This window comes from Blennius ocellaris (genome assembly GCF_963422515.1).
Source record: "Blennius ocellaris genome assembly, chromosome: 9".
Lineage (NCBI taxonomy): Eukaryota > Metazoa > Chordata > Actinopteri > Blenniiformes > Blenniidae > Blennius > Blennius ocellaris.
Genome location: NC_137658.1, coordinates 6,197,688 through 6,258,635, shown reverse-complemented (window position 1 = coordinate 6,258,635; position 60,948 = coordinate 6,197,688). Strand labels below are relative to the sequence as shown.

General features: G+C 45.0%; 9 protein-coding genes and 1 pseudogene across 16 annotated transcripts in view; 7 read left to right on the top strand and 3 right to left on the bottom strand.

Moving 5' to 3' along the window:
• Positions 1–1,136: 1,136 nt before the first annotated feature.
• Positions 1,137–7,624, bottom strand: dnajc4 (DnaJ (Hsp40) homolog, subfamily C, member 4). 2 transcript variants are annotated; one of them, XR_013936768.1, is made up of 9 exons: positions 7,575–7,624; positions 6,979–7,054; positions 5,787–5,923; positions 5,459–5,549; positions 4,885–5,057; positions 3,568–3,735; positions 2,202–2,288; positions 1,682–2,100; positions 1,137–1,439 (listed from the first exon to the last, which is right to left on the bottom strand). XR_013936768.1 is itself a non-coding variant. In XM_080502248.1 (8 exons), the coding sequence occupies exons 3-8, from the start codon at positions 5,876–5,878 to the stop codon at positions 2,004–2,006; spliced, it is 708 nt and encodes a 235-aa protein (XP_080358374.1). In that variant the 5' UTR covers positions 5,879–5,923; positions 6,979–7,054; positions 7,575–7,624; the 3' UTR covers positions 1,137–2,003. The 2 variants fall into 2 exon arrangements, 1 of the variants encoding a protein (XP_080358374.1); XM_080502248.1 differs by having other exon boundaries at positions 1,137–2,100.
• Positions 7,625–8,160: 536 nt separating this feature from the next.
• nudt22 (nudix (nucleoside diphosphate linked moiety X)-type motif 22) lies at positions 8,161–11,241 on the top strand. Of its 2 annotated transcripts, XM_080501908.1 has the most exons (7): positions 8,161–8,188; positions 8,979–9,130; positions 9,592–10,159; positions 10,233–10,358; positions 10,522–10,619; positions 10,936–11,029; positions 11,121–11,241. In XM_080501908.1, exons 2-7 carry the CDS (start codon positions 9,045–9,047, stop codon positions 11,214–11,216), a joined length of 1,068 nt encoding a protein of 355 aa, XP_080358034.1. In that variant the 5' UTR covers positions 8,161–8,188; positions 8,979–9,044; the 3' UTR covers positions 11,217–11,241. The 2 variants fall into 2 exon arrangements, with proteins under 2 accessions (XP_080358034.1, XP_080358033.1); XM_080501907.1 differs by having other exon boundaries at positions 10,936–11,219.
• A 218-nt stretch (positions 11,242–11,459) lies between these two features.
• LOC308134249 (heterogeneous nuclear ribonucleoprotein U-like protein 2) lies at positions 11,460–15,642 on the bottom strand (the record flags this gene model as incomplete). The annotated part of the gene is made up of 11 exons (XM_080501906.1): positions 11,460–11,596; positions 11,815–11,852; positions 11,933–12,157; positions 12,535–12,703; positions 12,990–13,091; positions 13,183–13,305; positions 13,624–13,890; positions 13,965–14,077; positions 14,162–14,404; positions 14,483–14,559; positions 15,215–15,642. The coding sequence occupies 11 exons, from the start codon at positions 15,640–15,642 to the stop codon at positions 11,555–11,557; spliced, it is 1,827 nt and encodes a 608-aa protein (XP_080358032.1). The 3' UTR covers positions 11,460–11,554.
• Positions 15,643–16,854: 1,212 nt separating this feature from the next.
• LOC308134217 (transmembrane protein 179) lies at positions 16,855–21,672 on the bottom strand. The gene is made up of 4 exons (XM_080501867.1): positions 21,209–21,672; positions 20,265–20,402; positions 19,054–19,132; positions 16,855–18,614 (listed from the first exon to the last, which is right to left on the bottom strand). Exons 1-4 carry the CDS (start codon positions 21,529–21,531, stop codon positions 18,411–18,413), a joined length of 744 nt encoding a protein of 247 aa, XP_080357993.1. The 5' UTR covers positions 21,532–21,672; the 3' UTR covers positions 16,855–18,410.
• Positions 21,673–24,034: 2,362 nt separating this feature from the next.
• Positions 24,035–29,304, top strand: LOC308134648 (heparan-sulfate 6-O-sulfotransferase 2-like; annotated as a pseudogene). The gene is made up of 2 exons: positions 24,035–24,599; positions 28,659–29,304. The product of its transcript is annotated as a heparan-sulfate 6-O-sulfotransferase 2-like (transcript).
• An 11,964-nt stretch (positions 29,305–41,268) lies between these two features.
• LOC308134647 (heparan-sulfate 6-O-sulfotransferase 2-like) lies at positions 41,269–43,661 on the top strand (the record flags this gene model as incomplete). The annotated part of the gene is made up of 2 exons (XM_080502420.1): positions 41,269–41,822; positions 43,013–43,661. The coding sequence occupies 2 exons, from the start codon at positions 41,269–41,271 to the stop codon at positions 43,659–43,661; spliced, it is 1,203 nt and encodes a 400-aa protein (XP_080358546.1).
• A 3,901-nt stretch (positions 43,662–47,562) lies between these two features.
• The window catches only part of tmem265 (transmembrane protein 265), a gene marked incomplete at its 3' end in the record, with an annotated part of 222,937 nt that continues 209,551 nt past the window's right edge, over positions 47,563–60,948 (top strand). The window contains exon 1 of the mRNA XM_080502034.1: positions 47,563–47,644. The remainder of the gene's footprint in view (positions 47,645–60,948) is intronic.
• Positions 48,573–51,495, top strand: LOC308134646 (heparan-sulfate 6-O-sulfotransferase 2-like; the record flags this gene model as incomplete). Its single annotated transcript, XM_080502419.1, has 2 exons — positions 48,573–49,117; positions 50,316–51,495. 2 exons carry the CDS (start codon positions 48,573–48,575, stop codon positions 50,962–50,964), a joined length of 1,194 nt encoding a protein of 397 aa, XP_080358545.1. The 3' UTR covers positions 50,965–51,495.
• On the top strand, positions 53,618–56,537 carry LOC308134644 (heparan-sulfate 6-O-sulfotransferase 2-like; the record flags this gene model as incomplete). The annotated part of the gene is made up of 3 exons (XM_080502416.1): positions 53,618–53,629; positions 53,823–54,520; positions 55,383–56,537. The coding sequence occupies 3 exons, from the start codon at positions 53,618–53,620 to the stop codon at positions 56,197–56,199; spliced, it is 1,527 nt and encodes a 508-aa protein (XP_080358542.1). The 3' UTR covers positions 56,200–56,537.
• Positions 58,136–60,948, top strand: part of mbnl3 (muscleblind-like splicing regulator 3) — a 27,729-nt gene continuing 24,916 nt past the window's right edge. For all 5 annotated transcript variants that reach the window (XM_080502023.1, XM_080502022.1, XM_080502021.1 and 2 more), the window contains exon 1: positions 58,136–58,299. The gene's annotated coding sequence lies outside the window, so the exon portion shown is untranslated. The remainder of the gene's footprint in view (positions 58,300–60,948) is intronic.

Sequence of the window (60,948 nt, the reverse complement as noted above, 5' to 3'; positions counted from 1 at the left end):
GATGCAGCCAAAATATATGACAATATTCTCTCATGTGTTCCTTTATGTTGTCAAAAAATGGGCTGTTGACTACTTTTTGGAGTTGAGGAGACTTTCCACAGATCATGTACATACGTTAATTCAAATGTTTACATTTATTCTAAAAGGGACAATGTGACTCTGAAAGAAATGTTTCACTGCCTAAAACCAACTTGCTTTAATATCTAATGATTTTTGGAACAGAATAAGGTGAAATAAGTAAGTTTTTTTTTGTTTTTTTTAAAGGTTTGAGGGTCAGTTTGCTACTAAACAAATCAATGATTATTTATTCCGGTATTTCACATCACTCTCTTTTTATAAATAATAATTGAGAGAAACTGCATGCCAGTGTTTATTGGGCTGTCTGCAGATCATTGCGATATCAATGAAGATAAAGATTAATTGAAACTACATTCATAATAGTCTTTTTTTTTAATGTCATCTCCATGTGTATGTGTGTGTGTGTGTGTGTGTGTGTGTGTGTAAGCCCGCTGACACCAGTCATCATGGCGTGTTTGGGTTATGACGGCGCACTCACACGCCACATGAGGGTGAGGGCGTCTAAGTGATGCGGGGACACGGTATGTTATCTGCTGCTGACGCCTCAGAGGCCCGGGAGGGAGAGGAGGAAAACCTTGTCAATCTTTAAACATAAAGTCACAACTGAAGGGCCTGAATTATTCTTTTATCAAAGCTGTTAAATCAGATCACCCAGTAAACAGGTTTCAAATCCCAAATAATTTAACGTGGAGTTAAATGTGTTTGGGGTTTTAAATGTGTCAATTTATGAATTGAAGGTTACATTTCTAAGATCTGACTTGCTGACTAAAGGGGGGGGGGGGGGGGGGGTTGTGCATTCAGAACTTGGACAGATAAATGATTATAAAATTACTTCACTGGCATTTCTGTGCAAAAGATAACAGTTAGATCTCAAGTTAACGTCGCCTGAGGAACAAAATGGCTTCAACCGTGTCAACCAGTCTATGAAATGTTAAAAGAGTGAGAGATGAAACCATTTTTGAAGTTGGAATTTTCAAGGCAATCCTAAAAATGACAAGAGAGAACAAATTGGAAGCGATGAGAAACATTCCATCTTTTAATGGTTTCTTTCTCTGAGGTCCCTCGGGGGAACAAATAAGGCAGCCAGATAACAGTTCTAATACCTGAAGACTGAGAGGTAAAACTGTGAACGGTGGCTCTCAAGGTTAAAACGAACTTCAATAATACAATTTTTTTTTTCAAGCCTCGTATCAAGCCAAGTATAAATAAATCATTAAAAATTTAACAATTTTCATTCATAGCTTCGGTTTAAAACGCGACATCCCGAGGTCGCGCCCAGCCCGGACTCCAGAGTATCTGGAGGAACGCAGGACGAGCCGGAGGAAGACGCTGCAGGGAGCGAGGAGGTCCACGTGTCGGAACTGTAGATAATGATTAAAGAGAAGCCGTTATTGTGAGTCGTTTCCTGTGAAACGCGATTACGAAATCGCGGTTTCTTTGAAACCACGTTTCCTGAACCATGTGACACCGCGAGCCTCGTCAGTCGCCCCTTCAGCAGCCCCGGGGGCTCAACGCGGAGGAGAAGGGAGTGTCTCCGTCAGACCGAGGAACACATGGGTTTTAACCACAGCCTGTCCATCGCCACTCGGTCTGCTTCAAATACCTGCAGATTTGCACGCCGACATTCATGCGAGAACACAGTTTGGTGCGTTCTGACTGCAGCTCCTCCGAACAAGAGGAATGAGAGGATGAATCCGTCCAGTGATATCTGACTCGCCGTGGTCGTGCACAATATTCATTTTGGAACCCTCCCGAACGACACTCAGGATCTGCAGACAAACACTTAGTGCAGAAACGTGCTCGACAAGGTCAGAGAGACGACCTTCGCGTCCTAAAACTAAAACCACAGCCAGCCTTCCTCTTCCTCCCGCTTGGCAGCTCGAGCGCCGTCGTCATCGTCGTCACCGTCGCAGCTGCAGACGCTCCTACTTGTCCTCTCCTCCGTTGCGGATTTTGTATTTCTCCTGAAACTCGGCGTGTCTCTGCCGCAGGATTTCCGTCTGCTTCTTAAAACCATTGACCCTGTCAAGGAGACGCAGTCACGCTCGGCTTCGCCATTCAAGAAAACGTTAAAAAAAAGAAAAAGGAAACCGGACGGATGCGAGGCGACGCCTTGAACTCACCTCGCCCTCTCTTTGGCTTCGTTGTAAATCTCTGTGATGACTCTGTCCTTCTCGTCCATGAAGGTATTATGAACTTCCTCCAGTTTCCTGAGAGAGTTGGGAGAAACAACTCGAGTCAGGAGAGTAGCTCTGCTTTACCGAAACCTCCGGAGGCTCCTCCGGGTGCTGTTGGGTCGCCTTCATGGGGTTTGTACAGCTGTGACAACAGATCCCCGCCGCACAACCCAACATCCCAACAAACACCAAGTGGCACCAAGTCAAGCCAGTGAAAACAAACACGCGGGGCCGCAGGTCGGGAGGTTTGGCCAAGACACACTTCCGAGGTGAAGTGACGGCGAGGGAAGTAAAAACTCATCCATAATATTACAGAAGCGACACATCATGGAATAAATGGATTGCGCCACTCGCTTTCCCCCCGATTCTTCCAGAAAAACGTGCAAAGTGATTTTAACTTAGCGATCTAATCTTTCAAACAGCGGCATCGTTTCAAACTCCTTTGACTTCAAGCAAACATTTAAACCAACGTCTCCCAGTCTTATTGAGATTCCCACTGTGTTTATGTGTATTTTAGATTTTTTTTTTGTAAAGTGACCTGGATTAGGTCAAACCTAAAGAGGAAACTTTCTTTTCAACATGAATGTAAATGACTTCGCTTTATGTGGATATCTCATTAGATCAGCAACGATTCAAGTTTCGACAGAACAACTCTTAAGTAGGTGCCGGTAAACAACAGCTGGATGGTCGCAGAATTAAAAAAAATTACTTAATGGGCTTGATTGCAAACTGTCTAAACCAGGGGTGTCAAACATGCGGCCCGGGGGCCAGAACCGCCATGTGATTTTTTTTTTTTTAAGTATAAATATGAAAACTGACAGAGGCTGATCTAAAAACACTGGATTGGCAAAAATGACATTCAAACCCGCCCTTGGTCAGAATTAATGAATGCATCTGTGGAGGTCACATAACACAACACCTTTCACAATAAAGGTGTCCAATTTATGTGAAGTGATACTTTAGACACATAAACTCAAAGAAAATTCCAGATGATGACAAATTGTTTTAATCCTGAATAAAAATATGATATCCAGATACAGGCGACTGAGGTTTTTTTTTTTTGTTTGCAAATATAATATCTGATTAACTTTAATATGGAAATTTCAGAATAGACTGGCAAATTCTTGCAGTTACAAAAGGATCAAAAGAAGGAAAGACTTTGACATTTGTCCATATCTGCAGTTTAATATGTTCTGTTTGACTTGTTTGGCCCTCCAGAGGTCAGATTAGGGTGGATGTGGCCCCTCAACTCAAATGAGTTTGACACCCCTGGTCTAAACCGCCACGCGTCACAATCGCAGTGTTTCCCCACCTGAAGAAGACGCCGTGCGCTCCGATGCTCAGCATCATGGCGATGACGCAGTACGCCACCAGGCGGAAGTTCCTCCTCCTCCGCTTCTGCTGCTCCTCTGCCGTCGTCTCCTGAGCCTGAGAGTGGCGGAACTGCTCCCAGTAGCGCACGTTATCCTGTGCGTCGGCGCTGGTGGAAGAGAGACGACAGAGACGGAGGGAGGCGTGAGGAAGAGAGGGGGAAAAAAAAAACAAACAAAAAAAAACCTCCATCAAGCTGTGACGCCTCGAAAACTCATTTGTGATTCTGGCTCCTGAAATGCAGCCGACCGATCGATCCGAGATGCGTGTCTTTGGATGGCGGAAGAAAGCCGAGGGGGAAACCCCCACAGATATTTTTGGTTCGTGCACTGAAAAGGGAAACGTGATGTTTTGGTGTTTTGTCGAGGGCGTGTTAATTAGAAGAAGGAGAAGGAAAAACAAAGCCGAGTCATGATTTGCTGAAAAGACCTTGTGAAACGCATCAGTATTAACAATGGCCGCATTCCTCTTTGCGGAGGTCCTTTGTTCACGCCGGTGCACCATCATGACTAATTGGGACATTTAATGAAACTGTGTCACCGGTAACGCCTCCAGCGTTTTCTGGACTGTGACGACAGTCTTGAAAATACTTGTGTTTTACACACAAACGGCCCCCGGAGACACCAAATCTGGATTTAAACTGATCACACACATGTCACACACGTGCAGCATCTCTGTCAGAAATCACCTTCTTATTGCATATTAACATCTCTGATGGGTCATTTCGGATTACCCTGGTGTGTGTGTGTGTGTGTGTGTGTGTGTGTGTGTGTGTGTGTGTGTGTGTGTGTGTGATGAACCGGTGACCCATGCTTAGTGTCAGTTGGGAGCTCTATCCTCACATGACCGTGAGCTGGATAAAGCAGGTACAGAAAGTGAATGGATGAATAAACAGACCGTAAAAGAACTAAGTAAAAAAAAAAACAGATCCATTCCTTACTGAGCATTTCCATGACAATTTAATTCTAAGTTGATGAGGATTTTCATAAGAAGGACTTCATAAGAAAAACAGATTTGCAACGCACGGTATTTTTCTTCAACAAGCTTGTCTCCTGTCAAAACGACTCTCCTCCGAGTACAAACACGTTCGGCACAGCGGTTGTTTTGACTGACAACGGTGACTGTTAAATATGTCCCCCCACCCCCCCCTCGCTAATGGAATCAGTCAACATGACTGGCAGCCCTCCAAACGTTCTGCCATTGTCGTCGCCGATCAGACATTTGTTTATTTGGGTCAGATTCGCGGCGATCCCCTCACCTGGGTCTGTGGCCGGCGGCCGATCCGAAGGCCTGGCTCCCCCTGTACGGCTGCTGGATCTTGAAGTCGTACTCCTTCCTGCTCGGCTCTTTGCTCAGGACTCGGTAGGCCTCGTTCAGCTCCACGAACCGGCTGTGCAGCGCCGGGTTTGAAGGGTCGCTGTCCGGGTGCAACTGTGAAACGAGCGTCAACGGACGGCGATGGGGTCCACAGACAAAAGGCAAGCAATGAAGCAGTGGATCTGCCGGCATCAATTAATACACAAAGACGCTTTGTAAAACAAATGCGAGCAAGTGGGAGGGTTCCAAATTGCGGCCAAGTTTTTTTTTGTTTTGTTTTGTTTTTTTTCCTTCCTCCTCCTCTCCAAGGGGGTGACAGGGGTCACTTCTCAATTATGCCAGAACGACAAGTTAAATACACACGTCCATCCGTATTTACACTGAGAGCCGCAGCACTGAAAACAAACTGTGAGGAAGCCCCTGTGGGAAGAAGTCATCCAGTGTTTGGACGTTGGCTGTGAAACGCTGCCCCCGTGTGGCCGCAGAGGCAGACAAGACAAATGAGGCTCTTTTACCTTCTTCGATTTGTCAAAAAAAGCATTTTTGATTTCCTCCAACGAGGCGTCAGACTTGACTCCCAGGAGGTCGTAGTAGTTCACAGCTTTTCTGTTGGTAGAGGGAAAAAAAGAAAAAGGAAAAGCTTCAGATCAATCAGAAAGCAGAGCAAAGACACGGACAACTCACACAACGTAGATCGATGACGAGGTGACACTTTTGCGTAAAATCCAAGTGTTTTTCGGCGTGTTTGTGTCGTGCTCTTAAAACTAAATGGCGTGATAATAAAACTTTCTGGCAGACAGAGGAAACAGATTTAGCTTTTGTTTGTCAATAGACCTGTCATACCTGTGTGTGTAGCTCTGGGAGAACAGCCGCAGTCCGTTCTTGCAGCACCACAAACAGCTCTGACACAGACGCAGCTGAGCCTCCAACTGCATGGCGACAAACTTCACTTGACCGATATGAGCTGGGGCGACACGTTTCTATTAGATTATGAAAGAAAGAGCATAGTACGAGAAAGCCACTAAAAACACACACACAGACTTTTTAAAAACATGTACAAATGTCCCACTGTACCGTACACTCACAATCCCAGTTGGGAGTAAATTGGAATATCCTGAGAAAGCCTGCAGGTGCATAGGAAGCTTCAAAAGCTCGAACTCAAACCAGGGATTATCCTCATTGTGAAGCAGGAGGGCAAACCACTTCTTAACTGTGCTGCGCCTAATATCGTTATATCCAAAATGTTCCATGATACTGTACAACAGGCTGTACATGTTATCTAACGTTCCTGAATGTAATAACTCATTTGATTTCCAGTCAATCTGTCTAAAATATCAATAAAATATCCCATTACACTTAAAATTCAAAACCAATATTTACCTGATAAGATGTCAAAGAGACGGCAGATTATGCTTAGTGCATGTCAACAGTTTATACGTATTCTACTACAATTATTGTGATAATAATGTTTCATGTCAAACACTTCAAGTTGAAAGGGAACATTTTCCCAGCTCAACACCAACACTGAATCTGGAAAGGGTGTGCTGTAGTTGTACTATGAATCTGACAGATATGTTGTTCACAGGGATGTTCAGTGTGCACCTGTAGAAAGAAACTGGAAATTTGATTCTCAAATTCAAGTTTGAAGTGATTCTCAAGTGATTCTCTGTTAACTTGTACTCAATTACAAAATAAAAGTACTTCTGCTTTCAAGCACAATTAATAACGTGATTTTCTGAATAACTTCTTGAAATGTGCTTTTCATCAGCATTTTTATTGAATTTTCAAAAGCTGACACAGTTTACCTGTATACAACATGAATGTTTTAAGCATATGCAAAGAAATTAGGTATATAATAATACCACTATTGTTAACTAAGTGTTTATTATTAGTCATGAAGTTGCACAGTAGATTTAATGGTGTTAATGGAATATAGGGGTGAGTAAAACTACATACTGTTACAAATACTAACTCAAATGCAAGTATCCAAAAACACTGACAACAGGATTGAGAGAGCTTACAAACTGTTTTTTACCTTTCAGTGTGTTTTCAGTGTGTTTCCATCGAAAACGCAGGAGTCAGCAGTTCTTCCCTCCTCTGTCCACATGTGACTGAGGAGCACAACAGAGAACACATTTTTTTTTTTTTACTCCACATGTGACTGAGGGCCAAAAGAGAACCCTTTTTTTTAAATTAATTTCTTTTAAATTCTGACAACCTTGTGCGTAAAAACGCACTAAAACACAACGGAGGGGGCGGGGCCACTCTTTAATTAATCAAACCTAGTTTTAAATATACTCCGATTTACCGATTGCTACCTGCATGAGCAACACAGACAGCGGCAGAGATCGTCGTGGGTTTTATATTTGAGTTGTGGTAAAGATGAAACGGTTCCAGCTGTGAGGGGAAAGCGGACACACTGTCCTGCAGGGACACATTGTTCTGCTGCCCGAGCAGCTAATGCTAACCTGAGTGCAACAACAAACACTTCTGCTGCCAATAGCTTCACACACAAAAAACACCTGACAACATCCGACGAGGCTAGAGAGTAAATAGATATTCATTACAGAGCGTGCTGCAACGTGGAAACGTTCTTAAAACAATGGGTAAGACTCAAGAGAGGTGACATACCAGAGGAACTGTGTTATAACACTGCAGCTGGAGAAGAGCGTCAAACTCCCGACAGTCCGCAAACGCACCAATGACTCTTCATAATAAAACTACATCCTCCTTCTTGGTGTTTACGAATAATTTTGATGTATTGGTATTTATATTTGATCTCTATTGCTGGTAATCATGCAATTAATGTAATGTGAGTCTTTTGTCTTGTGTCTTTTGTGGCCTTTTTGTGGCTCACTGTCCATTTCCCAAAAAATACTTTCGACGATGAGCGGATGTTGTGTATAACCACGTGTCGCTTGACTATGGCCACTGGGGCGCCACACAATGCTTCCCCGGTATGTCGCGGGTTCGAGCCCCGCCGTTTATCAGCAGGTTCCTCTGGGTTTTGTTACAACTGAATTCTCCAAAATGGAACGAATAAAGCGTTATCTTATTTTATGTATCACCTCATCTTGTCCTGCACTACCTCCCGGTGAAGTATGACTGCAGTTTCACCATAAAAACATACCGGTCTCTTCCATCACGGTGGCTGCAGTTCACACGTCCGCCGCTCAGCGGTGATGATGAGCAGGTTTTACCTTCCGTCAGAACAGAGGAAGAAGCTGCTCCGCTGCCTCTCAAAGGTAAGGGGAATGTCTGTTTATTTAATATGATATAAAGGTGTTTTTTTCTCTGCCTACATTAGCGTAAATTAAGTCAAAGCTTTGGGAGAGTCTGCATTACACTTGACAGACTTAAAACGAATCAACAATAGACACCGGATACGACTCAGTTCAGGTCCATTGACTCTAAACTTTTCTATATTTGACTCCTTCCCGTTTAACAGGTTCAGCATTTAAACAACTCTGGCGAACAAATGTATCTCTCTCAATCTGGAATTAAACCGTCTTCATTGGTGACATTTAATTTGATTTCTACTTCTTTGATAATGGATTTTAAGGTGACTTGCTCCGTCATGTCATTTAAATGTGAACCTCCAGCATCATCTGTTTAAACACCTGTGGTTTTACAGGGTGCTGCTGCTGGTTTAGGAGGTGAAGTTACAGGTGTGTCTCATTCAGCATTGTATCAGTATTACTCTGAGAGCTTTACATACACTCCAAACTATTGACTTTATGTGGTTGTACAGGCTCCACCACATACCAATGAAAAATTGTTGTTTTCAATGGAAGAAGCCTCGGGATTATATAATAAAAAAAACTCCCACGTTGAAAACACAAGTATTGTCTATTAATGTGATGGCGTACGCTTAGATGACAAGGGAATGTCGACGTTGTTATAGGCAGAATACCAACATGTGACGAGCAGGAACAGATTATGAGACACTGTGTCTGTGTCATTCTGTTTCACTCGGCTGTAGTTTCTAATGTAGCTTCAGCTTTGGTATTCAATAATTGTACTTTGACTTGACAGCTTCTTCTTGAAAGGACATCAAGGGAATCCAGAGGACACGCCAATGGTTCAACTGAGTGAGAAGTGATGGACCCTGAGGTGTCGGTGCTGTTCCACTGTGCACACTGGAAGGGCCTGCTGGAGGCTCAAGTTCAAGTGGCGCTTTCTGAGAGGTAAAAACATGAAGCAGTGTCTTTACCCACTCAGGGGACAGTGGCAGGTGGGAGTTTGACTTGGGCGGTTCACCTGCTTATGATTGTTGACCGACTAATAGGAAACGTGAGCTGGGATTAGACCATTGTGAGACATTAGTTAGTTTTACCCTACTGATGATGTGTTGTTGCAGTTAGTAATTCATGCATGCATCAGGGGCAGGGGTTGTTGATATTGGTAGTTGGTAACTTTATGACTTTTAAAATGCAGAAACAAACATATGAAGATGTTGAAGTATTTCCTACGATTGTTAATTAATAACAATTAATAACATGCTCATTGTTATGAGCATGTTATTAATAACATGCTCATTGCCGTTGCTGGTGAGTGTGACGCTTTTACTTCAGGAGTTTATAACAAATACTCTGAAACTGACATTAACCGCATTGGAACTGATGTGTTGTTTTGTTTCTTCCTTCAGATTTAACAGGCAGACCGATCCGGCTGTGGAGCGTCACATATCGGAGCTCTGGACCAAGCGGGTCTCCAAGGAGCCGTGGCTTTTCAACGGGGCCAAATTCAGACTGCATTCCTTCTGCTTGACGTCTCCGAACCCTTTCCCCAGTGTCCCCGTCTCGCAGGGCGCCGGGGACCGGGACACTCGGAGGCTGGAGGATGTGCGCAAAGGGAATGGATGTATGAACGAAACGGAGGGTGCACAGAGCGGCGAGGAGCAGATGGATGGTGTATCAGAGCGGAAGAGCTTCACATGTGAACTGGCCCCAGTCTCTGGGCCGCTCCTCACTCTGAGACTGGGCCTTACGTGCTACAAAGACTACCTGGGAACAAACTGGTCGAATCAAGTGGCTGAGCTCCGTCAGCGGGGATGGGCGGAGTTCGACGACCCTCTGGCGCTGCTGGCTCAGCCTCTGGGGGTGGGCGCCGTGCTGTGTACCGACGACGGCCAGGTGGTGTTCATCAGGAGGAGTCAGCGGGTGGCAGAGGCCGGAGGGCTTCTGGACGTCCCCGGAGGACACCCGGAGCCCAAGGTAACACGACGGAATTTCGGGAATGAGCGTCACAATGGGATCACTGTGGTGTTTGTGTCCCTGGCCTGCTCAGGTGGTGGGCGAGCTCCTGGGGCTGGAGGTGAGCGAGGATCAGATCGGCGTGACGATGATGAAGCCGAGGCCAGAGCTCGTCGTCTCTGAGCTTTTCTCCTCGGTGTGTGCAGAGATCAGAGATGAGGTAGGAGTTCGGTAAACATCGTACAATTATAATTAATGTCCTATAGATTGAGGATGGACTTTGTATCAGTAACTTGTGGAATGATGGGCGACACAGGAGAAAAATAAGCAAAGCTTCTGTCGCTTCCTCAAACTCTTGGACCGAAAAACTGTTGTGTCCACAGGTGAATATTCCCCTTGCCTCCCTCCGAGCGCCCGTCCTCCTCGGCATCGCTCTGAATCACACCAGCGCTGGAAGACCAAGTGCTGAGTTCTATGTCAGGTACTCATTCATGCTGCTTTCTGTGAACAAAATTCATTCATTCAAAGCAATGATTTGCTGTGAGTCGTTCAAACCCGTCACTTAAATTTGTATCCAAATCATGTGTCCTTCACGTTTTTCAGTTCAGCGGTGGCCACTAAATTTCTATTCATGCCAAGTTAGAAACAGAAAATTCCCCTGAAGACATATTTAGGATTGTACGACTGCAGGACACGGAAACTTCTCAGAGGAAGCAAAATAATCTGATCAGATGCAGTGACTCATCACAGACAATGTTATGGGAGATAATCACGTTTTAATCTTGTGTCCACCTCAGCTGCTCACTGACTTCTGATGAAGTGAGAGATTTGTACTGGAAGGGAGGTGCAGAGGCTCACGAGTCCACGGACATCGTCTTCTCCAGCAGAGAGGTCAGTATCATGTACGTCCAGGTACGTTGTCATTTGTACAGCAACACTGTTAATCGACGTCTGTCCTGTGAATTATGTTGTTTTAATGAAGGACGTGCTGCAGCTGGACGGAAGCAGCCCGCTGTGGTCGGAGATGTGTCCTTCTGCGAAAGGAGCCGTGCTGCTTTACCAAAAATGTGAAACCTGAGGGAAAAGCTGGAAGCATCGCGGAGGGGATCCACACACACACACACACACACACACACACACACTCATGATGACAATCTGATGGATTAGAGTCAAACCGTCATCAATTTAGATTCCTAAAATACCAAATCTGATGTGAAAATGCGCATTTCTCACTATTTGTACACGCAAGATACATTTTATTAAAAATATTTTTGGGATAAAATCTGTTTAAAATTCTGACTTTTTTTGTCTAAGTTACATTTTTTTTTTATTCAGAAAAGAGTCAAAAAACTGCAGTCTCGAAGGATAAAAACGATCAACTCAGAGTTCACATCTCTCTTCTCACTGCAGGTTTCATCACCAGTGATTCTCATTTCCGCTGTAGTAGCAGCTCCCATCCTGGTGAAAATAAAAAAATGAGACGGAAGAAAATCAAATTTAGAGGTTTTGAGTAAAGAATCTGAGCAGCTGCACTGTGGATCAAAACAACCGATCTGTACAAGAAGAAATGTGCCTTTAAGTTACTATTAAGTCCTGTTGTGTTAAACTATTATGGAAAAAAATCACCCTCTATAGTAAGTGAAAGATTTATCGTGAGTTAACGCGAGTACACTCACATATCTCGGCTGCATGTTGATCCCCGAGCAGTTCCACCCTACAACACAAAACATTTTAATCAGAAAGCGTCTCGCCGGGTCTCTACATTAACCTCCCGCCACGCCTCGTCATGCTGACCGGGCAGCGCCGCCCACTGGTTCCTCCGCAGGACTGTGGGGCCGTGAGGGTGGGGTCTTTTCCTATAAAGTCGAGGCTTCCTCGCTTCCTTGGGGACGTGCGGCAGCAGTCTGCGCGCCTCCTCTTTCAACTCCTGCAGGAGCTTCTGCGCTCCATCCTGCTGCTGCTCGACGTACTGCAGCTCTTCCAGCAGGTCGGCCTGACGCTCCGGGAGGCTGCAGCTCACTGCAGGAGGGGAACAAAACAAAACGCGCAACACAAAGACTTGATTAGCAGGGGGAATTTTACAATTTGCCTCGGCTTTTGCCCAAACAAATACAAAAACGCGTTGCACGCACGTGACGAAAGACCGCCTGCTGTGTTTATGACCGATATAAAGTGCCGCACCTTATTAGGATGAGTCCGTGCTAAAACTGCAACTTTGCAGTGAAACTGAGGCTGGCAGACAGAAAGCGTTGCATAATAACCAAGAGCATTCATAGTCAGGGGTTCCCTCCTCCAAAAGATGATGGTTTAAGCATGAATATCTTAGAATTTGCACAAAGACATTCTTCGGTAACGACCAAACCATTCCTACAAAATAAAATAGAAACAGGTGAGACCTTGGAGTTTGAGGAGGGACGTCTCGGGGATGAGCTCTCCGTCACTCAGCTGACGCTGCGACAGGCGCCTCTTCCACTCGGCTGCGGAGGGGAAGACCACCACCACCCGCCGCCTGAATCCTGCAAACCGCTGCAGCTTGTGACGACGTGCAGAAAAGTGGATGTTGCACTAGAGACAAAGAGCAGGAGAGTTACCATCTCGTTTGACTTTATTTTGATGTTCAGGAGGCTAAAAAATACCCAATATAGATTTTTTTTTTGTATTATATCTACATATAGGTTCATATTGCATCTCTTTAGGAACCAAATCCTTCCATAAAGTTCAAGGGTGCTTTTGAATAAGGCCACCATATTGTCTCCAATAGGCTTGTGAGTAAAAGTAAGCGTTTGAATGAACCTTTACTCTTTATTATCAGCACGTTATAGACGAGTTGTTTTCAGAAGTGATGAGTTACCTGGTCGAGGATGTAGTTACCGGGCGTCTCGGCAGCGACCTTGATCAGGTCGGTCAAACACTGAGAGGCTTGCTGCAGCATGTCCTCCCTCCGTCCACCTCTCTAAACACCAACGCAGACGATCCGCCGGTCAGAAGTGAGACGCCGTCGTCGAATGTTAAAACCCGAGAGACGAGCTGGTGCTTCGACTGACCGTCATACATGCGAGCAGCTCCTCCGTCCCCAGCAGCCGGAACTGTTTCTCTGGATGTTGTTTCATGTGTGTTTTGGCCCAGAAGCTCTTCCCAGAACCAGGCAGACCCACCATCAGAACTACCTGATGATCCAGAGAGAGAGAGAGACTAACCCTTAAAACCAAACCACCGGGATGTGAGGATGTCCGCCAGTCACTCGCCTTTGGACCGGAAACATCTTCGTTATTTGTACAGAGAACATAAGATTTGAGACTCACTGAAATATGCAAAAAGTTTAATAATTGTAATTTGGGCCTGCTATTAACCAAAACACAATGCTGCCCGGACATCGACTATGTAAACGCCACCAGCGATAATATAGTTGCCTATTTCAAACACTGTAAATGAGAATCAACGTCTCAATCATGATACATTTTTCTCAATTTCCGCTCATCTCTCACCTCACAATTGGATCTGGAAGTCGCAGGTGGCCGGGACCTCACCATCTGCCCGACAGGGAGAGCGACGAGCGGCGTGAACCCCGGGGGGGCGGGGTACCAGGGTGGAGCGGCGGGCTCCAGGTGCAACCTGACAGAGCAGCTCTTACAGAGGATGTGAGGGAACAGGGGGCGACCCTGAAGTAGCGCCGGCTCCAGGGAAAAGGCAACTCCCATTGAATTGCCGTTCTTATGGAAAGAGAGCTCGACGGCGCCACCTGTTGAAAAAGACTGCCGTGCACACGCGTGTGAGAGGGGAGAGGAGGAATGCCGACACAAGTCTCAACGCAAAAGCGTAAACTTACTGCGAAACAACCGATGATGTCGCCCTCTGAGAAAGAGTCTCCAAACTGCTCTTCCTTTCCCGCCGATACTTTTTTACCGCGTCCATCGTAAGAAAAAGAAAGTTCATCCTCACCTGGTATGGAAACAGAAGCATGCCGATTAAAACGTCCAAACAAAGAAAAATAAGAACGAGTACTTCAGACGAGTTAGAAGTTACCCAGCAGCAGGGAGGCGTCGGCCGCTGACCAGCCCACCCTCAGACCGCAGCGCTCCCTCACGTCTTCCTCTTCCTGCCGCGAGGTCAACAGCTTCTTCTCCAGCCTGACCTCAAAGCTCACGCTGCCCCGCTGCACCCCGTGGGTGAGCCTGCAGCCCGACCACAGCAGGGGGTATTGGGCCCAGAACCGCGGGTGCCCAGACCGCCCATCAGCGTCCGCCTCAAAGTGGAGGTGCCGGCAATCTGTGTCGATCGCAAACGAGGACAAATCTTCAGCTGCGTTGGTTCATTTCGAGGTCTCAAGAGCTGAAAACTACTCACGGGGATCTAATCTGACTTTATCTGCTTCGTGCGCCTCTTCCTCCTCGCTCTCAACTGGTGGCGGCGGCGATTTGGCTCTGGTTGAGGAAGAAAAGTCACACACCTTAACAGTAACAGTAACAACACGTGACCATGTAACTAACATGTAAAGCTCTGCTCCACTATAGATGAACGACAGTAAACATCAATCAGAGTTTCCCAAGGACTCAGAAAACTATGCTTCTTTGCATCAACATGCAAGAAGCAAATCCAGGTAAAAAAAAAAAACTAAACAAAGTTGATGTAGTTTTTAGTTCCTCTGCTCCTCACCTGTGGAACAAACTTCTTGAACACCTGAGGACTGCTCACACACTCACTTACTTTAAATCAGGCCTTAAAACACTATTATTTTCTCAGGCTTTCCATTAAACAATAGATTTTACTTACCCAATCAACTCTGTGTTAATACAGTTTTAACTTTACTTATTCTCATGTTTATGCCTTTCTAACAAATACAGTTTTAATGTGTTTCTTAATCACATAAGATTTAATGTATTCCCTTGTAAAGCATTTGGCGTGTGTCTGAATTGTGCCACGGAAATACATTTCTCTTGCCTCTCAAGTGTTTCCAATGTCGTTAATCGGAATTTGTGTAGAATGAAAACCAGCAATATAAGCCCTCTCGATAGTTTTATGAAAAACTACGTTTTAAATCTCTTTTGTGAGATCTTCTTCACTGTGATAATACGTCACCTCTTGTATCGTATCTCCTCCTTAAACTCGTAGAAAGCTCTTCCCCTGACCTCTGCGGGTCCCGGCTCCTTCACCGGCTCTGCTCCTCCATCAGCGGCTGACGCCGCCGCAGGGGGCCGCCCCGGTGCTGCTGCTGCTGCTGCTGGAGGAGAGCCGGGGCCAGCGTCGGTCTGTGTGGCCGAGTCTCTGAGCTCTTTAACGAGGCGCGCTTCAGACAGCGGGGCGCCCGCGGGCTCTGCCGGCGGAGACCGGAGCCCGGTGGTGTCTGTCGGTGCCGCGGGGGGAGCCTCTGAGCTCAGCACCGCCTCGGACGCGGACCACAGCCGCTCCACCAGGTCAGCCTTCAGTCCTCTGCTGTCCAGTCGCAGCTCCTTCAGTTTACAACGCAACTCGGTCACTTTCAACTTTTTAATGTCCTCAAGCTTCATGGCTGCCGCGTGAGCGTCAACTCAGTTGTCCTGTCGCGAAAGAAAAATTACTAGTTAAAAAGTGGAAAGGAGCGACTGGACCAAAACAACAATTCAATATGGAGCCCTGGATCCTGATTGGCTCCTCTTCTTCTTCTTTTGTGTTTTTAAGGCAGTTTGCTGCATTGTCCAAGGCGCATTACCGCCACCACCTGGGCTGGAGTTGGAACAAGTTGGAACAAAATAAGGCATCCTGATTGGCTCCTCGTTTATTCTTCTCTATGAATTTAGGCAGGTCGGACGTATGCGCGAGTTATACTGCGATCCAGCGGTGACTTACGTCATTACATCTGGACACAAAGACGCGGAGCTAAAAATGAGAGTACAACATAAAATATATTTCTTCTCATTATTATAAAAAAAAAAAAGAAAAGATCTGTACATTATCTTCATCCAGACGTCAGATTTGTTTCTTTTATTTGTGAGGGCTTGATATGATCTCTCCAAAAAACATCCCCAAAATGTTTGAAAACCTTTGTGGTGAGTGAAATATTTGAGTTACACTGTAAATAATCGAAGTTCTCGAAATTCTCTATAAAAAATTTTTTATAAAAAAAAACAACTATTACTGATACTCAAAATAATCAGTTACAAAATTAGAACTGAAACATTGAAACAAACCAAACAAAGGGGGTCACTTATATGGGTGGTTTAGTTTATTTTCCTTTCTGATTAAAGACAACTGTGCACAGAAATGAATGCAAGTCAAATGTGTGAATGGATAACTGTCATCTGGCCACGGCCCCTTACGTAAAGAAACAGATAACTAATTAATCTCTGTTTGCATAGGTCTGTTATTTGTCTCATGGTTTCATCTGAACTAAATCTCAGTTTCTATTACAATTGTGCAAAATATAACAGGGTATTTCTGCATAATGGCTACAAAAAATAATAATAATAGATATATGCTGATGGCTCACCAGGGAATGCATTTCTGATTTGATTAGACTTAAAAGTAAAACTACCAGAATTTAAGCTTTTCTTGTTTCAAGAAATATTTTGAACAGATTGAGTATTTTTGGCCTGAATTATAAATAATTGCAATCGTATTCATATTAAAAGTTAGCGCTTCAGAAAGTAGCTTGTAATTAATTTCTAATGCCGAGAAAAATCTAAAACGTGAGTGGATTTTTAAAAATGTGGGAATTACGACAGTCTTCCTTTAGTAATGGGAGGCATGTTATTTATTCAAAACAAGACAGATCCAAAAAAAAAAACATAAATATGAATAAACACAAACAGATATAACGGGTAAAAACAAGCAGTTACTATACAAAAACGTCTCAAACATCACAGTCAGGTTGAAGTGACGATGCCGTCGCCTCGTCCCTTTACTTCAGATTTTCCCGCTCAGCGGTTGGTGCGTCATTACGGCTGCTTGGGGCAGTGAGAGGAAGAAAAAAAGCTTCTATACCACTCTGAATCATTTGTCTTGCGACGTCAGCAAAGATGGTCGCTTCTTCCTCGTCACTGACCCCACAAAGCTCCGCAGGAATCTCTCCCAACCCGAACTCCCACAGCCGACCCGAGTTATGTGAGAAGATTTCACTGCTTCACAGAGAGCAGCTGCATCCACACCGACCGCATCATGAAAAAAATTTATAATAATAATAATTAAAAAATAAACGCCGTCACAAGAGGAGAGGGGTTCGGCGGCACAACAGAACAACAAGGTCATGCTCACACGGCGAGTCTGTTTCACCGACACGGTGGCATCTATAACACTCTTTTTTCTCTTTTTTGTAAAATCCCTTTCGGACGGTAGAGTAATGCGCCTCAGTGGGAAAATCTTCTTCACAGCTTTACAAACCAGTGGGAGGAAGTAACAAAAATGCAATATTACTGCAGACGTACGCCAACTGCACTGTTTATCCTTTTCCCACTCGTACTCCCAACGCTTTAATACAAAATATCTGCATGTCTTACTCTTTAAAATAGATTTTTTTTTTGTTACTTTCGTTTTAAGCTTGGTTTTTGGATTTGACAAGCAAATCAAAAAGGTTTTCTGCATCGGTCGGGTTGGTCGGCGATGCGTCGAGAAGACAATCCCTTTACCTATCAAACCGTGCGGAGCGACAAACTAAATGTAACAGAAGGGGGAAAGAAAAACACAGAATCTGTCGACCATCAAATCCATGAAAGGGAAGACGAGAAACAATATTGGAAATAACGCAGATTTAAACGCAGCATCCTTGATCTGATTGAAGAGAAACGTTTATGGCTGTTGCCTTAAAGAAAAATAAACGAGGGCTCCTTTTTACTTTTGGTTGAGGGGGGAAAAAAAACCCGTATCATCATATTTTCATTTTAGCTTTCCTTTTTTTTTTTTAAACCTAAGAACTTGTGTACTTGATGCTCTTGTCTGGCTCATCCTCCCATAACAGTCTTGCATCACAAGAAGCTCATTTTCTACAGTCCGTCGGTCATTACATAACTTATCTTCTGAGCAGTCGCGCGAATCTGAAGTTCTTACATCGACCGTAACAGTCCAGTCAATAAAAAGCGTAACTTAATTCAACGCGTCGAATGAGACCGAGTCCCAATTTTCTGCACGGAGGCTCGAACTCTGCTCGTCTTTTGGATTTCTGTGCTGCAAGTTCGCGGTTATTTTTTTGGTTCAAACGCGCCGTATTCTCCACGCTCTTGTTAGAGACGAGTTATGTGTCGAAGTGAAAAGCAACAGCTACGGGGAGGGGGGGGGGGGGCTTGAACAGACGGAGGTGTGGACTTCAGATCAGGAAGGTGAGCGTCGCCGGCGGGTGCGGCGGCGGCGGCGAGGGCGAGCCGCTGTCCGACGGACTGTATCCCAGCAGCATCTCCTTCTCCCGGAGCAGACAGCGGCCGCTGATGTGCTGGCTGTGCGAGTGGTAGAGCCGCAGGAAGGCCAGGAGGGACTGAACCAGCCACAGGGCCGTCACGCACCACAGGGACGCCTGAGAGCGCGGGGGGGGTGTCAAGGTCACAATCAGCCAGAGCAAAGATGTTTTACGCTGCGGTCTGAACCTCACATCGGATTTCTTTAATCTGGCACTTGTAGCAGCCACGGTGCGTTTCCATGTACCAGATGAGCTCAAGCTCACATTCAAAATGTCATTATTATACAATGCGGGAGTTTGTTTTAAGGAGGTGAAGCAAACTGTGACACTTGAATAGAGCTTGACCAAATTTCTTCAACACTTCATTAATTCAGTAGTGATTCATAAAAAGTACTATACGAGTAAAAACTACAATAAATGCGGCTTCGGCTTCGAACTACGTTACCTGCTCTGCATTGTGTGTGTGAAACACTATATTTTACTATAACTACTACGATTTTGCTTCTTAATTTCTATTTCTAACATTCCCCCGAAGCGTTCAGCGGAGCCCTCCTACCTGCGCCAGACTGAGGTCAGTGTAGAAGGATGAAGTGTCCACGTCCAGGTTGAGTGCGACCGACTGGGACTCGATGCAGCTGAAGGCAGACGGACACGACGGGGTTAGAAAACGTGACGACTCACAGACACGACCAGCCGCCACGTCACAAAACAATAATAAAACGACAACACTGGGTGGCAGGAGCCTGCTGTGGGATTTTTCAAATGGTACAAAAAGAATAAATAAATACTTATATCATGATTGGTTTAGACCAGGGGTGTCAAACTCATTTGAGTTGAGGGGCCACTTCCACCCTAATCTGACCTCTGGAGGGCTGAACAAGTCAAACAGAACATATTAAACTGCAGATATGGACAAATGTCAAAGTCCTTTTGTAACTGCCAGAATTTAAATAGTCTATTCTGAAATTTACATATTAAAGTTAATCAGATATTACTATATTTGCACAAAAAAAAAAAAAAAAATCCTGTATCTGGACATCATATTTTTATTCAGGATTAAAACAATTTGTCATCATCTGGAATTTTCTTTGAGTTTACGTGTCTAAAGTATCACTTCACATAAATGGGACACCTTTATTGTGAAAGGTGTTGTGTTATGTGACCTCCACAGATGCATTCATTAATTCTGACCAAGGGCGGTTTTGAATGTCATTTTTGCCAATCCAGTGTTTTTAGATCAGCCTCCATCAGTTTTCATATTTATACTTAAAAAAAAAAAAAAAAAAAAAAAAAAAAAATCACATGGCGGGCCGGATTAGGTCCTCTGGCGGGCCAGTTCTGGCCCCCGGGCCGCATGTTTGACACCCCTGGTTTAAAGAGTATTCAACAATCGCAAACTACAATTTGAAATTCTGATTTCCTGGAAGGATATTTTTAGCGAACGCGATACGGACTCAAATCACACCCATTTCAAAATTAAACACTTGAGGCTGAAAATCTATGGGATGCATTTTGTGAAGTATTTAAAAGTCTAATAATTCACGGTGTTATTTATATCTCATTACTTTTTTCTTTTTTTTTACTATCAAAGTTTACGACATCAAACACATACGAGTTGTATTTAATATGTGTTTGAGCACGTAAGAGATAATTAGACGACACGAGTGTTTTCGAAGTTTGTTTTTCTGGCAGTTCCAGTGACTTGGTGTCGGTACAGATCTCTTTTTGTGTCTTTTTGTCACGCAGCTCGTCCTCAGACGGGAGTACCTGTACGGCCGCATGTTGTTGTCGGTCACCACGTCGCACCAGGAGCCGAGTCCCAGAGACAGGATGACACTGGAGCCTCCGGACAGGAAGAGCACACACACACTGAGCAGGACGGTGAGGAAGGACGAAAACAGGGTGCTGTGGGGGGAGAGAGAGACACATGACAGCTTCACGCCACCGAAAGGCCATTTGAACCGATTCCTTCGCATACGACGTCCTCGAAGAGCAGGAACTTGCCAGACTTCCCTCAGTAACTGCTTTCAAACAATACAGCAATAACTTTATCATGAGAGTACACTTAAAAAAACAACAAAAAACACACACTCTGTGGCAATGGATCCCTGAAGTCAAAGGAAACTGCAGTGTAGGACAACAGATGAGGTCCTTGATGTTGTACATCAAACAATGAAGATGTACGTCAGATCATACAAACTAATAAGAAATAGCCACATAAATGGGGGTAAATATAAGTGTATATCAAAGGATTTTACAGATAGTACGACTGTTTACAAATAAAGTGATAACTATATCTTGTACAAGATAAAATAAAAAATAGGTCAATAGGTTTCTGTGGCATCAAAATGGTTTTAAAGTCATTGAGAGAGAGAGAGAGAGAGAGAGAGAGAGAGAGAGAGAGAGAGAGAGAGAGAGAGAGAGAGAGAGAGAGAGAGAGAGAGAGAGAGAGAGAGAGAGAGAGAGAGAGAGAGAGAGAGAGAGAGAGAGAGAGAGAGAGAGAGAGAGAGAGAGAGAGAGAGAGAGAGAGAGAGAGAGAGAGAGAGAGAGAGAGAGAGAGAGAGAGAGAGAGAGAGAGAGAGAGAGAGAGAGAGAGAGACTGCAGTGACAGGGGGAAATGTAGGTCAGTGATGATAAGCCTTCATGCTCAACGTGAAACAGCCACCGCAATAACAATAATAACAATAATGATAATAATGATTGCTCCTCACTCGTCGTGCCGCCCGTGCAGGTAGAAGAGGCACCTCCAGCCCTGCGCGGCTCCGTACAGCACCGTGAAGATGCCGACAAACGTGGCGAACTGGCACGCCGCGGGCGGGCCCCACTGCTGCACCACCAGCCGCGAGCCCTCCCCGGCCGGCCCGCCCAGCTCGGCCTGCTCCTCGGTCCTCCAGTAGCCGCTGGAGAACAGCGCGCAGCGGCCTTTGAACGCGGAGCCGTTCAGAGCCATGGGCACGACCACCAGCAAGCCCGCCGCCATGGAGAGGGCGTGGACCGCACAGTGAGCCAGCAGCAGCCGACGGTCCAGCTCCATGACGCACGCGAACCGTGAGAGTCCCACAACCGAGCAGAAGCAGGAGAACTCCTCAACACATCCCCGTGGGTTTCCCCCGAACAACGCCCCTGATGCGCGAGCAGGATGGGGACGGTCTGCAGGATGACGACGGAGGGTCGGTCGGTCACTCTCACGAGCCGCACGTACGACGGGGAGGAGGGGGAGGAGTCAGTCCGTCCGTCCGCACCGAGCGCTCCTCTCTCTGCTGCCACCTGCTGGTTGCTTCTTCTTCTTCTTCTTCTTCTTTTTTCTTCTTCTTTTTTCATTCATTGGCAGGTTACAAACAACTTTCAGGTGCGTACCGCCACCTACTGCACACGAGTGTGTAGCGTCACATACCCACCTTTACATTCCGCCTATTAAATGTGTTGCTCTCACTTCCCCTTCCAGCTTCTTTCTTTCTTTCTGTCGCAAGTTTGACACCGTGTATTAAAATATGTTCCAAATTATCTTTCACGCCTAATCTTGTCAGTATTTGTTCTTTTTACCCATTATATTCATTATTTCATTCAGACCAGCATGTCCCACTCTCATCCCAAAGTCTCATCGTGATAATTTATTCTATTCTGTTCCTTTCTTTAAACATTTTTTGTTTTCTTTTTCCCCTCATTCCTGCCATATTTTCATACCCGTTTCACCTTATCGTTGTTTTACCCTCTCCTTTTCCATAGGGTATTGTAACTGATATATTCTTATCCAGACCCTTTTCTGCTTGGTTGTCTGCCACCTCATCGCCCTCCACCCCTGTGAGACCCGGCACCCAGCAGAACTGTACTGTACCTCGCCACTCCTGTGAAGTCTGTACAGATTGTGCAAATAATGTAGGATATCATCAACACATCAATCTACTGCTTTTGAAATTATAACACCTTAACATGTGGGGATCTGGTTGAATTTATGACGGCACAAATAATGTATAAAGTAATAAATAAACTGCTACCTGTAAACATACAAAAACTGTTGAAAGACAGAGTGGGGGAGGGGATTATAACTTTAGAGGGAAACTAAATGTGAAACAGAATTATGCTCAGACCAATTAAAATAAAAAGTAGGTGTATTTCCATTTGTGGGGTGGTTTTGTAGAATGGTCTTGATAAAGATTAACAAAAGTATGAATATAACGCAATTTAAAAAAATGTACAAAAGATATATCTTTGACAAATGTAAAAAATGAAGGAGACTGTAAATCCAGTTGATGTTAATGGAGCTTGTCATTTTGTTCTTTTTTTGTGTTTTTGATTTATTCTGTTTTCACAAATAGTTCAATTGGAGTATTTTGGGGGGGGGGTTTGGGGGTGGCTTGTTTTATTTTATTTTTTTTGTATTGCCTGTATAGTTATTTTATTGGATTTTTCATTTGTCATTGATGAAGAATAGAGGTAGGACTTGACAAGACCAGGTTTCTTCCTATCCCTTTACGAACAAGTCATGTAAACTATATTGAAATTGGCTTTTTAAACTTTAAAAAAATTTTTTTTCCATTGTTTCATCCAATTCTAATCATTCCTTTCTTTGAAAATTATACACAATTTAATTACTAAATAAAAAAAAGAACAACAAACATTTCAAAGCGCCCAGCAGAGACAGGTTTCTTTTAATGAGTAAAATTAAAGGTCACAAACCTTGGTGTTATGCTGCTATGCTGGTTTCTCAATTACACTTTTGGCTTTCTGCTTCTCTCCACTGTCTATTCCTTCATTCCTTCAACCACTGTTATTGTCATTATTCCCTTAAGCAAAACAAAAAGGACAAAATGTTAAAAGAGAGTCTGACGATGACGGCTCAGTTCATTGAGGTTATTTAAGCAAGTGCATATATATATATATATATATATATATATATATATATATATACCAAGATCTTGCCCTGGACAATTCAGGCTTGTGTCTCTCTGTTTGTCATGTGTGGGAGCGCTCTGGCTCCATATCTGAATAACTTCATATATATATATATATATATATATTAATGGGGATATAAGTGTAATTTATAATGTGTATAATGTGTATTTATAATATATTGTGTATACTTGCATAAATGAAATGTATTTTGTTTTTCACTTTATATATGAGGCTCAGTTCAGAGTCTGATGTCTTGCAGTCTTGCTACATCTTGAATTTTGATTTGTTAACAGTTAAAATAAGTGTTTACAGTAACTTCAGCCTAAAAGTCTCTTTCGGTTTATAAAATTGTCTGTCTTCGGAAGAAAAATTGATCTTGCTGATTTTATGCAATAGTGATGTGAGAAAAGCACCAAAGCGACTGAGAAAACCTGTAAACAAAAAAGAAGAAGAAAATATGTGGCAAAACTGGATCTATGGTCACAGGGAGGCTGTGCTCTGTGGTTATAAAATTCCTTGTGGTGGATTAATTGAGTGTTGTTACAAGCTGTGTGCACAGATGCAGTACATGTGTATCTACAGATAGATAGATAGATAGATAGATAGATAGATAGATAGATAGATAGATAGATAGATAGATGAAGATGGTTAGGAAATTTTGCAGAAGCAGTCACCACCGACTCCCGGTCGTCCTGCTCCTGCTGCTGCTCTTAGGCGTTGTTATGATTCAGTACGCGTGTCCGACCGACTCCAAGTGTCACGCGCGTCTCCAGGTGGGTTCGTGGTTTAACCTGGGCGGCTTCACGTCCGGTTCTGGAGGAGGCGAGGGCAGCGGCGGCTCTGCCAGAGACCCGTACGTCACAGAAGACGGCGCTCTGGCCCGCTTTGTCCCCCGTTACAACTTTTCCCAGGAAGACCTGAGTCGACTCGTCGATTTCAACATCAAGGGGAACGACGTGATAGTTTTCCTGCACATCCAGAAGACCGGAGGCTCCACGTTCGGTCGACACCTGGTGAGAAACATGGACCTGGAGAGACCCTGCGAGTGTCACAAGGGTCATAAAAGGTGTACCTGCTTCCGGCCAGGTAAAACTGAGACATGGCTGTTCTCTCGACTCTCCACCGGCTGGAGATGCGGACTTCATGCGGACTGGACGGAGCTGACCAGTCATACATGGACTCCCAAGAAGGCGCCAGTAACCGATCCAGGTATAGCCATCTCTTTAGACTGTTTATTATCGTTTTGGTGTTGTTGTTGTTGCATGAAATATGTTTGATACTCGGTGGATCGTCTACTCCAGTGTTTTTCAACCACTGTGCCGTGGCACACTGGTGTTCAGCGAGATATAGTCATGTGTGCCATGGGAAATTATCCAATTTCAAATTTTTTTCTAAAAGACATTTGCTCGAGTAATCATTTATAAATACTCTTCGCCAATAGATGGCAGCACAGTACTTTGAGACAAGACGCTAGGGTGTGCCGGTGAAATCGAAACTGAAAGACGTCAGTCTCGTTAATCACCACCACCTGCGGCTGCTACCATCTTGTATCAAAGTACTGTGTCAGTGACAGTGATGGAGACGTTTTTGAAAAGGGAGGATTCGAACTTCGAACGAGACATGTTGGTGTTTGTCTGTCTTCTATTCCTGCCAGGATACCAGCTCTGTGTTTATCTAAATAGGCCTAGGTTTCACACTGAGTGAGTAAAAATAAAAAAAAGAAATTGGGAAATACTTTTTTTCTGTATTTATTTGATTCCTGTTGATAAAACTTTGATGAGAATGACTTTATATTGTTAATATAGGCTACAGAGTTTAAAATGTTTACATTTTCGGGTGGTGGTGTGCCTTGAGATTTTTCCAAAGAAAAAAGTGTGCCTTGGCTCAAAAAAGGTTGAAAAACACTGGTCTACTCTACCTGTTATGTTTCTATCCTTGTATTTTGGACCAATATGGAGGTTTATTTTTGCAGAGATAAGTTTTGTTAAAAATAATCCACTGAAACAGTTATGTGTTAAATTTCACAGAATCTACTGTATATTTAACTTGTATGCGTCAATGTGATGAAACGGAACCTTTTGTTGGAAGTTTTATTACTAAAAAAAATGGTGGCAATGAAGTGCAAACCAAATCATTACACTACAAATTGAAGAAAGAAAAACAACAGGTCAACAAAATATAAAACACAACCATATTAACAAGCGGAAGCGGGAGGTACCAGTGGGCAGGGTTAATGCGGTTTGGGTTTTGAAAGTTACTCTACTTACCTGTCACGTGGTTTTTGTTTGGCGATGAGGAAAGAGCGTCATGTGATGTCACACTTGAACATAAACAAATGCCACACTGCCGACAGAGTCTTAAGTTTAAGTTGCTACTCTGAGCAGAACCAGGCAAGTTTCAGCGTAAACAAACAAGTAGACAAAAGCTCAATTACAGCAATACTTTCAATACGAAAGCACAGCCCGGAAGAAGAGGGAGCTATTTTTTAAATAGTTAATTTCCTGTTCTATATTTCATGTTTCACAGTCCATCCTATGCTCATGTGGAATAATAATTTTGGTGATACAGTATACAACACCAGAGTCGTCGAGGCCCCTGCCGTCGACTGCCACCCAATCCACACTGCACCCGACCCCTACGGCAGCCTCTGTGGGTGGTGGGTCCACAGGAGGATGAGGAAGAGGGGCCCGCGTCGTCCCTTCGGGCTGAGCCCGGCCGAGTCCCGCGGGCAAGAACGCGGCCACCAGGCGCTCGCGTGCGAGCCTCCACCCCGGGCCTGGCTCCAGGGTGTGGCCCCGGCTGCGCCAAACCGGGCGACGTCACCTTGCTCCTCTTGCGTGTGTCCATGGGGGTTTTGTGAACTGCTTTTAGTCTGACCCGTCGCCTCGGACCTGTTTGCCTTGGGAGACCCTACTGGGGGGGCAAGCCCCCCGACAACATAGCTCCGAGGGTCATTCGGGTGCTCAAACTCCCCCACCACGATAAGGTTGCAGTTCAAGGGGGAGTAGGAGCAGGGGTCTGGTTCGCATTGCCGGCAGTAAGTCGGACCTGTTCCCTGTGCACGTTGGCCTCCGGCAGGGGTGTCCTTTGTCACCGGTTCTGTTCATCATATATATGGACAGAATTTCTAGGCACAGCCGGGGGCCGGAGGGGGTCCGGCTTGGGGACCACAGAATCTCATCTCTGCTATTTGCGGATGATGTGGTTCTGTTGGCCCCATCAAGCCTGGATCTCCAGCGTGCACTGACACGGTTCGCAGCCGAGTGTGAAGCAGCTGGGATGAGGATCAGCACCTCTAAATCCGAGGCCATGGTTCTCGACCGGAAAAAGGTGGCTTGCCCCCTCCAGGTCGGTGGAGTGCCCTTGTCCCAAGTGGAGGAGTTTAAGTATCTTGGGGTCTTGTTCACGAGTGGGGGAAAGATGGAGCGTGAGATCGACAGGCGGATCGGTGCAGCGTCTGCAGTTATGCGGACGTTGTATCGGTCCGTCGTGGTGAAGAAGGAGCTGAGCCAAAAAGCGAAGCTCTCGATTTACCGGTCGATCTTCGTTCCTACCCTCACCTATGGTCATGAACTATGGGTCATGGCCGAAAGAACGAGATCCCGGATACAAGCGGCTGAAATGAGCTTCCTCCGTAGGGTGGCTGGGCGTACCCTTAGAGATAGGGTGAGGAGCTCAGTCACCAGGGAGGAGCTCGGAGTAGAGCCGCTGCTCCTCCACATCGAGAGGAGCCAGCTGAGGTGGCTCGGGCATCTATTTCGGATGCCCCCCGGACGCCTCCCGAGGGAGGTGTTTCGGGCATGTCCCTCCGGTAGGAGGCCTCGGGGCAGACCCAGGACACGCTGGAGGGACTATGTCTCTCGGCTGGCCTGGGAACGCCTTGGGGTGCCACCGGAGGAGCTGGAGGAAGTGTCTGGGGCGAGGGAAGTCTGGGCAACTCTGCTCAGACTGCTGCCTCCGTGACCCGGCCCCGGATAAAGCGGTAGCCAATGGATGGATGGATGGATGGAGTATACAACACTCGAAACTTGTGAAATTATAGCTATTTCTTGGCTTGAGCTGACATCTCGGCGCCTCGTTAGTCTTTTATTGTGGGAATAGCAGCAGGTTTCAAGATGAGCTTCTGAGTAAGTCCAGTTGCAAAGTACCCGTAGTTCTGGAAGCAGTCTTTGGTGAAGTGTCGCTCGCAAACCAACAGATTCTTTGAGGAAAAGAAAAAAAAGTCCAGCCACATTTGCAGCTGTGCTTCTTCTTTCGACAAGCCAAATAGTGTGGACACATACTTGCACCCGAAAACACATTTTCTCCAAGTGGACATGATGGCGAAAACAGTTATCGACAGCAACAAAAACAGCAACGTTCAATGTGAAGCGAGCATAGACTGAGATAGCGCGCAGAGAAGAGGCTGCGTGCGCTCCTCGGCACATTCGTGGGCGTGTCTTGTTTTGGTTTCTCCTCATGTCAATCTTCCTGGAGGCGGGGCTTCTCCAGCTCTGTGCCGCATCAGCACGGTGGTGCCCCTTCATCAAATTGAATCAACGCCTTTTGTCCCCCACCAGTTAGAACAGAGAAAGATCGCTGTGAACTTAAGCTTGAGGGAATCAATGAAAAAAACATTTTGGGGATGTATATGAACCCCAAATAGCACTTTTATGATGTTTAAAGCACAGAAAAGTCGATTTAGTATAATATGAGACCTTTAAGTGCCCAAACAGCAAAAAAAAAAAAAAAAAACTAGCCAGAGTTTTCAAGACCCAGCAAATGAATCTCAACAAACACGTCAGTAAATAATGGCAATAATATTCAATTTTAACAACAAAAAACTGTTGTACTATATACTACTACTATATGTATAAAACACATGAGTGACCTGAAAGTTCTGTAATTTAAGTATTGATTTATTTTTTTGTTCAGATTGAAACCTTTTAACTATCTTGACATTATGTTTCATGCACACACGTTGGTATTTAACAAAAAGGTTATTGACTTCAACTTTAGATAGGCGTCACACATGCAACTGCCCAGTTTTGGCTCTCAGGATGACTGAGACAGTATCACCTCGTATGTATCACCTGAGTTAAGATATTCTTGGCCACGTTTGGGTCACCGCCGGTAACGTTCATGTTTGGAAAACCGAGCGATGAGCCGTCGTCCAATCAAAGATGTCTCATGTTGCAGACTGGTAACTTCTGCTCCCGATAGTTAATGTTGTGTTTTGGAAATTGTTGCTGTAAAACCCAATGACTCTTGTTTTCCCCGTCTCCATAGGAACTATTTTTACATCACCATTTTAAGGGATCCAGTTTTACGCTACTTAAGCGAGTGGAAACACGTGCAGCGTGGCGCTACCTGGAGCGGCTCGCTACACATGTGCGATGGACGCTCGCCGACACTGTTGGAATTGCCGAGCTGTTATTCCGGCGACGACTGGTCAGGCTGCTCCTTGAAGGAGTTCATGGACTGCCCGTACAACTTGGCAAACAACCGGCAGACTCGCATGCTGGCTGACCTCAGCCTGGTGGGATGCTACGTCTCCACCATGAGCGAGGAGGACCGCTGGGCCGTCATCCTGGAGAGCGCGAAGCGCAACCTGAGGAGCATGGCCTTCTTTGGACTGATGGAGTACCAGCGCCAGACCCAGTACCTGTTTGAGCGAACCTTCAACCTGGAGTTCATCGACCCTTTCACGCAGCAGAAAGGCACCCAAGCCTCCAGCGTCGACGTGCCTCTTGACATACAACACAAAATACGCCAACTGAACCGGTACGATATGGAGTTCTACGAGTACGCCCGCGACCTTTTCCTGCAGCGCTACCAGGTGGCGAGGCAGCTGAAGCACAGGCAGCCCAGAGAGCGGCGGCCACAGGAGAGGAGAGGACTCCGTGGTAAACTGGCCAAGGGGCAGGGACGGTAGCAGAACAGTGCCACGTGTCGCCGTCAGCTGCTCTGCTGCATCTCATGACACTCTGGAATCCAACCTGACAGACTGGTCTCTGAGTGAGAAAAGCACGGTGCAGTGGGAGTGACATGCATGGAGATTGGGGCGTCTTCATGCAAAGTGTGCAAATGTCGGCTCATTCTGCTATCTTAAATCCAAATTGTATTTGAATATGCCTTTCACTTTTTCTTTTTTTTTTCAATTGATTGTGTTTCATCAAAACAACTGACATTCATAATGGGTGCGTTTTCCTACCTGAAGTCCTTCTCCTCTGCAGTGATGTCACTGCCCCTCAGCACTACTCTTCTACACTCTAACCACATTTGAACACTTGTGATGTCGTCTGGAACAAACGTGGTCTTGGGTTTTTCTGGCTCTCAAAGGAACAAGATAATAAGTTTTGTATCAAACAACCCTGCCATTTGGGATATGCATTAACAATATGCTATTGAATTGATACCAGTTAGTCATGATGCAGAATAGCTGGTTATTTATAACCTCTAGTTATATCTAGGTAATGTGAGCAATAACAGAAGCCTGTAGGGCAGGAGCACTCAGTAGTAAACATTTTCAAGTTGTAAAGGATGGGAAAACCGATGTTTCTCTCAGTTTTACACTATGCAACATGTTCATAGAGAATCCTCTTGGTATTTATATTGTCCAGTGTTTTTTCAAGTTTTATTACCAAAAATAAAAATGGTGGCTATGAAGTGCAAACCAAATCACGACACTACAAATTGAAGAAAAAAAAACAACAACATGACAACAAAATTAAAAACACAACCATATTAACTAGTGGAAGCGGAAGATAGCATTAGTTACTCTAATTACCTGTCACGTGGTTTTTGTTTGCCGATGAGGAAAGAGCGTCATATGACGTCACACTTGAACGTAAACAAACGCCACACTGCGGGCAGAGTCTTAAGTTTAAGTTGCTACTCTGAGAACAATCAGGCAAGTTTGAGCGTAAACAAACAAGTAGACAAAGGCTCAATTACATCAATACTTTCAATATGAAAGCACAGCCCGGAAGAAGAGGGAGCAGTTCAGACTTCAGAGCCATGAGCCCGCCATGGAGAGGGCGTGGACCGCACAGTGAGCCAGCAGCAGCCGCCGGTCCAGCTCCATGACACACGTGAACCGTGAGAGTCCCACAACCGAGCAGAAGAAGGAGAACTCCTCAACACATCCCCGTGGGTTTCCCCCGAACAACGCCCCCGGTGCGCGAGCAGGGACGGTCTGCAGGATGGTCGGTCACTCTCACGAGCAGCACGTAGGACGAGGAGGAGGGGGAGGAGTCAGTCCGTCCGCACTGAGCGCTCCTCTCTCTGCTGCCACCTGCTGGTTGCTTCTTCTTCTTTCTTTTTTTTTTCTTCTTCTTCTTTTTTCATTCATTGGCAGGTTACAAACAACTTTCAGGTGCGTACCGCCACCTACTGCACACGAGTGTGTAGCGTCACATACTCACCTTTACATTCCGCCTATTAAATGTGTCTCTCTCAGAAAGTTGAACAACGCCTTCCTGACGTTGCATACTTTTTCTTTTCCCCCTTCTGTTCCAGTAATGCCATCTAGGCTCCAGTGCTATTGTGTTGCTCTCACTTCCCCTTCCAGCTTCGTTCTTTCTGTTGCATGTTTGACACCGTGTATAACAACAATATAAAGTCATTCTCATCAAAGATCTATCAACAGGAATCAAATAAATACAGAAAAAAAGTATTTCCCAAGTTCTTTTTTTAATTTTTACTCACTCAGTGTGAAACCTAGGCCTATTTAGATAAACGCAGAGCTGATATCCTGGCAGGAATAGAAGACAGACAAACACCAATATGTCTAGTTCGAAGTTCGAATCCTCCCTTTTCAAAAACGTCTCCATCACTGTCACTGACACAGTACTTTGATACAAGATGGTAGCAGCCGCAGGTGGTGGTGATTAACGAGACTGACGTCTTTCAGTTTTGATTTCACCGGCACACCCTAACGCCTTGTCTCAAAGTACTGTGCTGCCATCTATTGGCGAAGAGTATTTATACATGATCACTCTGCAACACACTGCTCCCACAGCCGACAACGGCTGTGAGAGCAAATGTTTTTTAGAAAAAAATGTGAAATTGGATAATTTCCCACGTGTTACCTTTCTGGCTTCCCGCTCCGAACCGTAGTTGGGAGCGCGCCAATATTCCTCGGCTCGTAGTGGTAACCTTCGTCCAGTGGTCCGGGTCAACAAGCTGAAGAACCAGTCAGCGAGGCGGCGACTCAATAGACGAACTCAGCTTTTATTCCCGTCTCAACACGGTATAATACTATAATATTAACTAACAAGTATTGACTTTCTCTCTCCCGGCACAACCACGCTGCTCTCTGTTTACCTCCTGCAGACCACCCACAATACACCGCACTCACACGTCACATCACAATAGGCTCTTCCCACCTTGACCACCAGGGGGGAATTGCAACACTACCCCCACTCTGGAGGATGATTAAAACATTAACATTCCTCCAGCATCATGGTACAGTACACAAGAAGGATATGCACATCACCCACAGTTTCCAAAGTCTTTGACGTCCTTTAGCAAAAAGTGAAAATAAGGGGGCAGCAACCATAAAACATCAATTTAGGCATATTGCACATTCCCCCCCCCACCAGTACAAATAAACACACATCCCAACACAACACTTACACCATCAAACTATGCAGTCCCGAACAGGTCCATTCTGTGATCACACAAATAAATTCTTTCACCCCCTGCTCTCTAGCATAGTTAGCAGTAACATGTCCGGATGCTATAACAAAACTACAAGGCCATTATCATGAAACTACGCATTCAACCATACAATGCCAAGATACATTAGTAATAATACAACTCTGGAACTCTTCTGTTTACAAAAGGCAGGAACTTTTTTTTTTTTTTTTTTTACAATGCTGGAACTCTTTTGGGTTTTACAATGCAGGAACTCTTTTGGTTTTCACAATGCAGGAACTCTTTTTTTTTTTTCTCTCTGAGGAGGGCAGCGATCCGCCTACACCCAACCTCAGGCACGTGTACTCAGTGATCAATCCAGTCACCAAACCTGACAGGGGCTCTGCGGACCCTCCGGGGTCGACGCAAAGGAGTGGAGTTCAAAACTGGATGAGCAGCTTGGATTCCTATCTGGTCCAGTGAAAACTCAGCAGGCTGGCCAGAAACCGGCCCACTACTTGGTGAAGTTGTCGACGATGGTGATGAGGAAAAGAGACCTTGGATGGCTTCCACTGTGGGGTCCTCCGTCTCTGGGGCTGTGTCCCAAATGTCGAGGGAACTGATGTCCATGTTTGAAGAGCCGAGGCCTGGCACCGAGGTTGGGGCCTCTACGGGTACCTGCATTTCAACCTCCTTAAAGACCCAGCCATTGTCCAACGCTGTCCTGGAGTCATAAGCTTTAAGCTTATCATGATGAACGACTTTCATCTTTGTTCTCGGACCTCGTTTAATCCGGTAAACCAAATCGTCCAGTACACCCACGACGAAGTACGGACCCTCATAGGAAGGCAGGAACTTGCGCACTTTATTTTTCACTCTTTTTGTGCCCTTGACCAGGAACCACACGGCATCCCCAACCTGGTACTGGGCTCTGCAAACATTTTTGTCATACTGGCGTTTAGCGCGTTCAATAGATTTCCCAAGCGCCATACGCGCCAACTGATGAGATACGGCCAGCCGTTCCCTAAGCAGCACAACATAAGATGGAGGAGTAGGAGCATTGTCTCCGCCAGGCGGCAACCCGGTAACCAGATCCACCGGCTCTGTGACTTCCCGTCCGAACAGCATCATATTAGGCGTCAGTCCCGTGGAGCTGTGTTTGGTGGCACGGTAAGCCATGAGCGCATATGGAGTCATAATGTCCCAGTCCCAGTGACATCGTTCTGCAGTGGTGGCTATGATTTTCTGTAAGGTGGCGTTGAAACGTTCCACTTGGCCGTCTGACTGTGGACGAAATGGCGTGGTACGTGTCTTATCGATTCCCAGCAGCTCACACATTCCTTGGAACACAGCTGACTCGAAGTTAGTTCCCTGGTCGCTGTGAAGGCACCGTGGCGCCCCGTAACGACACACCCACTCGGCAACAATCTTTTCAGCTACTGTTATTGCTTTTTCATCGGGGACAGGGTAAGCCTCCACCCATTTGCTAAAGTAGTCCTGTACCACTATAATATAGCGGTTGCGACGTTCGGTTTCGTTGAACGGTCCCATTAAATCGACTGCAATCCGTTCAAAGGGGGCACCAACTCGCACGGTGCCCATGGCAGCTTGAGGTGTTTTCTTCGGGCGGGCTTTTTCGGCACAGCTGGTGCAAGTACGGCACCACAGCGTTACATCGTCCCTCATGTTGTACCAGTAGTACCTCGCTTTCAGACGTGCAAGGGTTCTTTCTCCTCCAAAGTGGCCACCGACTGGACCATCATGCAGTTGCTCCGTAACTGAAGCACGATACATTTGAGGCAGCAGGATCTGGGGATAGAACACCTTCCCATCTGTGCAATAAAACTTCCTGAGCAAAACTCCATCTCTCAGGTACAACCTCTTCCACTGTGACCAATAGGCTTTTGTGGCAGGGCTGTACGGTGCTACATCAGCCCAGGGTGGCCTGCAACCGCCCTCATCCATCCACTTCTTCACTGGTGCTATATCCTGATCCGCTTCTTGGGCACTGATTAATTGCTCCTGGGTCCAGCCGCCAAACAAGTTAGTTTGGGCCGGCTCACTCACCCTGTAGATACTTGGACAAGACAGATAATCAGCTTTGTCATTACTACATGTGTCCACTACCCCCACTGGAGAAAACTTAGGCTCGACAACGCTTTCATCGGGCACTACTACCCCCACTAGAGGTTGCCCTACAGGACCTTTTCCCACATCCTCTCCAACCTGATTTCCAGCCATGTTACACTGGATCCCTTTATCCTGAAACTGGTTACTGAGGTTAGGCTCTGGCATTTTGCAGGGGCAGAGCGTTGGACAGGGCCTCCTGGAAAGTGCGTCGGCGTTCTGATGGTGTCCCCCTGGACGATGAATCACTTGAAAATCGTACTCTGCCAGTTTCTCGAGCCAACGAGCGAGCTGGCCCTGGGGCTCCCGCAACCGAGTCAACCAGCGCAGGCTGCTATGGTCAGTCCTTATGACAAATGATCTCCCTAGCAGATACTGTCGGAAGTGAGAAGTGAACTCAACGGCTGCCAGCAATTCTCGTCGGGTGGTGCAGTAGTTTTGCTCCGTGGTTGACATCCTTCTGCTCCCATAAGCCAACACCCTCTCCTCACCTTCCTGTACTTGGGAGAGGACTGCTCCGATACCATAATCACTGGCATCCGTGTCAAGAAGCAACTCACCACTGTCGAGCGGATAACCCAGCACGGGAGCTGACGTCAGCCGATCTTTCAGTTGTTCGAACGCCCGCTGGCATTCATTTGTCCAGTTAAAACGTGCGTACTTCTTGGTGAGTTTGTGCAGTGGCTTAGCAACTGCGGCGAAATCTCGAACAAAACGTCGATAGTACGAAGCCAGGCCGACGAATTGACGTACTTCAGAGACGTTCCGCGGTGTGGGCCACTCTGTCACTTGTTGGATCTTCTGGGGGTCAGTGGCGACACCTTCGGCGGACACGACATGCCCCAGGTAGGAAACTCGCTCTCGGAACAGGCAACATTTGGAAGGTTTAAGTTTCAAATTGGCCGAGCGTAGCCTATTAAATACCTGACTGAGCCGCTCCACCATTTCAGTGCCATCTCGCCCCAGGACAATGATGTCATCAAGGTACACCAGACAGGTTTCCCACTGTAGCCCAGCCAGGACGCGGTCCATGAGCCTCTGGAATGTGGCTGGCGCATTACACAGTCCAAAAGGCATCACATTCCATTCGAACAGGCCCTTGCGGGTACAAAAAGCAGCTGCTTTTCGGGCTCTCGGCGTCATCTCCACCTGCCAGTACCCGGATGTTAAATCCAGCGTGCTGAAATACCTGGCAGCAGACAGTGTATCCAAGGTGTCCTGGATGCGGGGCAGCGGATAAGCATCCTTTATTGTTCTTTCATTTAAGGGCCTGTAGTCGACACATAGCCGTGATGTCTGGTCTTTCTTCCTCACCATAACGATTGGTGCAGCCCAGCTGCTGTTACTGGGTTGGGCCACACCAGCGTCCAGGCTCTGCTGCAGCTGTTGGTCTGCTGCAGCCTGCTTGTCTCTAGCCATCCTGCGTGGTTGTTGTTTCACAGGCGGACCAGGGGTTGTGAGGATGTCGTGCTGCACGAGGCCAGTCCAGCCCAGGTCCGTAGGCCCAGTGGAGAAGACGTCACCGTATGTACGTAGCAGGCGGGCCAACATTTCGTGGTCATCCTGGTGCAGATTAGCACAGCTCTCGTTATACAGCACCTGCAGATGGTTGGGTACAGAAACAGAAACAGAGTCAATAGGTTCGGGGCCCAATTGGGCCATTGGTGGTTGGGACTCCACTTTTTCCAATACCGTAGCTGGCTGCAGGATCCCTGCGACGGCGCCCCTCTTCAAAGTAACAGGTAAAGTACCAGGGTTGAAGACTCTGATGGGGATGTTTGTGGACCGCTGCGCCTGTACGATGATGTGAGCCACAAGGACATGGTGCCTTTCGATGAAACCTCTGGTCGGTGTCAGCATGAGGTCTCCGTCAGCAGCACGGCGAAGGCGGGCGGTGCCTGGAACTACATATTCACATCCCGACTCCAACACAGTAGTGCGGGCCACCCTAACGATGTGCACCTGAGGCTGACCACTTGGGTTAAACCGAGGTATCTTTTCTCCGAGGAGTGTGATTTCATGCTGACCATAGTCCAGATGGGCATTTGTCTGCCGTAAGAAAGGATGCCCCAGGATAACCTCTGTGCTTGCTGCTATGTCTGCCATGATGAAATTCACAGTTGGAGTTCGGCTCCCTACTTGGACTGGTAGATGAACTTCCCCCAGTACCGCCAAACCACCAGGCCCAAGGCCCTGCAGGACCTGTGCAACAGATGGTTCCACCGGGGGTCTGAACTCTGTGGGAATGGCGTTAAAAAGATGGAGGGGTAATACATTCCTTCGAGCACCGGAGTCAAGCAGGGCACACATTTCCTGTCCAAATACTGATATTTTAACATTCATATCATCCTCTTGGTTCACCGTACAGGTGACTACAGTACCCGCATCGGTGGCCGGATGTTTATTTACGGTCCGAGCTTGCTGCCTGGGATGGCGGGGAAAAGGGCAGTTTCTCTGCATATGCCCTAGACCTGAACAGTTGTGGCATTGGATATCTTCCATACGCATTTTTACATTGCCATCTTTCTTCTGGCGCCACGGCTGGTTATATCTTGGCGTCCTCTCTGGCGAGTCGATGGCCCAAACAGCTACCTCCACCGGCTCTCCACAAGATGGTATGCTGCTGTTCTCACGTACTGTGGCAGCCCTAGCCCTCTGATGGGTAAAACCCTGTTGGCGAGGCTGCATAAAATGTGTAACCATCCTAGCGGCCCTCCTGGTGGCCTCATAGCTGTGCGCGATGTCATATGCTTTCGCCAGGGTACGTGGCTGTTGCTCCAGTAGTTTTTGCACCACCTCCGCATCAGCGAGGGCATTTGTGAAGATTTCAACACTGATGGCATCCTGCTCCAGCTCTGTACGATCTGCGTAAACAATGGAAACCTTCTCGTAGATATCATCCCTTAAAAGGTGCAAGGCCTCATTCTGCCCCCTTACCCTCTGTCTCAGTTCAAGGCTGATGGCAGCCGCATGCTCAGAGCGCGGCCCATAGGCACTCCCTATTTCAGCCACAATCCTTTGGTAACTCCAACGGTCAGATCTTGGGTTTTTATGGATGATAGCTCCAGCTGCACCAGTCAGGCTGAACCTTAACTGCACCGCCATTGTTGCCTCTGACCAATAATTTGCTTTTGCACAGCTTTCAAACCGATGAATAAAGTCCCTCCAGGAGCCAGTCCCATCAAAATGACCGGGCTTTAAAATTGGGATTCTCTCTCTGGAGTCATAATATTCGTCATCACTAGCATCGATTAATTCAACACGTGGAGTTGAGAGGGACGACCGGACATGTGGTGCCGACTTGGGCCTCCTCGCTGCCGACTGGCTGCATTGAGAAGGGTCACAACGTGGTGCATAATCATTATCATTATAATTTATATCTCCACAACATTCCACGGTTGGGGGCATGCGGGGTGTAAACGGTGAGGCCATGAACGAGGGATGTAATGATTGGGACGGGGCAAAAGGGTTCTGGGCTGAACAGCGTGCAGGGGTAGACGTATTAGCAAGCTGGTTAGCGGCATGCAGGGCAAACGGTTGACCATGGCAATTTGGTAGCCCATAAAGTGAAGCTGCGTCTGGACGAGCTGCTGCACTGTTTAAACAGTCAGATTTGCCGAGGGGAATGCAGCTGCTCACCCTCAGCATTACATCGTGGTTCCACGGGCGTTAGGAATGGGTTAGTAAGCCCTGATGGCGGTGGCGTGGGGGGAAAAACTGGGTCAAACTCCGGCATCCGGCCATGCATTACCGCTACGTCTCCGCCCAGCGTTAGCTCCATGCTAGTGGTGAAAGGGTTAGTGCCGCGGCTATAACGGCCACTCATGCAGTTAACTGAGTCCATATTAGTGTCTCTTGCTTCCATCAGGAATGGGTTCTTACTCACGTTTGGGGTTTCCATCACAACAGTCTTCTTCATCCGAGTGCTAGCAATAGCGATAGCTCAAACTCTGGCTCCAAGCACCGGCCGCCTGCTAATGGCCGTCTGAAGTAACTCTTCCCCGCTTTTATTCTTGCTTCAGTCTTTGTTTAGATCCCGACGAGCCCCCAGTGTTACCTTTCTGGCTTCCCGCTCCGAACCGTAGTTGGGAGCGCGCCAATATTCCTCGGCTCGTAGTGGTAACCTTCGTCCAGTGGTCCGGGTCAACACGCTGAAGAACCAGTCAGCGAGGCGGCGACTCAATAGACGAACTCAGCTTTTATTCCCGTCTCAACACGGTATAATACTATAATATTAACTAACAAGTATTGACTTTCTCTCTCCCGGCACAACCACGCTGCTCTCTGTTTACCTCCTGCAGACCACCCACAATACACCGCACTCACACGTCACATCACACTAGGCTCTTCCCACCTTGACCACCAGGGGGGGATTGCAACACACGGCACACCTGACTATATCTCGCGGAACACCAGTGTGCCGCGGCACAGTGGTATAAAAACACTGTTGTGACTGATATATTCTCATCCAGAGCCTTTTCTGCTTGGTTGTCTGCCACCTCATTGCCCTCCACCCCTGTGAGACCCGGCACCCAGCAGAACTGTACTGTACCTCGATGCCACTCCTGTGAAGTCTGTACAGATTGTGCTGCATCTCAATGAGCAAGTCTTCCCTAAGGCTGCGTGTCGCTGACTGTAGGCTTTCTAACATAGCAAGTGAGTGTGTGCATACCACAGTGTACGTTTGTCACGAGAACAGTTTGTCAAAAATAAACGGAAGCCACAAGCTGTGGCTTAAATATAAAAATATAGCAAATTCAGCTGAAAAGATCAAATGTCCACAATGTTGTTTTTTTTTTCCTTCATGTCTGCAAAAGTAACACGGAGCAAAGAGAGAGCGCTGTATTTTCTGTGTCGCACACTGGTGTTACCATATTTAAATTACTGTGTGGAGGTATGGGGCAATACCTATAAGACCACTTTACATTCACTAAGCACAATACAAAAAAGAGCCATTTGTATAGTAAATAATGTAGGATATCATCAACACAATCTACTGCTTTTAAAATTATAACACCTTAACATGTGGGGATCTGGTTGAATTTAAGACGGCACAAATAATGTATAAAGTAATAAATAAACTGCTACCTGTAAACATACAAAAACAGTTGAAAGACAGAGTGGGGGAGGGGATTATAACTTTAGAGGGAAACTAAATGTGAAACAGAATTATGCTTGGACCAATTAAAAAAAAAGTCAGTATATTTCCATTTGTGAGTTGGTTTTGTGGAATGGTCTTGATAAAGATTAAGAAAAGTATGAATAGAACGCAATTGTAAATTATTTTTTACAAAAGATATATCTTTGATAAATATAAAAATGAAGGAGACTGTAAATCTCACTGATGTTAATGGCGCTTGTCATTTTGTTCTTTTATTGTGTTTTTGATATATTCTGTTTTCACAAATAGCTCGATTCGAGTATTTTTTTGTGGGGGGGGGGGGTTGTTTTATTTTAAAATATTTCTATTGACTGTTTAGTTATTTTATTGGATTTTTCATTTGTCATTGGTGAAGAATAGGGGTAGGACTTGACAAGACCAGGTTTCTTCCTATCCCTTTTCAAACGAGTCCTATGTGAACTATATTGAAATTGGCTTTTTACATTTTTTTTAACTTTATTTTCCATTGTTTTATCCAATTCTAATCATTCCTTTCTTTGAAAATTATACACAATTTAATGACTCAATAAAAAAATGAACAACAAACATTTCAAAGCGCCCAGCAGAGACAGGTTTGTTTTAATGAGTAAAATTACAGGTTACAAACCTTGAATGTTATGCTGCTATGCTGGTTTCTCAATTACACTTTTGGCTTTCTGCTTCTCTCCACTGTCTATTCCTTCATTCCTTCAACCACTGTTACTGTCATTATTCCCTTAAGCAAAACAAAAAGGACAAAATGTTAAAAGAGAGTCTGACGATGACGGCTCAGTTCATTGAGGTTATTTAAGCAAGTGCATATATATAAATTCCTTTTATAGACTGGCCACATATCTCAATTTACACATCTGAAAGAAGATAGATTTATGAAAATTGTAAATTATTGAACATCAAAAGAAAAAGGAAGGGAAAAGAAAGCTGCGCTCTCTCTCTCTCTCTCTCTCTCTCTCTCTCTCTCTCTCCCTCTCTCCCTCTTATGAGTCTTGTCTGTCTGTCCCATCCTTATCTCTCCTCTATCCCTTCACCCCAACCGGAATAGCAGAAAGCCATCAGCTCCTGGTTCTGCAAAGGTCTCTTCACATAAAACCATGAGTTTGCATCTATAGATTTATTAATCATCATTTAATTCAAAGGGAGTGATTCTGTCCCTTACATTAGTTTAGCTTCAACGTAACAGGTGTAAAGCAGCCAGACCAGTTTATTTTATTTGTTGATTTATTTCCTGGTTGATGTATTGATCTGTTTTAAGTATATTATTTGGTTAACTGTTCCCACAGGAACAATATCATTCCCCGTAGAAAGTTAAGGTAAATCACTAAATTCGAAGTTGGAGAGTATTGTCCTGGTGGTGGTCTGGTTAAGTGTAATTGTCGGTGTTTCATAAACTGTATATATACTTGTAGAGCTATAATATGATATGTCTATAATGTGTATTTATAATACTTGCATAAATGAAATGTATTTTGTTTTTCACTTTATATATGAAGCTCAGTTCAGAGTCTGATGTCTTGCAGCCTTGCTACAGCTTGAATTTTGATTTGTTAATAGTTAAAATAAGTGTTTACAGTGACTTCAGCCTAAACTCTTTTGGTTTGTAAAGTTGTCAGTCACTCTTTAGAAGAAAAATTTATCTTGCTGATTTTATGCAATAGTGATGTGAGAAAACCTGTAAAAAAAAAAAAGAAAGAAGAGAATATGTGGCAAAACTGGATCCATGCTCACAGGGAGGCTGTGCTCGGGGACTATAGAATTCCTCTTGGTGGATTAACTGAGTGTTGTTACGAGCTGTGTGCATAGATGCACACATACATGTATAGATAGATAGATAGATAGATAGATAGATAGATAGATAGATAGATAGATAGATAGATAGATAGATAGATAGATAGATAGATAGATAGATAGATAGATAGATAGATAGATAGATAGATAGATAGATAGATAGATAGATAGATAGATAGATAGATGAAGATGGTTAGGAAATGCTGCAGAAGCAGTCACCACCGACTCCCGGTCGTCCTGCTCCTGCTGCTGCTCTTAGGCGTTGTTATGATTCAGTACGCGTGTCCGACCGACTCCAACTGTCACGCGCGTCTCCAGGTGGGTTCGTGGTTTAACCTGGGCGGCTTCAAATCCGGTTCTGGCTCTGCCAGAGATCCGTACGTCACAGAAGACGGCACTCTGGCCCGCTTTGTCCCCCGTTACAACTTTTCCCAGGAAGACCTGAGTCGACTCGTCGATTTCAACATCAAGGGGGACGACGTGATCGTTTTCCTGCACATCCAGAAGACCGGCGGCACCACGTTCGGTCGACACCTGGTGCGAAACATGGACCTGGAGAGACCCTGCGTGTGTCACAAGGGTCATAAAAGGTGTACCTGCTTCCGGCCAGGTAAAACTGAGATCTGGCTGTTCTCTCGACTCTCCACCGGCTGGAGATGCGGACTGCATGCGGACTGGACGGAGCTGACCAGCTGCGTCCCGTCATATATGGACTCCCAAGAAGGCACCAGTAACCTCCCCAGGTATAGCCATCTCTTTAGACTGTTTATTATCGTTTTGTTGTTGTTGTTGTTGTTTTTGCATGAAACACCTCTGACACTCAGTGGATTGTCTACTCTATCTGTTAAATTTCCCATCCTTGTATTTTGGACTAATATGGAGGTTTATTTATGCAAAGATCAGTTTTATGTGTGACGGTTCACTCTCAGAGACTCAGGTGCGGACAGAAACACAGCAATCAGGAGTACTCTCATCACACTTTATTAAGTAACGAGGCAAAGAACTCAAAACCAAAATACCAAGGAAAGCAAAACTCTAACGAGAAAGAACTAAAGACTACATAGGTACTGTACCCCAACCAAACTATAAGGACCCAGCGGGACACTGGCTGGAATAAAGCGGCAAATGCGGAATGGCGTGGCTGGCGCTGGAGGACATGGGAGGTGGCGTTGTGCTGAAGCCATTGGGAGTGGGCCAAGAACAGAGTCACAGGCTTGGTGCAGCAGGTTGGGTCTGGTATGTTGGTAGTTTTACGGTCCAACGGCGAGTCTTCATCTGATGCCCGCTTTATAGAGAGAGAGGTGCATTGTTGAGAGAAGCCACACCCTGAAAAAAAATGGTGGCAATGAAGTGTAAACCAAATCACTACACTACAAATTGAAAAACAAACCCAACAACAACATGATTGTTACATTGTTTGTTATGGAGATGAGGAAAGAGCGTCATATGACGTCACAATAATAATATTCAATTTGAACAACACAAAACTTGTTCTATATACTACTATTAAATGTATAAAACACATATGAGTGACCTGAAAGTTCTGTAATTTCAGGATTGATTTTTTTTTTTTTTTCAGATTGAAACCTTTTAACTATCTTGACATCATGTTTCATGCACACACGTTGATATTTAACAAAAAGGTTATTGACTTCAACTTTAGATAGGCGTCACACATGCAACTGCCCAGTTTTGGCTCTCAGGATGACTGAGACAGTGTCCCCTCGTATGTATCACCTGAGTTAAGATATTCTTGGCCACGTTTGGGTCACCGCCGGTAATGTTCATGTTTGAAAAACCGAGTGATGAGCCGTCGTCCAATCAAAGATGTCTCATGTTGCAGACTGGTAACTTCTGCTCCCGATAGTTAATGTTGTGTTTTTGAAATTGTTGCTGTAAAACCCAATGACTCTTGTTTTTCCCGTCTCCATAGGAACTATTTTTACATCACCATTTTAAGGGATCCAGTTTTACGCTACATAAGTGAGTGGAAACACGTGCAGCGTAGCGCTACCTGGAGCGGCTCGCTACACATGTGCAATGGACGCTCGCCGACACTGTTGGAATTGCCGAGCTGTTATTCCGGCGACGACTGGACAGGCTGCTCCTTGAAGGAGTTCATGGACTGCCCGTACAACTTGGCAAACAACCGGCAGACTCGCATGCTGGCTGACCTCAGCCTGGTGGGATGCTACAACGTCTCCACCATGAGCGAGGAGGACCGCTGGGCCGTCATCCTGGAGAGCGCAAAGCGCAACCTGAGGAGCATGGCCTTCTTTGGACTGACGGAGTATCAGCACCAGACCCAGTACCTGTTCGAGCGAACCTTCAACCTGGAGTTCATCGACCCTTTCACGCAGCTGAACGACACCAACGCCTCCAGCGTCGACGTGCCTCTTGACATACAACACAAAATACGCCAACTGAACCGGTATGACATGGAGTTCTACGAGTACGCCCGCAACCTTTTCCTGCAGCGCTACCAGGTGGCGAGGCAGCTGAAGCACAGGCAGCCCAGAGAGCGGCGGCAACAGGAGAGGAGGCAAGTCCGTGGTAAACTGGCCAAGGGGCAGGGACGGTAGCAGAACAGTGCCACGTGTCGCCGTCAGCTGCTCTGCTGCATCTCATGACACTCTGGAATCCAACCTGACAGACTGGTCTCTGAGTGAGAAAAGCACGGTACAGTGGGAGTGACATGCATGGAGATTGGGGCGTCTTCATGCAAAGTGTGCAAATGTCGGCTCATTCTGCTATCTTAAATCCAAATTGTATTTGAATATGCCTTTCACTTTTTTTTCTTCAACTGATTGTGTTTCGTCAAAACAACTGACATTAATAATGGGTGCGTTTTCCTACCTGAAGTCCTTCTCCTCTGCAGTGATGTCACTGCCCCTCAGCACTGCTCTTCTACACTCTAAACACATTTGAACACTTGTGATGTCGTCTGGAACAAACGTGGTCTTGGGTTTTTCTGGCTCTCAAAGGAACAAGATAATAAGTTTTGTATCAAACAACCCTGCCATTTGGGATATGCATTAACAATATGCTATTGAATTGATACCAGTTAGTCATGATGCAGAATAGCTGGTTATTTATAACCTCTAGTTATATCTAGGTAATGTGAGCAATAACAGAAGCCTGTAGGGCAGGAGCACTCAGTAGTAAACATTTTCAAGTTGTAAAGGATGGGAAAACCGATGTTCCTCTCAGTTTTACACTATGCAACATGTTCATAGAGAATCCTCTTGGTATTTATATTGTCCAGTGTTTTTTCAAGTTTTATTACCAAAAATAAAAATGGTGGCTATGAAGTGCAAACCAAATCACGACACTACAAATTGAAGAAAAAAAACAACAACATGACAACAAAATTAAAAACACAACCATATTAACTAGTGGAAGCGGAAGATAGCATTAGTTACTCTAATTACCTGTCACGTGGTTTTTGTTTGGCGATGAGGAAAGAGCGTCATATGACGTCACACTTGAACGTAAACAAACGCCACACTGCGGGCAGAGTCTTAAGTTTAAGTTGCTACTCTGAGAAGAATCAGACAAGTTTGAGCGTAAACAAACAAGTAGACAAAGGCTCAATTACATCAATACTTTCAATATGAAAGCACAGCCCGGAAGAAGAGGGAGCCGTTCAGACTTCAGAGCCATGAGCCCGCCATGGAGAGGGTGTGGACCGCACAGTGAGCCAGCAGCAGTCGCCGGTCCAGCTCCATGACGCACGTGAACCGTGAGAGTCCCACAACCGAGCAGAAGAAGGAGAACTCCTCAACACATCCCCGTGGGTTTCCCCCGAACAACGCCCCCGGTGCGCGAGCAGGGACGGTCTGCAGGATGGTCGGTCACTCTCACGAGCAGCACGTAGGACGAGGAGGAGGGGGAGGAGTCAGTCCGTCCGCACTGAGCGCGCCTCTCTCTGCTGCCACCTGCTGGTTGCTTCTTCTTCTTTCTTTCTTTTTTCTTCTTCTTCCTTTTTCATTCATTGACAGGTTACAAACAACTTTCAGGTGCGTACCGCCACCTACTGCACACGAGTGTGTAGCGTCACATACTCACCTTTACATTCCGCCTATTAAATGTGTCTCTCTCAGAAAGTTGAACAACGCCTTCCTGACGTTGCATACTTTTTCTTTTCCCCCTTCTGTTCCAGTAATGCCATCTAGGCTCCAGTGCTATTGTGTTGCTCTCACTTCCCCTTCCAGCTTCTTTCTTTCTGTTGCAAGTTTGACACCGTGTATAACAACAATATAAAGTCATTCTCATCAAAGATCTATCAACAGGAATCAAATAAATACAGAAAAAAAGTATTTCCCAAGTTCTTTTTTTAATTTTTACTCACTCAGTGTGAAACCTAGGCCTATTTAGATAAACACAGAGCTGATATCCTGGCAGGAATAGAAGACAGACAAACACCAATATGTCTAGTTCGAAGTTCGAATCCTCCCTTTTCAAAAACGTCTCCATCACTGTCACTGACACAGTACTTTGATACAAGATGGTAGCAGCCGCAGGTGGTGGTGATTAACGAGACTGACGTCTTTCAGTTTTGATTTCACCGGTACACCCTAACGCCTTGTCTCAAAGTACTGTGCTGCCATCTATTGGCGAAGAGTATTTATACATGATCACTCTGCAACACACTGCTCCCACAGCCGACAACGGCTGTGAGAGCAAATGTTTTTTAGAAAAAAATGTGAAATTGGATAATTTCCCACGGCACACCTGACTATATCTCGCGGAACACCAGTGTGCCGCGGCACAGTGGTATAAAAACACTGTTGTGACTGATATATTCTCATCCAGAGCCTTTTCTGCTTGGTTGTCTGCCACCTCATTGCCCTCCACCCCTGTGAGACCCGGCACCCAGCAGAACTGTACTGTACCTCGATGCCACTCCTGTGAAGTCTGTACAGATTGTGCTGCATCTCAATGAGCAAGTCTTCCCTAAGGCTGCGTGTCGCTGACTGTAGGCTTTCTAACATAGCAAGTGAGTGTGTGCATACCACAGTGTACGTTTGTCACGAGAACAGTTTGTCAAAAATAAACGGAAGCCACAAGCTGTGGCTTAAATATAAAAATATAGCAAATTCAGCTGAAAAGATCAAATGTCCACAATGTTGTTTTTTTTTCCCTTCATGTCTGCAAAAGTAACACGGAGCAAAGAGAGAGCGCTGTATTTTCTGTGTCGCACACTGGTGTTACCATATTTAAATTACTGTGTGGAGGTATGGGGCAATACCTATAAGACCACTTTACATTCACTAAGCACAATACAAAAAAGAGCCATTTGTATAGTAAATAATGTAGGATATCATCAACACAATCTACTGCTTTTAAAATTATAACACCTTAACATGTGGGGATCTGGTTGAATTTAAGACGGCACAAATAATGTATAAAGTAATAAATAAACTGCTACCTGTAAACATACAAAAACAGTTGAAAGACAGAGTGGGGGAGGGGATTATAACTTTAGAGGGAAACTAAATGTGAAACAGAATTATGCTTGGACCAATTAAAAAAAAGTCAGTATATTTCCATTTGTGAGTTGGTTTTGTGGAATGGTCTTGATAAAGATTAAGAAAAGTATGAATAGAACGCAATTTAAATTATTTTTTACAAAAGATATATCTTTGATAAATATAAAAAATGAAGGAGACTGTAAATCTCACTGATGTTAATGGCGCTTGTCATTTTGTTCTTTTATTGTGTTTTTGATATATTCTGTTTTCACAAATAGCTCGATTCGAGTATTTTTTTGTGGGGGGGGGGGGTTGTTTTATTTTAAAATATTTCTATTGACTGTTTAGTTATTTTATTGGATTTTTCATTTGTCATTGGTGAAGAATAGGGGTAGGACTTGACAAGACCAGGTTTCTTCCTATCCCTTTTCAAATGAGTCCTATGTGAACTATATTGAAATTGGCTTTTTACATTTTTTTTTACTTTATTTTCCATTGTTTTATCCAATTCTAATCATTCCTTTCTTTGAAAAGTATACACAATTTAATGACTCAATAAAAAAATGAACAACAAACATTTCAAAGCGCCCAGCAGAGACAGGTTTGTTTTAATGAGTAAAATTACAGGTTACAAACCTTGAATGTTATGCTGCTATGCTGGTTTCTCAATTACACTTTTGGCTTTCTGCTTCTCTCCACTGTCTATTCCTTCATTCCTTCAACCACTGTTACTGTCATTATTCCCTTAAGCAAAACAAAAAGGACAAAATGTTAAAAGAGAGTCTGACGATGACGGCTCAGTTCATTGAGGTTATTTAAGCAAGTGCATATATATATATATATATATATATATATATATATATATATATATAAATTCCTTTTATAGACTGGCCACATATCTCAATTTACACATCTGAAAGAAGATAGATTTATGAAAATCTATGTAAATTATTGAACATCAAAAGAAAAAGGAAGGGAAAAGAAAGCTGCGCTCTCTCTCTCTCTCTCTCTCTCTCTCTCTCTCTCTCTCTCTCTCTCTCTCTCTCTCTCTCTCTCTCTCTCTCTCTCCCTCTCTCCCTCTTATGAGTCTTGTCTGTCTGTCCCACCCTTATCTCTCCTCTATCCCTTCACCCCAACCGGAATAGCAGAAAGCCATCAGCTCCTGGTTCTGCAAAGGTCTCTTCACATAAAACCATGCGTTTGCATCTATAGATTTATTAATCATCATTTAATTCAAAGGGAGTGATTCTGTCCCTTACATTAGTTTAGCTTCAACGTAACAGGTGTAAAGCAGCCAGACCAGTTTATTTTATTTGTTGATTTATTTCCTGGTTGATGTATTGATCTGTTTTAAGTATATTATTTGGTTAACTGTTCCCACAGGAACAATATCATTCCCCGTAGAAAGTTAAGGTAAATCACTAAATTCGAAGTTGGAGAGTATTGTCCTGGTGGTGGTCTGGTTAAGTGTAATTGTCGGTGTTTCATAAACTGTATATATACTTGTAGAGCTATAATATGATATGTCTATAATGTGTATTTATAATACTTGCATAAATGAAATGTATTTTGTTTTTCACTTTATATATGAATCTCAGTTCAGCGTCTGATGTCTTGCAGCCTTGCCACAGCTTGAATTTTGATTTGTAGTATAATAGTTAAAAAAAATTAATAGTTAAAATAAGTGTTTACAGTGACTTCAGCCTAAACTCTTTTGGTTTGTAAAGTTGTCAGTCACTCTTTAGAAGAAAAATTGATCTTGCTGATTTTATGCAATAGTGATGTGAGAAAACCTGTAAAAAAAAAAAAAGAAAGAAGAGAATATGTGGCAAAACTGGATCCATGCTCACAGGGAGGCTGTGCTCGGGGACAATAGAATTCCTCTTGGTGGATTAACCGAGTGTTGTTATGAGCTGTGCGCATAGATGCACACATACATGTATAGATAGATAGATAGATAGATAGATAGATAGATAGATAGATAGATAGATAGATAGATAGATAGATAGATAGATGAAGATGGTTAGGAAATGCTGCAGAAGCAGTCGCCACCGACTCCCGGTCGTCCTGCTCCTGCTGCTGCTCTTAGGCGTTGTTATGATTCAGTACGCGTGTCCGACCGACTCCAACTGTCTCCAGGTGGGTTCGTGGTTTAACCTGGGCGGCTTCAAATCCGGTTCTGGCTCTGCCAGAGACCCGTACGTCACAGAAGACGGCACTCTGGCCCGCTTTGTCCCCCGTTACAACTTTTCCCAGGAAGACCTGAGTCGACTCGTCGATTTCAACATCAAGGGGAACGACGTGATCGTTTTACTGCACATCCAGAAGACCGGCGGCACCACGTTCGGTCGACACCTGGTGCGAAACATGGACCTGGAGAGACCCTGCGTGTGTCACAAGGGTCATAAAAGGTGTACCTGCTTCCGGCCAGGTAAAACTGAGATCTGGCTGTTCTCTCGACTCTCCACCGGCTGGAGATGCGGACTGCATGCGGACTGGACGGAGCTGACCAGCTGCGTCCCGTCATACATGGACTCCCAAGAAGGCACCAGTAACCTCCCCAGGTATAGCCATCTCTTTAGACTGTTTATTTTCGTTTTGTTGTTGTTGTTGTTGTTTTTGCATGAAACACCTCTGATACTCAGTGGATTGTCTACTCTACCTGTTAAATTTCCCATCCTTGTATTTTGGACTAATATGGAGGTTTATTTATGCAGAAATCAGTTTTATGTGTCACAGTTCACTCTCAGAGACTCAGGTGCGGACAGAAACACAGCAATCAGGAGTACTCTCATCACACTTTATTAAGTAACGAGGCAAAGAACTCAAAACCAAAATACCAAGGAAAGCAAAACTCTAACGAGAAAGAACTAAAGACTACATAGGTACTGTACCCCAACCAAACTATAAGGACCCAGCGGGATACTGGCTGGAATAAAGCGGCAAATGCGGAATGGCGTGGCTGGCGCTGGAGGACATGGGAGGTGGCGTTGTGCTGAAGCCATTGGGAGTGGGCCAAGAACAGAGTCACAGGCAGGAGCTTGGTGCAGCAGGTTGGGTCTGGTATGTTGGTAGTTTTACGGTCCAACGGCGAGTCTTCATCTGATGCCAGCTGTATAGAGAGAGAGGTGCATTGTTGAGAGAAGCCACACCCTGAAAAAAAATGGTGGCAATGAAGTGCAAACCAAATCACTACACTACAACTTGAAAAACAAACCCAACAACAACATGATTGTTACATTGTTTGTTATGGAGATGAGGAAAGAGCGTCATATGACGTCACAATAATAATATTAAATTTGAACAACACAAAACTTGTACTATATACTACTATTAAATGTATAAAACACATATGAGTGACCTGAAAGTTCTGTAATTTCAGGATTGATTGATTTATTTATTTTTCAGATTGAAACCTTTTAACTATCTTGACATCATGTTTCATGCACACACGTTGATATTTAACAAAAAGGTTATTGACTTCAACTTTAGATAGGTGTCACACATGCAACTGCCCAGTTTTGGCTCTCAGGATGACTGAGACAGTGTCCCCTCGTATGTATCACCTGAGTTAAGATATTCTTGGCCACGTTTGGGTCACCGCCGGTAACGTTCATGTTTGTAAAACCGAGCGATGTGCCGTCGTCCAATCAAAGATGTCTCATGTTTCAGACTGGTAACTTCTACTCCCGATAGTTAATGTTGTGTTTTTGAAATTGTTGCTGTAAAACCCAATGACTCTTGTTTTTCCCGTATCCATAGGAACTATTTTTACATCACCATTTTAAGGGATCCAGTTTTACGCTACATAAGTGAGTGGAAACACGTGCAGCGTAGCGCTACCTGGAGCGCCTCGCTACACATGTGCAATGGACGCTCGCCGACACTGTTGGAATTGCCGAGCTGTTATTCCGGCGACGACTGGACAGGCTGCTCCTTGAAGGAGTTCATGGACTGCCCGTACAACTTGGCAAACAACCGGCAGACTCGCATGCTGGCTGACCTCAGCCTGGTGGGATGCTACAACGTCTCCACCATGAGCGAGGAGGACCGCTGGGCCGTCATCCTGGAGAGCGCGAAGCGCAACCTGAGGAGCATGGCCTTCTTTGGACTGACGGAGTATCAGCGCCAGACCCAGTACCTGTTCGAGCGAACCTTCAACCTGGAGTTCATCGACCCTTTCACGCAGCTGAATGACACCAACGCCTCCAGCGTCGACGTGCCTCTTGACATGCAACACAAAATACGCCAACTGAACCGGTACGACGTGGAGTTCTACGAGTACGCCCGCGACCTTCTCCTGCAGCGCTACCAGGTGGCGAGGCAGCTGAAGCACAGGCAGCTCAGAGAGCAGCAGCAACAGGAGAGGAGGCAAGTCCGTGGTAAACTGGCCAAGGGGCAGGGACGGTAGCAGAACAGTGCCACGTGTCGCCGTCAGCTGCTCTGCTGCATCTCATGACACTCTGGAATCCAACCTGACAGACTGGTCTCTGAGTGAGAAAAGCACGGTGCAGTGGGAGTGACATGCATGGAGATTGGGGCGTCTTCATGCAAAGTGTGCAAATGTCGGCTCACTCTGCTATCTTAAATCCAAATTGTATTTGAATATGCCTTTCACTTTTTTCTTTTTTTTCTTCAACTGATTGTGTTTCGTCAAAACAACTGACATTAATAATGGGTGCGTTTTCCTACCTGAAGTCCTTCTCCTCTGCAGTGATGTCACTGCCCCTCAGTACTGTTCATCTACACTCTAAACACATTTGAACACTTGTGATGTCGTCTGGAACAAACGTGGTCTTGGGTTTTTCTGGCTCTCAAAGGAACAAGATAATAAGTTTTGTAGTGAAAACAACCCTGCCATTTGGGAGTATCAACCTTGAATATTTGCTGTCTTGTCTGAAATGTGTACATATTAAAATATCTGGGGTTTCTTCTTTTTCTCTTGGGTTCAATGGAAGTTTGGATCCATAAATGTGTCAATACGTCTGCTGGTTCTAACGCTCTATGTTAGTTCCCACTGCTAAGAAAGAAAGAAGGAAAGAAAACAAGAATGCTCGTGTCATCCTTGCCAGGCTACAGTTTTCAGTAACAAAGGAATGCCGTTTTCTTTTTTTAAACTCTTTATTTTATGTTGAGCATTTTTACATTATAGTATATTTATAAATACTGTGTACATATACATATACAAAAAAAAACGTAGAACAAACAAAACAATACAAAAAGAACATAACAAACAGATGATAGTACTGATGCACATGTATTCATATTAAATTAAATTAAATTTAAATAGGGAGTCCATAATACATTATTTATACATATAAATACACACTTTTACATGACTCGAGAGGTGTATCTATTTTATTTACTGGAACACAAAACACAAGCACGCTTTTGTATTCCACTTGCAAACATCTTACAAACCAGCAGGGGACGCTCAAGCTTAAAAACAGAACTCGTGTGTGCAGCTGCTGAGGTGAGCGTTGACTTCATGGCTTGCTCCTGAAAAAAGACCATTTTCAAGTTTCAGATGCATTAACAATATGCCATTGAATTGATACCAGTTAGTCATGATGCAGAATATCTGGTTATTTATAACCTCTAGTTATATATAGGTAGTGTGAGCAATAACAGAAGCCTGTAGGGCAGGAGCACTCAGTAGTAAACATTTTCAAGTTGTAAAGGATGGGAAAACCGATGTTTCTCTCAGTTTTACACTATGCAACATGTTCATAGAGAATCCTCTTGGTATTTATATCGTACAGTGTTTTTTCAAGTTTTTTTCCACTGAGTTCCATATAAATGGTGTGGGTGTGTTAGGGGGGGGTTCACTGAGCAGGCCTAAAGGATATATTTTATGGTTCAGACAAGACAGGCATCGGAGAGACACCACGAGCAAAACGCTTGTCAGGTTTGTGACTGTGTCATCAACAGAAAAAGTGAGCCCGTAAACAGCTTGGATCCAGGCGACCATGTGTTGGATGCAAGCGGTGTTCCAAATGATAGTCTCTGGCCCCTAGTGGCTCTGTTGAACCTTTCATAAAATTATACCTAAACATTTGATCTCGTTTTCATTTTATTTATGCACAAAGTCATTTTCAAAAGGACTTTAAACTCTTAGCTAAAAAGGGGACTTAAACCACACCAATAATGGCTAAGACAGGGGAAATTGCTAAAACCACAAGAAATGATGACAACTGCTTTAAAAAAGCATAAAATCACTAGGATTTCTAAAGGAGAAAATACTGGATGAAAAATAAGGGAAAAACACACAAACACGCATCTCAAAAGAGCCATAATGGTTAAAATAGCTAAAATGTCAAAATTGACCAAACAAATCCTGAAAAAGGATTTAAAATCTCTAAAATAAGGCAAAATACTGTTGAATTTAAAGAAACATTTCTGTCTTGTATTGTAATTGAAACTTCATAAATGCAACATTGACAAAGTTTGTATCAGAACTATATATGCACCTTTAGCCACATTTTATAGGTTAAATGTGTTATGAGGCTTCAGTTAAATTTGATTTGGTGGAAAGTGACAAAAGGTTGCAGACACCTGCCCTAACCCTTAATCATTCACCTTAACCCTCAGCGCTGAGCCATCAACCAATTCTTGCATGATCAGGCAATATGTGCGCTAATTCAATATCAAATGTTTGTGCAGGGAAATCAGTAAATCTCGTCCATCACCAAAAAAGCAGTGAACATATTTACAGTATGTTATTAAATCACGGCAAAAAACTCAAACCACTAACAACTATATGATTTTATTTCTGAAAAAAGATTTTGTTTTACTGGAGAGAAATATATTGTTGTTTTTTTTTTGTGAGTATTATACAGAGAGAGAAAAATCCTCTACTGGCAAAACTCCATGTTCATAAATGTAAAATTCTTTAAAAAAAAAAAAAAAAAAGAGGGGGGGGGGGGGTTGTAGGGAATTCAAACATTTCCGCCCTCTGAAAAAAATAATTAACACTATAATAGCCTGTGCTTTATACATAATTCTGATTTTATTTTATATTCCTTCTCGCGCCTGTTCAATTGTTGAAAATTTTATTTTGCTATATGTATGATTTGGTACATTATTGTTTGTTAATAATAATTTAAAAAAATCATTAAAAAAAAAAAAAAAAAGAACATCCTGGAACCACTTCCAGAAGCGGCGAGGCTTCGAACGTCATCAGTGACGTCAGCACTCCCCCCTCCCACGGAAAGACACAAGCGTCGATGTGCGCATCGCTCAACGGCCCCGGGATTTCTCGACCTCCAGCTCCGGGAGCTGCGGCCCGGTCCGACCCATCACCACCTCCCGGCCTCTCCCACGTTCCTCTCTGGCTTGAGGAGGTCCGCTCCGCCCGGCCTGAGGGATGAGTTTGTGTCCGTCCGAGGGAAGATGGTTGGGAAACGCTGCAGAAGCAGTCGCCACCGACTCCCGGTCGTCCTGCTCCTGCTGCTGCTCTTCGGCGTTGTTATGATTCAGTACGCGTGTCCGACCGACTCCAAGTGCCACGCGCGTCTCCAGGTGGGTTCGTGGTTTAACCTGGGCGGCCTCGCGTCCGGTTCCGGAGGAGGCGAGGGCAGCGGCGGCTCTGCCAGAGACCCGTACGTCGCAGAAGACGGCGCTCTGGCCCGCTTTGTCCCCCGTTACAACTTCTCCCAGGAAGACCTGAGTCGACTCGTCGATTTCAACATCAAGGGGGACGACGTGATCGTTTTCCTGCACATCCAGAAGACCGGCGGCACCACGTTCGGTCGACACCTGGTGCGAAACATGCACCTAGAGAGACCCTGCGAGTGTCACGCGGGTCAGAAAAGGTGTACCTGCTTCCGGCCAGGTAAAACTGAGACCTGGCTGTTCTCTCGACTCTCCACCGGCTGGAGCTGCGGACTGCATGCGGACTGGACAGAGCTGACCAGCTGCGTCCCGTCACGCATGGACTCCCAAGAAGCCCCCAGTAACCTCCCCAGGTATAGCCATCTCTTTAGACTGTTTATTATCGTTTTGTTGTTGTTGTTATTGTTGTTGCATGAAACACCTCTGATACTCAGTGGATTGTCTACTCTATCTGTTATATTTCCCATCCTTGTATTTTGGACCAATATGGAGGTTTATTTATGCAGGAATCAGTTTTTTGAAACATAATCCACTGAAACAGTTATGTTTTAAAGTTGAACTTGTATGCATCGATGTAATGAAACATAGAACCTTTTGTTGGAAGTTTTATTACTAAAATAAATGGTGGCAATGAAGTGTAAACCAAATCACTACACTACAAATTGAAAAAAAAACCCAACAACAACATGATTGTTACATTGTTTGTTATGGAGATGAGGAAAGAGCGTCATATGACGTCACAATAATAATATTCAATTTAAACGACACAAAACTTGTACTATATACTACTACTATATGTATAAAACACATGAGTGACCTGAAAGTCCTGTAATTACAGGATTGATTTATTTTTTTGTTCAGATTGAAACCTTTTAACTATCTTGACATCATGTTTCATGCACACCCGTTGATATTTAACAAAAAGGTTATTGACTTCAACTTTAGATAGGCGTCACACATGCAACTGCCCAGTTTTGGCTCTCAGGATGACTGAGACAGTGTCCCCTCGTATGTATCACCTGAGTTAAGATATTCTTGGCCACGTTTGGGTCACCGCCGGTAATGTTCATGTTTGGAAAACCGAGCGATGAGCCGTCGTCCAATCAAAGATGTCTCATGTTGCAGACTGGTAACTTCTGCTCCCGATAGTTAATGTTGTGTTTTTGAAATTGTTGCTGTAAAACCCAATGATTCTTGTTTTCCCCGTCTTCATAGGAACTATTTTTACATCACCATTTTAAGGGATCCAGTTTTACGCTACTTAAGCGAGTGGAGACACGTGCAGCGTGGCGCTACTTGGAGGGCCTCGCTACACGTGTGCGATGGACGCTCGCCGACACTGTCGGAATTGCCGAGCTGTTATTCCGGCGACGACTGGTCAGGCTGCTCCTTGAAGGAGTTCATGGACTGCCCGTACAACTTGGCAAACAACCGGCAGACTCGCATGCTGGCTGACCTCAGCCTGGTGGGATGCTACAACGTCTCCACCATGAGCGAGGAGGACCGCTGGGCCGTCATCCTGGAGAGCGCGAAGCGCAACCTGAGGAGCATGGCCTTCTTTGGACTGACGGAGTACCAGCGCAAGACCCAGTACCTGTTTGAGCGAACCTTCAACCTGGAGTTCATCGACCCTTTCACGCAGCTGAACGGCACCCACGCCTCCAGCGTCGACATGCCCCTCGACATACAACACAAAATACGCCAACTGAACCGGTACGACGTGGAGTTCTACGAGTACGCCCGCGACCTTTTCCTGCAGCGCTACCAGGTGGCGAGGCAGCTGAAGCACAGGCAGGCCAGGGAGCGGCGGCAACAGGAGAGGAGGCGGCTCCGTGGTAAACTGGCCAAGGGGCAGGGGCGGCAGCAGAGGCCCATAGAGGTGCCGCATGGCGCCGGCAGCCGCCCCGCTGCATCGGACGTCGAGCAGGGGGAGAACGGTGCTGAAGACAGCCTGGAGTCCGACCTGGCAGACTGGTGGCTGGGTGAGGACAACCCCAAGGAGGACTACATGGACAATGTTGAGCAGTGGTAGTGACGTACATGGCGATCAGGGTGTCCTCATGCGAACTTTGGCCCTTTCTGCTATCTTAAATCCAAATTTTATTAGAATATGCCTTTTCACAGATTTATTTTTTATCCGTCTAAACAACAGACGTTCACCTCTGCAGTGATAACACTGCCCCTCAGCACTGTTCGTCTACACTCCAAACACATGTGAACACTTGTGATGTCGCCCGGAACAAAAGCGTTCCTGGTTTTTTTATTTGTTTCTGCCTCTCAGAGGAACAGTTGTAATAATTTTTGTATTGAAAACAACCCTGCTGTTTGCGTATCAACCTTTACTGTTTGCCAAATTGTCGTCTTGTCTGAAATGTGTCCATTTTAAAATGTGAAGATGTTTTTTCAGTAACAAAGGAATGAAGTTTTCATAGATACCTCAAATGTATAGCGTTAATTACTAATATTGTGGGAACTACTTATTCTGTCTGTTTTTATATATATAAAAAAAGATGCTTTTACATGACTGGAGTCACTCTGTCGTTCGTTCCATATGAGGTGTGTCTATTTTTTGTCTCATCCAGAGCACAAAAGGTTTGCACGCTTTTGTGTTGCACTTGCAATCGTCTTACACACCAGCAGGGGCCGCTCAAGGCTTAAAACAGAACTCGTGCAGCTGCTGAAGTGAGCGTTGACTTCATGGCTCCTGAATTTAAGACCATTTTCAGTTTGACATACAGTTGAAACCACAAGTTTACATGTAGGGTATAAAAATACACTTTATTTTTCTCACTGTCTGAAGTGAAATCAGACTAAACCTCCTGTTTTGGGTCAGTTAGAATTCCGAATTGTCTTTATTATTTTGCTATATGACACAAGGAGAGATGATTTCTTGATTCTGGATTACTTTCATTGAACTCTAAAGTTTACATTTCCTTAGCATTTGGTAGCGTTGCCTTTTGAAATGTATGGCTCTTCAATCATAATGTTCTTTCCTCATTTCATGGATTGCACCAGGTCATCTTACTGAAAACGTGATGACAACATGATGCTGCCACCCCCATGCTTCATAGTGGGAATGGTATTCCTGCTGTTTCACCGCCTTTTTTTCTCCAAATGTCACGATGGCCGTTATGACCAAACACTTCCACTTTAGTTTCATGGGTTTAGTTTCACGTGTCTCCACACATTAAGGTTTTTTTGTCTCTGTATACACTCGCAAACTGTGATCGGCTCTGTCACGTTACCTGGGACTCGTTTCATTAGAATAACTCTCACCAGCCTCAGCCAGCATCTTCAATAAGGCTATTAGTCTTATGGATGATACTATTGTGTTGTCTGTGCTTTAAGCTGCAGGTAATGCCGCTCCAAGTAAGTGAAATAAAACCAGGCTTCAAAAATATTCCAGAATTTCCATTTAAAATCCCTGCAACCCTCTATGGCGCCCCCCAGAGGAGCTTTCGCCCACCTTTTCGCAAACCACCGGCACTGATCATGCGTGTCTGTCTTCACCTGTCCAGTCTTCCGTCCAACTTGAACGTGTCTGTGCGCGTCCACGCGCAGATCTGCCGCCGCGTGTTTTATTCCAGTGGCAGCGCACCTTTTATACCTACTGCGCTTTGGTCGTGACTCTGCCTCCCCTTAATGATGTTATCTCCAAACAACAAGACAAGCGTCTCCCCCAACCTCCAACAACTCCTCCCTCTCCACACAGCCCTCCCTCTCGGTTTTTTTTTCCTCCTCCAAATATGTGTGTGTGTGTTCGTGTGTGTACGTGTGTGTGCGCACAAATGTAGTTGCTGCAGACGTTTCAGTCGCCGTCCGTCCAGCCAGACCTCGCTTCTTCTTTCTTCACTGTGCGGCTGCAACACGCTTCATTTTCTCTTTTCATTTCTTTGTTTTTTTTGTGTTTTTTAAATTAAATTTTCTTTTTTAAGAACAATGAATCTTTTGACTCACTGCGACACTGTAAGATATCGCTGACGCCTTTTCCCTTTTACGCACTTAAATTTTTTTTTTTTTTTTTAAAGCAATGCGGCTTGAAAGGACGTTGTTTACGGAAATTAACGGCCAAAGCAACAACAACACGGTGATTTAAGGAGAAGACACCGGAGCCCGTTTGGACCGCGGACAGGTAAGAGACTGTCTTGGCCCAGTCCGGTTCGGAGCAGCATTATAGGCAGCCTGATTTCATTTCAGCGACTGGGCTTTTCTGTGAGTTTATATTCAACCCACGCCTCGCATTATATTCTGTCTCCTACCCACTTGCCTGTTGCGTGGACGCGGGGCTGCCGCCGTTCGATATGCGCGTAAATGCGCTTTTACGCAGTAATCACGTTCACCTTTTATGACGGGGCGGCTGTTGCTACGTGAAGGTACGAAATGATGCCGTGTGAGCTGACGACAGATATTATTTCGCTTCTCGAGTACAGGTTTGGTCTTTATTCGGTCTTGCCAGGAGGCGAAGGGCAGATTTACAAACTGCTATTGAGTTTTGACTCGTTCCACGTGCAGGTTTGTGTCGGGATATGTGTGTCTGTGCGTCTGCAGGTTGTCAGTGCGTGAAGGTTGGGTCTTGTCCTTGTTTGTCCTATAAGAGGTCACACACACACACGCACACGCACAGACGCCACCGCCATGGCTTCTTATACTGCTGGAGCTGCGTGCATAATTATACTGTGTTCCATTCTGGTGAATGTATTGCCATCATCTTGGCTAATTTGAAGCAGAGCCTGTTCGGACAAGTCTACACTCCCTCCAGGTGTGGACTCTGTACCAGTCGAGCTAGTTTTGCTTTACCTAATATAAACACAGATAAACTGACACACACAAACAGTTCCCACATAGCCTGTTCCCACACAAGCACACATTAACTGCCTTGCACCTTTTTTTTTTTTTTTTTAATATAAAGTATACCAATAAAACCATTTACCAACACTTTAGTGGAGGTAAGAAATCATAAATCAAGCAGTGACTTCAAGTTGTGTGCTCTGTTGTGGTATCTGGAGTCCTTCCACCTTTCCCTGTTTCAAAGCAGTACTATGATCACACACTGTGTCTGATTCATAAGTTTCAGGCTCGTCTGCTCGGGCTGCATTGTGTTTTTTTTTTTTTTTTTTGATGAAATAGTCCTTTTGTTTGGTTGCTTAAACAGGAGCTGTGGTGTTATAATGGGCTGAAAGGATTACTGATACTTAACCTAATTACTTTGCTCCATCCCTCCAGGTTTCTGGCTTTCACTCCCACTGTGATTCATGGTTCGCTCACCTTGTGCTTTTTTAATCAGTCACCTGGCAATTGGTGTTTGGTTGGTTTGCACCAGACCTTGTCCCTGCAAACCAACCAAAAAAAAGTTGTCTATTTAATGAGCTGTAACACAGAGATTCTGTAGGGAGCCATCACTATCTGTGACTCCTCACATGGCGGTCAGTGTGGGAGTGGAGAAACTCCCCATTAAACACAAAAACTCTCACAAGAAAAATCACTGATTTTCATTTCAAACCGAAGCAATGCATAGGTCTGGACCCAAGTGTGTTATGTTTTTTTTTTTTTTTAATTGTGCATTAAAGGTACAATTAGAAATGGGCAACTGGTCAATTAAACAAATAAAGAAATTGAATTATGACATTAATATAATAGACATTTTAACCACATTTGAATTGAAATGTCTTAATATTACCATATAATTGAGTTTTTTCTAAAGCAAAAATAAATAAATAATTGCAATGACTGCATTAAAATGAAAGTAGGAAATTACATGAAATCATCTGCCACGTTTCTTTGACACCATTGTGGTTTGGCTCCCCGGTGGTGAGGATGAGCAAAGATGTCCGTCTCTAACCCTAAACTCCTTGAGTTGTCTCATCTAACTCTAAATTCACACATGAAGACATTAAACATCTCCAGGATGTTCGCAAAGCGAAGGTGCCGAGTCGGCAGTTTGTGGGAGGTGCCACCCAGGCTCCACAACCAGCCACGATGCAGGGCTCCGCTGAAGGTCACGCTGCTGGTGGCCTTCTGGTGCACCGCGTTTGATGAGGGACGCAGTGCGCCGGTGTCAACAGCAGCCGCCCTCATCTGCCTTCCTGACGCCCCCCCCACAGCCCCAGCGCCGTCGTCGCCCGGTGCGCCTGCTGGAGCTGTCCCCTCACCGCAGACACCTGGAGGACAGGCGGCGGTGTAACGGCTGCTAGAACTAGGGCACGCTATATTTATTCCGCCGTGCCGCATCCCTGCATACGACTGTTTGTGCTGCATCGGAAGGGTCGCTCAAGTCCAGCAGCTCCCGATTGTCACTGTACAAAATGTACACACTCGTGCATTCGGCTGGTTGAAGTGACGTTGTCGTTTGGCGGCGTTTTTAAGTAGGCCCATGTATCAAAGCTGAATCTGTCACTTAAGCTGCTGGTTGTCGGGAAAATGAATTGTCAGTTTCTGTTTTTCGCCTGAGCGAAAAGCTAAAATCTTAATAAAAAAACAAAAAACTGAGTTGAAGCATCACAAATATTTATAATTTGTTCTTCTTTTTCATTTCTAATTCTTCATTCCATGTGCGACCCTGAGGTAGCTCGATGTGGGCTCCAGTAGGTGGGCAGCATCAAGTTCTCTCCATAACATCCCCTGCGAGGCAAGTTTTGATATGGAAAAAAAAGATATGGAAAAACCACGTTTTTCCATATCTTTTCCCCAAGTAACGGTATGGCCACAGAAACCACACTCATACATGCAAATTATTCACAATGTCTGTCCAGTTTTTGGATTCCCTTTTTCCTGCAACATATAA

Excerpts from the sequence above, each read along its gene's own strand:
- LOC308134217 (XM_080501867.1), bottom strand. The coding sequence starts at position 21,531 with ATGGAGCTGGACCGTCGGCTGCTGCTGGCTCACTGTGCGGTCCACGCC. Across the intron at positions 19,133-20,264 it reads AACAACATGCGGCCGTACAG|CTGCATCGAGTCCCAGTCGG; the intron begins GTACTCCCGTCT and ends GTCTGCCTTCAG. Across the intron at positions 18,615-19,053 it reads CTGACCTCAGTCTGGCGCAG|GCGTCCCTGTGGTGCGTGAC; the intron begins GTAGGAGGGCTC and ends CCGCGCTCTCAG.
- nudt22 (XM_080501907.1), top strand. The coding sequence starts at position 9,045 with ATGGACCCTGAGGTGTCGGTGCTGTTCCACTGTGCACACTGGAAGGGC. Across the intron at positions 10,160-10,232 it reads GAGGACACCCGGAGCCCAAG|GTGGTGGGCGAGCTCCTGGG; the intron begins GTAACACGACGG and ends TGGCCTGCTCAG. Across the intron at positions 10,620-10,935 it reads AGTGCTGAGTTCTATGTCAG|CTGCTCACTGACTTCTGATG; the intron begins GTACTCATTCAT and ends TGTCCACCTCAG.
- dnajc4 (XM_080502248.1), bottom strand. The coding sequence starts at position 5,878 with ATGCAGTTGGAGGCTCAGCTGCGTCTGTGTCAGAGCTGTTTGTGGTGC. Across the intron at positions 5,550-5,786 it reads TCCCAGAGCTACACACACAG|AAAAGCTGTGAACTACTACG; the intron begins GTATGACAGGTC and ends CTCTACCAACAG. Across the intron at positions 2,289-3,567 it reads GCGCACGGCGTCTTCTTCAG|GAAACTGGAGGAAGTTCATA; the intron begins GTGGGGAAACAC and ends CAACTCTCTCAG.